This window comes from Triticum urartu, chromosome 7, assembly GCF_003073215.2.
Source record: "Triticum urartu cultivar G1812 chromosome 7, Tu2.1, whole genome shotgun sequence".
NCBI classification, from domain to species: domain Eukaryota; kingdom Viridiplantae; phylum Streptophyta; class Magnoliopsida; order Poales; family Poaceae; genus Triticum; species Triticum urartu.
The window spans coordinates 113,831,452-113,903,540 of NC_053028.1; the positions used below are offsets into that span (position 1 = coordinate 113,831,452).

Here is a 72,089-nt window from a genome sequence, read left to right on the forward strand (position 1 = left end):
GTCGCGCTGGTGACGATGGTGATCATAACGGTACTTTGGAGATGGAGATCACAAGTACAAGATGATGATGGCCATATCATATCACTTATATTGATTGCATGTGATGTTTATCTTTTATGCATCTTATCTTGCTTTGATTGACGGTAGCATTATAAGATGATCCCTCACTAAATTATCAAAGTATAAGTGTTCTCCCTGAGTATGCACCGTTGCGAAAGTTCTTCGTGCTGAGACACCACGTGATGATCGGGTGTGATAGGCTCTACGTTCAAATACAACGGGTGCAAAACAGTTGCACACGCAGAATACTCAGGTTAAACTTGACGAGCCTAGCATATAAAAGATATGGCCTCGAAACACGGAGACCGAAAGGTCGAGCGTGAATCATATAGTAGATATGATCAACATAGTGATGTTCACCATTGATACTACTCCATCTCACGTGATGATCGGACATGGTTTAGTTGATTTGGATCACGTGATCACTTAGAGGATTAGTGGGATATCTTTCTAAGTGGGAGTTCTTAAGTAATATGATTAAATGAACTTAAATTTATCATGAACTTAGTACCTGATAGTATCTTGCTTGTTTATGTTTGATTGTAGATAGATGGCCCGTGCTGTTGTTGCGTTGAATTTTAATGCGTTCCTTGAGAAAGCAAAGTTGAAAGATGATGGTAGCAATTACACGGACTTGGTCCCTAACTTGAGGATTATCCTCATTGCTGCACAGAAGAATTACATCCTGGAAGCACCGCTAAGTGCCAAGCCTGCTGCAGGAGCAACACCAGATGTTATGAACGTCTGGCAGAGCAAAGCTGATGACTACTCGATAGTTCAGTGTGCCATGATTTATGGCTTAGAACCGGGTCTTCAACGACCTTTTGAAAGTCATGGAGTATATGAGATGTTTCAGGAGTTGAAGTTAATATTTCAAGCAAATGTCCGGATTGAGAGATATGAAGTCTCCAATAAGTTCTATAGCTGCAAGATGGAGGAGAATAGTTCTGTCAGTGAACATATACTCAAAATGTATGGGTATCATAATCACTTGACTCAACTGAGAGTTAATCTTCCTGTTGATAGTGTCATTGACAGAGTTCTTCAATCACTGCCACCAAGCTACAAAAGATTCGTGATGAACTATAATATGCAAGGGATGTATAAGACTATTCCCGAGCTCTTCGAGATGCTAAAAGCCGCGGAGGTAGAAATCAAGAAGGAGCATCAAGTGTTGATGGTCAATAAGACCACCAGTTTCAAGAAAAAGGGCAAAGGGAAGAAGAAGGAGAACTTCAAGAAGAACAGCCAACAAGTTGCTGCTCAGGAGAAGAAACCCAAGTCTGGACCTAAGCCTGAGACTGAACTGAGTGCTTCTACTGCAAGCAGACTGGACACTGGGAGCGGAACTGCCCCAAGTATTTGGCGGATAAGAAGGATGGCAAGGTGAACAAAGGTATATGTGATATACATGTTATTGATGTGTACCTTACTAGATGCTCGCAGTAGCACCTGTATTTGATACTGGTTCTGTTGCTAATATTTGCAACTCGATACAGGGACTACGGATTAAGCGAACACTGGCGAAGGACGAGGTGACGATGCGCGTGGGAAATGGTTCCAAAGTTGATGTGATCGCGTCGGCACGCTACCTCTACATCTACCTTCGAGATTAGTATTAGACCTAAATAATTGTTATTTGGTGCCAGCGTTGAGCATGAACATTATATCTGGATCTTGTTTGATGCGAGATGGTTATTCATTTAAATTTGAGAATAATGGTTGTTCTATTTATATGAGTAATATCTTTATGGTCATGCACCCTTAAGAGTGGTCTATTTTTGAATCTCGAATAGTAGTGATACACATATTCATTTCATAATGTTGAAACCAAAAGATGCAGAGTTGATAATGATAGTGAAATTTATTTATGGCACTGCCGTTTAGGTCATATCGGTGTAAAGCGCATGAAGAAACTCCATACTGATGGACTTTTGGAACCACTTGATTATGGATCACTTGGTACTTGCGAACCGTGCCTCATGGGCAAGATGACTAAAACACCGTTCTCCGGTACTATGGAGAGAGCAATAGATTTGTTGGAAATCATACATACAGATGTATGTGGTCCAATGAATGTGTCGGCTCGTGGCGGATATCATTATTTTCTCACCTTCACAGATGATTTAAGCAGATATGGGTATATCTACATAACGAAGCATAAGTCTGAAACATTTGAAAAGTTCAAAGAATTTCAGAGTGAAGTTGAAAATCATCATAACAAGAAAATAAAGTTTCTACGATCTGATCGTGGAGGAGAATATTTGAGTTACGAGTTTGGTCTACATTTGAAACAAAGAGGAATAGTTTCGCAACTCATGCCACCCGAAACACCACAGCGTAATGGTGTGTTCGAACGTCGTAATCGTACTTTACTAGATATGGTGTGATCTATGATGTCTCTTATAGATTTACCGCTATCATTTTGGGGTTATGCTTTAGAGACGGCCGCATTCACGTTAAATAGGGCACCATCAAAATCCGTTGAGACGACGCCTTATGAACTGTGGTTTGGCAAGAAACCAAAGTTGTCGTTTCTGAAAGTTTGGGGCTGCGATGCTTATGTGAAAAAGCTTCAACCTGATAAGCTCGAACCCAAATCGGAGAAATGTGTCTTCATAGGATACCCAAAGGAGACTGTTGGGTACACCTTCTAACACAGATCCGAAGGCAAGACTTTTGTTGCTAAATTCGGAGTTTTTCTAAAGGAGTTTCTCTCGAATGAAGTGAGTGGGAGGAAAGTAGAACTAGATGAGGTAACTTTACCTGCTCCCTTATTGGAAAGTAGTACATCACAGAAACCGGTTTCTGTGACACCTATACCAATTAGTGAGGAAGCTAATGATAATGATCATGAAACTTCAGATCAAGTTACTACCGAACCTCGTAGATCAACCAGAGTAAGATCCGCACCAGAGTGGTACGGTAATCCTGTTCTGGAAGTCATGCTACTAGATCATGATGAACCTACGAACTATGAAGAAGCTATGGTGAGCCCAGATTCCGCAAAATAGCTAGAAGCCATGAAATCTGAGATGGGATCCATGTATGAGAACAAAGTGTGGACTTTGGTTGACTTGCCCGTTGATCGGCAAGCAATTGAGAATAAAAAGATCTTCAAGAAGAAGACTGACGCTGACGGTAATGTTACTGTCTACAAAGCTCGACTTGTTGCGAAAGGTTTTCAACAAGTTCAAGGGATTGACTACGATGAGACCTTCTCACCCGTAGCGATGCTTAAGTCTGTCCGAATCATGTTAGCGATTGCCGCATTTTATGATTATGAAATTTGGCAGATGGATGTCAAAACTGCATTCCTGAATGGATTTCTGGAAGAAGAGTTGTATATGATGCAACCAGAAGGTTTTGTCGATCCAAAGGGAGCTAACAAAGTGTGCAAGCTCCAGCGATCCATTTATGGACTGGTGCAAGCCTCTCGGAGTTGGAATAAACGCTCTGATATTGTGATCAAAGCATTTGGTTTTGTACAGACTTTTGGAGAAGTCTGTATTTACAAGAAAGTGAGTGGGAGCTCTGTAGCATTTCTGATATTATATGTGGATGACATATTATTGATTGGAAATGATATAGAATTTTTGGATAGCATAAAGGGATACTTGAATAAGAGTTTTTCAATGAAAGACCTCGGTGAAGCTGCTTACATATTGGGCATTAAGATCTATAGAGATAGATCAAGATGCTTAATTGGACTTTCACAAAGCACATACCTTGAATTTTTTTTGAAGAAGTTCAAAATGGATCAAGCAATGAAAGGGTTCTTGCCTGTGTTACAAGGTGTGAAGTTGAGTAAGACTCAATGTCCGACCACCGCAGAAGATAGAGAGAAAATGAAAGATGTTCCCTATGCTTCAGCCATAGGCTCTATCATGTATGCAATGGTGTGTACCAAACCTGATGTGTGCCTTGCTATAAGTCTAGCAGGGAGGTACCAAAGTAATCCAGGAGTGGATCACTGGAAAGGGGTCAAGAACTGAAGTACCTGAAAAGGACTAAGGATATGTTTCTCGTATATGGAGGTGACAAAGAGCTCATCGTAAAAGGTTACGTTGATGCAAGATTTGACACTAATCCGGACGATTCTAAATCGCAAACTGGATACGTGTTTACATTGAACGGTGGAGCTGTCAGTTGGTGCAGTTCTAAACAAAGCGTCGTGGCGGGATCTACATGTAAAGCGGAGTACATAGCTGCTTCGGAAGCAGCAAATGAAGGAGTTCATATCCGATCTAGGTGTCATACCTAGTGCATCGGGTCCAATGAAAATCTTTTGTGACAATACTGGTGCAATTGCCTTGGCAAAGGAATCCAGATTTCACAAGAGAACCAAGCACATCAAGAGACGCTTCAATTCCATTCGGGATTTAGTCCAAGTGGGAGACATAGAAATTTGCAAGATACATACGGATCTGAACGTTGCAGACCCGCTGACTAAGCCTCTTCCACGAGCAAAACATGATCAGCACCAAGGCTCCATGGGTGTTAAATCATTACTATGTAATCTAGATTATTGACTCTAGTGCAAGTGGGAGACTGAAGGAAATATGCCCTAGAGGCAATAATAAAAGTTATTATTTATTTCCTAATATCATGATAAATGTTTATTATTCATGCTAGAATTGTATTAACCGGAAAAATAATACATGTGTGAATACATAGACAAACAGAGTGTCACTAGTATGCCTCTACTTGACTAGCTCGTTGATCAAAGATGGTTATGTTTCCTAGCCATAGACATGAGTTGTCATTTGATTAACGGGATCACATCATTAGGAGAATGATGTGATTGACTTGACCCATTCCGTTAGCTTAGCACTTGATCGTTTAGTTTGTTGCTATTGCTTTCTTCATAACTTATACATGTTCCTATGACTATGAGATTATGCAACTCTCGTTTACCGGAGGAACACCTTGTGTGCTACCAAACGTCACGACGTAACTGGGTGATTATAAAGGTGCTCTACAGGTGTCTCCAAAGGTACTTGTTGGGTTGGCGTATTTCGAGATTAGGATTTGTCACTCCGATTGTCGGAGAGGTATCTCTGGGCCCTCTCGGTAATACACATCACTCAAGCCTTGCAAGCATTGCAACTAATAAGTTAGTTGCGGGATGATGTATTACGGAACGAGTAAAGAGACTTGCCGGTAACGAGATTGAACTAGGTATTGATATACCGACGATCGAATCTCGGGCAAGTAACATACCGATGACAAAGGGAACAACGTATGTTGTTATGCGGTCTGATCGATAAAGATCTTCATAGAATATGTAGGAGCCAATATGAGCATCCAGGTTCCGCTATTGGTTATTGACCGGAGACGTGTCTCGGTCATGTCTACATAGTTCTCGAACCCGTAGGGTCCGCACGCTTAAAGTTCGATGACGATCGTAATTAGGGTTTTTGTGTTTTGATGTACCGAAGGTTGTTCGGAGTCCCGGATGTGATCATGGACATGAAGAGGAGTCTCGAAATGGTCAAGACATAAAGATTAACATATTGGAAGCCTATATTTGGATATCGGAAACGTTCCGGGTGAAATCGGGATTTTACCGGAGTACCGGGGGTTACCGGAACACCCCCCCCCCCCCGGGGGGGGGGGGTTAATGGGCCTACATGGGCCCTAAGGGAGAAGAGGAGGGCCGGCCAGGGCAGGCCGCGCGCCCCCTCCCCCCTAGTCCGAATAGGACAAGGAAGGGGGGCGGCGCCCCCCTTTCCTCTTTCCCCCTTCCCCTTTCCTTCTCCAACAAGGCAAGAAGGGGGAGTCCTACTCTCGGTGGGAGTAGGACTCCTCCAGGCGCACCCGTAGGGCCGGCCGCACCTCCCCCTCTCCCTCCTTTATATACGGGGGCAAGGGGGCACCCCATGACACAGAAGTTGATCTTCGTGATCGTTCCTTAGCCGTGTGCGGTGCCCCCTTCCACCATATTCCACCTCGGTCATATCGTAGCGGTGCTTAGTCGAAGCCCTGCGTCAGTAGAACATCATCACCGTCATCACTCCGTCGTGTTGACGAAACTCTCCCTCAACACTCTGCTGGATCGGAGCTCGAGGGACGTCACCGAGTTGAACATGTGCAGAACTCGGAGGTGACGTACGTTCGGTACTTGGATCGGTCGGATCGGAAAGACGTGCGACTACTTCCTCTACGTTGTGTCAACGCTTCCGTTGCCAGTCTACGAGGGTACGTAGACAACACTCTCCCCTCTCGTTGCTATGCATCACCATGATCTTGCGTGTGCGTAGGAAATTTTTTGAAATTACTACGTTCCCCAACAGAACATGCCCTCATCTACTCCGAAAGGAGACCACCATGATCAAACCCTCCTTCTTCAATTCCGAAGGGGGCCCCTGCCCCTCGCCCTGGATCGAAGGGCGCCAGACCGTCGCAAATTGAAGCAGCTCACCTTAGAGCAAAGAACGGTAGAGATGCTGTGGCACCTTGGGAGATACTCAGCATGACCAACCCACTGTGCAAGATCACCAGGAGAAGAACCTCACCACAGCTCAATAGTCCATACACGAAGAAATGGAGCTGTTTAAGGACGAGGGCACCAAAGGAACAAACGCAGAGTTGATAAACAACTGGAGCATACGCGAGATTAGAGCTCAACAAATTATAATCCATGTCCGAGGCGCCCATGCCGTGCAGCTGTACATAGGGAAGAGGAATCCTATCCCCTCCCCCAACCATGGCAACCCACAAGTGAACACGGACAGCCACAGGGAGCTAATCTTGCGAATCCCAGCGAAATCGGCAACTGCGATGTCGCTGCGCGCCGGAGAACCGCATCCAAGTGCCAACGCACACCCCCAACTCGCCCAAGACGACACCTTCAGGAAGTTGACGACGCAAGCCGCGCCGCTGTCGCCCAGACCAGAGCTGGCTGAGGTTTTCACCCGGGTATGAGAGGGGGGAGATGGGAACGAACCTCGACGGCGCCTCCGAGAAGGGGAACGGCGCTAGCAGGCGTTGCCACCGTCGTGGCCGAAGCCACCGGCAAAGATTTCTCCCGATCCGAGCACGCAAACTCCGGCATCCCCACTTTCAACGGATCCGACCACCGGCGGCCTCCACGACCCAGATCCAGAGGGGAAAATGCATAGGAAGGGGGAGGAAGAAACCTCCAGATATGACACGGAGCCAGGGGCACCAGGCCACCCGCCGTGACCCTCGCCCCGCGCCTCCACCACTCGCCGCCCGCGCGACCAAGGGGAGAGGAGGAGCACTAGCGAACGCTGCTCGCCGCAGAGACAGCGCCGCCGCACCTTCCGAGGCCGCCGCCTCGGCTACGAGAGCCCTCCGCGCGGAGACGGAGCAGCACGGCCTCGCCGCCACCTTCCTTGGACGCCGCGTGGACTATGCCGACAACCCCTCTGGCGGCGGCGAGGAGGGAAAGGGGAGGGGAAGGAGGCTTGGCGGCTAGGGTTTCATCGCCGCCCGCGTCGCCCTAAACGGAGCGAAGCGGGGGCCTTTAGATGAGCGGTCCGGTACACGGTTTATAAAAGCGGTCAAGAATAAAGGAAAAGCGTAAGGCCCTGTTGAATAATGCAATGAAGATCTTGGGTGTGTACGTGGCTTGATGTACAAGCCCGGGGTAATCCTCCTTTATAAAAAAAGTGATACTCATTTTGCCGAAAAGTTCATGGGAGGTACTTGTAAAAAACAACCACGGTGAACACGCAATTGCAAGCGGCCATCTAATTACTCAAACCAAAGGTATGCGATTGTTACTCAAAATTATGTGTTGTTAGAAAAGCATGTGAAATGGAAGATATTCATCTCCTTAAATAAGGATGGTGTAAAATTTGTTGCTTCAGTCCTTGCACTACCGTAAATGGCATTGAAGTTTTGCTTTATAAGGAGGGGAGGAGCCCTTCTTCATAGAAAGCTGAGTGTAGTCGGATTTTAAGAAACACTAGGGCGACAAACATCAAAAGATGCTTTCTTTGCTAGGGATGGAATAACTTAGTACTGACGATGGCCAAGTCAGCTCGAAATCTGTTTAGTAATGTATGCCAAACATGATAGCCATTGTCCAGTGGTGGGCACTGAAGATGCGAGGATTGGGAGGGATTAGAAAATGTACTCCCTCTGTTCACTTATATAAGACGTTTTAGTAAATTCAGATAGTGTACTAAACAGTTTAAACTCAGCTGTCTGAAACGCCTTATAAAAACGAACGGTGGGAGTAGTAATGCTAAAATGTTCCGATGAACTATTGCCTACTGCAGCATTGTTACCCACTACTAGCAATGTGACAGCAGCCTACAAGATGGAATCACTGGCGCTGGAAGCAGGATGGTAATTTGGGGCCTGCTTGGATCACACCCGCCGCTGGACGCAGGATTACATACTACTAGTACTGTACCGTATTGCGCTTGTGAGCTGCGGACGCGAAGCCACCTCTGCTGCAGGTACAAATACTGTATGCATGGTAACATGGTTATGTGATCAATGTTTTACAAAGACTTTGCATTTTGGTCAATGTCAGATAGCAAGAACTCAAAGCAAGCTTCACGGAGAGTGGGAGGGATTTATATAGCACACAAGTTCCAACGGTAATGGTGTAGTGCAATTCTTGGCCGGCGGAAAATCGCCCTCTCGCATCTGGCGCCTCCGGGTCCCCTCCCATCTGCTACCGGGCATGCCATGTCTTCCGTCTTCATTGTCGTGAGCTTGACTACCCGGATGATCAGGGGTGGCCTGATCGATAAGAGGACGAGGTGGAGCTGACAACAACCTTCTAGGAATATTTTTTATGTCCGTTTTATGTAGAGTCATAGGTGCCTTTTTTTCGAAGAGGACGATGACCCTCGGTCTCTGCATCTGGGAGATGCATATGGCCATTTTATTGATTATTCTTAAGAACCTTACAAAGTATAACAACAATATGTCTAAATCCGTCATCTTAGCAGCATCTGTCACTACTCCTATCCAAATTATGAAGGGGTGCAAGCTGGGTTACATACCTATATCTCTCAACTATGCGTAACATCTAAAGTCGGAGGCCCCGACCAAGCCATCTGCCGGGTCCGGGGCTCAAACCAGTCTGACGTACTCACATGTGTCGTCGCCGCCATCTTCCACTAATCTATCTTCAAAGCAGATAGGGAATGGCGCCGTGAGCGCCGCCGCCACCCAACAGTGTTAGGGCTTTCGCCCAGGAAACCTAGGGGAAGGTGAAGTGAGGAGATTAGTCCATACCGACGCCTCCAAGGAGGGAAACAGCGCCCTGAGGCGTCGTCGTTGGCGCAGCCGATCATGGCCGACCAGGGATTTCGCCTGAACTATATCTCCGCCACCAACAGCACCTCCTGTATAGAAGCGGCGCCCAAGAGGAAGTGCGGCCCGACCAGGCTGGCCCGCACGCCGAACAGGGGAGGAAGGGACGCGCCAGATCGTGCACACCGACCACCGCATAAGCCGGTGCCGGCGCCAACGACCACCGGATCCGGCCGCCCGCGCGGCCGGGACACCGGATCCGCCACCCGCACGGCTGTTAGCCGGCCGTGCCTTGCCAATGGAGCCGCCGCTCTAGATCCGGGGTTCCCCACACATGAGCAGGGCAACCGAGGCCCCGCCGCCACCATCCTTGGCGCCCCGGGCTAGCCCGACAGCTGCCTTAGGCGGCGGCGAGGGAGGGAGGAGGAGGGGCGGCTAGGGTTGGGAGGAGGAGGCGGCCCTGAGGAGGGGGAGGGTGGAGGTGGAGGCGCCTGTTTTAGGCTGCTTTACTCGATGTGAACAATAAAATGGTTTTTTGTAATCACATTATGAAATTGGAAGGAGAAAACTGACCCATGGACCTCGTTTAACTATACTTGTTTGTTTATTTAGACAAGGTTGTTTGATCTAATTATAAAAAACGACCAAGTTAAACATGCAAATGCAAGGGGCCATCTAATTGCTCAGACAAAAGTTGTGCAATTATTACTGAAAAATATGTGTTGTTGGAAAAGTCGGTGACATGGAAGATATCCATCTCCTTAAATAAGGATGGTGTGAAATTTGTTGCTTCAGTCTTCACACTGTCTTAGACTATCCACAATGGAGAGTAACATACACTATTAACATACACATATTCCTAGACTATGTTATTACCTTCACGCTAGTTATAGTGAGAGTAACTTAGCTAATAACAGAACACATCTCAAGACAAGTTTGTTTATGTGGCACCTAGTTAATGAGTAGAGAGGTGTTTGGAGTAACATATTGTGTTACCATCACACAACGCTTCCCATGAAATGTTGAGTCTATAAGCTAATAAATGCAACCATATATGATACTACTTCTATGACACTTAGCACTATGAAGGTAGTAACATAGACTAGTGTCATATGCATGACACTAGTCTAAGTTACTCCCCACTATGACCAACCTCATAGAGGGTAGTAACATAAGTGTAGTGTCATGCAAATGTTCATTTATTAGGTTATAGACTCATATTGCATTGGGACATGTAATGTTGCAGTAACTAGCTAAGTTACTGTAACTACCTCTCTTCTCATTAACTCATTGCCACATAAGCAAATTTGCCGAGTTGGACTTGATTCTACTGTTCAAGTTACTCCCACTGTGGCTAGTCTTAAATGGCATTGAACGTACGCTTTACTATAAGATTACCCACAGTGGAAGTAACATAGATAATAATATCACACATATCTAGATAAAATAAATGATGTGGCAAGCAATAAATGAAGAAAGAGAGAAAAAGTGATAACATAGCTAGTTAATAGTAGTATGAGTAACATCACACATATCAAGACAAGATGTGTCTATAGCCTAATAAATGAAATATTGCATGTTAGCACACATATATTACTCCCCATTATAGAGGTATTAACATAGACTAGTAACATCACTTGTAGAAAAGGGGGCAAAGGTCCAGGCCGGGTCAGCCCATTAGTCCCGGTTCAGTCCAGAACCGGGACCAATGAGGGCATTGGACCCGGTTCACGATCCCAGGGGGCCGGCCGGGCGACGTGGGCCATTGGTCCCGGTTTGTCTGGACCTTTTGGTCCCGGTTGGTGGGACGAACCAAGACCAATGGGCCTCGCTCCTGGCCCACCACCATTGGTCCCGGTTGGTGGCTTGAATTGGGCCAAAGGCTCCCCTTTAGTCCCGGTTCATGCCACCAACCAGGACCAATGAGGTGCCTATATATACCCCCTCGCGTAAGAGCAGAGCACACTGCTCTGTTTTTTCTGGCCGAGGGGGAGAGGGCTTGGTGGTGCTCTAGCTCACCTCCTATGCACACAAGGTGTTCGATGGAATGCCCGAGCCACACTACTTAAGGTTTCTCCTCTCCAAGCTCGACCTCCAAGCTCCATTTTTCACAATATTTGTCTAGGTTTAGCGGTCCGTCACGCCTCATCCCCGTCTTCACCGCCGTCGATCACCCGCGCCGAGCTCATCGCCGGCACCACCGTGGTGAGCCTCTTATTCTTATCTTCTTTCTGAAAGGAAAAAATATTCTTACTTGTATGTTTACATAGATACTTGTATTATTTTCTTACTTTTATTATTTCATATTATATAGTGCGATGGTTTTGGTATCCGCCCCCGTCGGCCCTCGTCCTGTCTATGATTCGGATGTGGTATATATATTATCTTTATAAATATTGGTTCATTTATTGTTTATGAAAATTATGCCGACCAACGTGACATAGATTTTATTTATCTAGGATGTATGTGAACCAGAAATTCCAACTGACACTATTGTCGAGAGGTTAAATTTAGTTGAAGAAGAAAACAATTTCTTGAAGGAAAAAATAAAAAAATTGAAGAGGAGAAGATGATATTGGAGTTGCATGTTGTGGATGTCGTCGATGATCACAAGATCAAGATGGATGCAATGCGCTTGAAGATGAGAAAGATTAGAAAATATGCCATTCATACCGAGCCTTGGTATCATTATGTCGTTGGATCAATTGTTACCTTGGTTGCAATTATGATCGCATTTGTTTTCGCATTGAAATGTTTTACATAGTTTCAATGTATGGTTTAATTAATTAGATGCTCTGGAGAGCTATATGTTGTTAGATGAGAACTATGCATGTACTTTGGTTTTAATGTGATGATGAACTTCTATTAATTTGGACACTTAATTATATATAATGCACGCAGATGAACCGGCAATGGATGTACGGTGACAGACACACCTCCGAGTACATTAAGGGCGTGCATGAGTTTCTCGATGCGGCTAAGGCAAACAAGCAGAATGGTTTTATGTGTTGTCCATGCACTGAATGTGGGAATACAATGTCTTACTCTAACCGGAAAATCCTTCACTCCCACCTGCTTTACAAGGGTTTCATGCCACACTATAAAGTTTGGATGAGGCACGGAGAAATAGGGGTTATGATGGAAGACGGCGAAGAATAAGAGTACGATGACAACTATGTGCCCCTCAATACGGTGATGCTACAACCGGGGGAGCTGGTAAAGATCAAGAGGAACCAGACGATGTGCCCAATGATGCTGCAACGGGTGAAGCTGCTGAAGATCAAGAGGAACCAAACGATGTGCCCGATGATGATGATCTCTGTTGGGTCATTGTCGATGCAAGGACGCAATGCGGAAGTCAAAAGGAGAAGCTGAAGTTCGATCGCATGTTAGAGGATCACAAAAAAGGGTTGTACCCCATTTGCGAAGATGGCAACACAAAACTCGGTATCGTACTGGAATTACTATAGTGGAAGGTAGAGAATGCTGTGCCTGACAAAGGATTTGAGAAGCTACTGAAAATATTAAAGAAGAAGCTTCCAAAGGATAACGAATTGCCTGACAGTACATACGCAGCAAAGAAGGTCGTATGCCCTCTAGGATTGGAGGTGGAGAAGATACATGCATGCCCTAATGACTGCATCCTCTACCGCGGTGCATACAAGGATCTGAACGCATGCCCGGTATGCGGTGCATTACGGTATAAGATCAGACGAGATGACCCTGGTGATGTTGATGGCGAGCCCCCCAGGAAGAGGGTTCCTGCGAAGGTGATGTGGTATGCTCCTATAATACCATGGTTGAAACGTCTGTTCAGAAACGGAGAACGTGCCAAGTTGATGCGATGGCACAGTGAGGACCGTAAGAAAGACGCGAAGTTGAGAGAACCCGCTGACGGGTCACAGTGGAGAAAAATCGAGAGAAAGTACTAGGATGAGTTTTCAAAGGACCCAAGGAACGTATGGTTTGCTTTAAGCGCGGATGGCATTAATCCTTTCGGGGAGCAGAGCAGCAATCACAGCACCTGGCCCGTGACTGTACGTATGTATAACCTTCCTCCTTGGATGTGCATGAAGCGGAAGTTCATTATGATGCCAGTTCTTATCCAAGGCCCTAAGCAACCCGGCAACGACATTGATGTGTACCTAAGGCCATTAGTTGAAGAACTTTTACAGCTATGGAATGGAAACGGTGTACGTACGTGGGATGAGCACAGATAGAAGGAATTTAACCTAAAGGCCTTGTTGTTCGTGACCATCAACGATTGGCCCGCTCTCAGTAACCTTTCAGGATAGACAAACAAAGGATACCACGCATGCACGCACTGTTTAGATGAAACTGAAAGTATATACCTGGAAAAATGTAGGGAGAATGTGTACCTGGGCCATCGTTGATTTCTTCCGACCAACCACCAATGTCGAAAGAAAGGCAAGCATTTTAAAGGCGAGGCAGATCACCAGAAGAAGCCTGCCATGCGTACCGGTGATCACGTACTTGCTATGGTCAATGATTTACACGTAATCTTTGGAAAGGGTCCCGGCGCACTAGCTGTTCCGAATGATGCTGAGGGACACGCACCCATGTGGAAAAACAAATCTATATTTTGGGACCTACCCTACTGGAAAGACCTAGAGGTCCGCTCTTCAATCGACGTGATGCATGTGACGAAGAACCTTTGCGTGAACCTGCTAGGATTCTTGGGCGTGTATGGAAAGACAAAAGATACACGTGAGGCACGGGAGGACCTGCAACATTTGCATGAAAAAGACGGCATGCCTCCGAAGCAGTATGAAGGTCCTGCCAGCTACGCTCTTACGAAAGAAGAGAAAGAAATCCTTTTGAATGCCTGCTCAGTATGAAGGTCCAGACTGGCTTCTCGTCGAATATAAAGGGAATAATAAATATGCCAGAGAAAAAGTTTCAGAACCTAAAGTCTCATGACTGCCACGTGATTATGACGCAACTGCTTCCGGTTGCATTGAGGGGGCTTCTGCCGGAAAATGTCCGATTAGCCATTGTGAAGCTATGTGCATTCCTCAATGCAATCTCTCAGAAGGTGATCGATCCAGAAATCGTACCAAGGCTAAGGAGTGATGTGGCGCAATGTCTTGTCAGTTTCGAGCTGGTGTTCCCACCATCCTTCTTCAATATCATGACGCACATCCTAGTTCATCTAGTCGACGAGATTGTCATTCTGGGGCCCGTATTTCTACACAATATGTTCCCCTTTGAGAGGTTCATGGGAGTCCTAAAGAAATATGTCCGTAACCACGCTAGGCCAGAAGGAAGCATCTCCATGGGCCATCAAACAGAGGATGTCATCGGGTTTTGTGTTGACTTCATTCCTGGCCTTAAGAAGATAGGTCTCCCTAAATTGCGGTATGAGGGGAGACTGACTGGAAAAGGCACTCTTGGAAGTGACTCAATAATATGCGGGGACGGATATTCTTGGTCTCAAGCACACTACACAGTTCTACAAAACTCTACCTTGGTGACCTCGTATGTCGATGAACACAAGAACAGTCTGCGCTCCAAACACCCGGAGTAGTGCGACGACTGGATTATATGTGAACACATCAGGACTTTCAGCAGTTGGTTGGAAGCACGTCTCAGAGGTGACAACATTGTTTTTGATGAGTTGTACTTGTTGTCCAGGGGACCATCTTTGACTATATTGATTTACAAAGGATACGAGATAAATGGGAATACATTTTACACGATTGACCAAGATCAAAAGAGCACCAACCAAAACAGCGGTGTCCGCTTTGATGCAACAACCGAGAGGGGAAAGGACACATATTGTGGTTACATAGTAGACATATGGGAACTTGACTACGGACATGATTTTAAGGTCCCTTTGTTTAAGTGCAAATGAGTCAATCTGTCAGGAGGCGGGGTACAGGTAGACCCACAGTACGGAATGACAACAGTGGATCTGAAAAATCTTGGGTACACTGACGAACCGTTCGTGCTAGCCAATGATGTGGCACAGGTTATCTATGTGAAGGACATGTCTACCAAACCGAGAAAAAGAAAAGATAAGGAAGCGAATACATCATACGATGAGCCAAAGCGCCACATAGTTCTTTCAGGAAAAAGGGACATCCTGGGAGTGGACGGCAAGACAGACATGTCTGAAGATTATGAAAAGTTTCACGAAATTCCTCCTTTCAATGTCAAGGCTGACCCAAGCATCCTGATAAACGATGAAGATTATCCATGGTTACGGCGTAATAAGCAAATGACACAAGCGAAGAAAAAGTGAAGACTTTCTCCCGCAACTATTATGATGATACCATGCCAATTTTGTAATAGACGAGTATGATACCATTGTCCATTTTGTACATGCACATGCTATGCCAACTTTTTCAGAGTTCATTTGAAAACTATGAATTTAGGTCGAATTTTCTCTATATGTGCATCTATGTTCATTTTTTTAGTAAAGTTAATCACAAACTTATGATTCACACAAATTTCAAAGAATTCAATTTTTACTATTCAAATTTGAAAACTAATGGCACTAACAAAAAGTTTATAATTTTTCTAAAACTAATGGCACTAATAGAAAGTTTATAATTTTGCTGACCTAAAAGAAAAAAGAATTAAAAAAATAAAGCAAAAAACAAAAGAAAATAAATAATACAGAAAACAAAACAAAAAAACTAGAAAAAAATAGCAATAATAATTATTTTGTTCTAAGTAGAAACAAAATAAAATAAATAAAGAAACAAAGAAAACAAAAAAAGTGTTTTCAAATTTGAAAACTAATGGCACTAACAGAAATTTTATAATTTTTCTAAAACTAAAGCAAAAAAGAATTAAAATATAAAGCAAAAAACAAAAGAAAATAAATAATGCAGAAAACAAAACCAAAAAAACTGGAAAAAAATAGGGCTCGCCCCTGGCCCATGACCATTAGTCCCAATTTGTGCCACAAACCGGGACTAAAGGGTTGGTCCTCGTTGCGCTCAGAGTTTAGTCCCACCTCGCCAACCGAAGGGCGCTCACAACGGTTTATAAGCCCGTCCCTCTCTGCCTTGTTGAGCTCCTCTCAAAGTGAAAATAGATGCCCTTATACAGGGAATTTGACCTAAATTCATAATGAATTTCTCTAAAATTCATAGAAATTGATTATGAATTTAGGTCGAATTTTCTCTATAGGTGCATCTATGTTCATTTTTTAGTAAAGTTAATCAAAAACTTGTGATTCACACAAATTTCAAAGAATTCAAATTTTAACTATTCAAATTTGAAAACTAATGGCACTAACAGAAAGTTTATAATTTTTCTAAAACTAATGGCACTAACAGAAAGTTTATAATTTTGCTGACCTAAAAGCAAAAAAGAATTAAAAATAAAGCAAAATACAAAAGAAAATAAATAATGCAGAAAACAAAACAAAAAACTGGAAAAAAAGAAAAAATAGCAACAATAAGTATTTAAAACAAAAGAAAATAAATAATGCAGAAAACAAAACAAAAAAACTGAAAAAAAATAGCAACAATAAGTATTTTGTTGTAAGTAGAAACAAAATAAAATAAATAAAGCAACAAAGAAAAAAAAAACTTCCACCTATTCGGCCACCACGGCGTGAATACGACTAGAAACCCAACCTGGGCCAGGATTCAGGCCCGCAGAAGGCCCAACAGGCCCACAAGCAGAGAGGTGTCAGATTAGGCCCATAGGCCTGCAGTTCAGAGGAGTTCGAGAGGGAAGAGGCAGCGGAGCTTATAAACAGGTGTTGGCCGCTCTCAACTAGCGAGGTGGGACTAAACTCTAACCGGGCAGCGAAGGCCGTTGGTCCCGGATGGTGGACGAACCGGGACAAAGGGGTGCATTGGTCCCGGTTCGTGGGACCAACCGGGACCAATGCCCCCCTTTAGTCCGGTTGGTGCCATCAACCGGGACCAAAGACCGCCGCTTCCTGCCCTTTGGGCTTCTGAAAAGAGGCCTTTGGTCCGGGTTGGTGGCACCAACCGGGACTAAAGGGGGCATTGGTCCCGGTTTGTGCCACGAACCGGGACCAATGCTCCGTCTATGTGTACAACACTTGTGAAAATTTTTGTTCAGTTCTTCGATCCCGCCCCGACGACGCCGCCGGGCTGCCCCTCTGCGCCTCGCCGTCGCCTCGTCGCCCCTGCCTCCGACGCTGTCCCGCGCCGCCAGACGTCGTCGCCACCCCGCGCCGCCCCGACGCCGTCGCCGCCCCGCGTCACGCCCCGACGCCGTCGCTGCCCCGCCTCTGCCTCGCCGTCGCCTCTGCCTCGCCGCGCCCCAGCTGCCCCATGCCGCCGTCGCCTCTACCTCGCTTTGGTCAGGGCCGGCACCGCCCGCCTCCTCCCCCTGTTTTTTTTGCAAATATATATATGTTTTTTCCTGATTATATTTATATGTATGAGTATATGTATGTGTGTATATCTGTTTATATGTCCTTTTTTTAGATTTTTTGTTTTTTGCATTTTTATAAAAATGTATATATGTAATATGTATGTATATATGTTCTCTGTGTATATATATATGTTAATGTATATATGCAAAAGATAGATTTTTAGAAAAAATAGTATTTTTTCTGTTCATAGATTTTTTTGGTGATATTAATTATTGTAAATATGCAAATGTTTGTATATTCATATGAACAATGAATTAGGCAAAACCTTTACTTTTTTCTAAAATTTCTATTTGAACATTATTTTAAAAAAACAAGCAATACTACTTCATGTATTTTTAAGAAGAAAGAAGAAGAAAAAGAATGAGAGGAAAAAGGAAATAAGAAGAGGAAGAAAGGAGAAGAAGAGGGGAGAGGAAGACGAGGAGAAATAAATAAGAAGAAGAAAAAAGAAGAAAAAGAAGAGGAGAAGAAGAAAGGAATAGAGGAGAAGAAGAGAAAATAGAATACCTTTCTTCTTCTCCTCTTTTTTTTCTTATTTTTTTTCTTCGATCTTCTCCTCTAGCTATTCCTTTCTTCTTCTCTTCTTTTTATTTCTTCTTTGTTTTCTTATATTTTATCGGGTCTGCCGTCGTCGATATATACCCCTCCCGATAACTTCAACATGTGTGGGGGGGATTGATATACCTCCTCCCCGATAATATTATTTTCCCATGTACGTACGTATCGATATAAACTCCCGATAACTTCAACACGTGGGGGGGGGTCGATATAGCCCCTCCCGATAACTTCAACACGTGTGGGGGGGGGTCGATATACACCCCCTCCCGATAACTTCAACACGTGGGGGGGTCGATATATCCCCTCCCCGGTAATATTATTTTCCCATGTACGTATGTCGTCGTTGTCGATATACCCCAAACCCTTGAAGCGTTGTCAAGGCCACCCCAAACCCTAGAGAAGCAGCGTCGAGACCACTAATTAATATTAGTTCTACGTTTGCCACTAATATATCCATCTGTCATGTTTGAACATAGATTCGAATAGCCCGCGAAATAGCCGCAATAGCTGCACTATAGCTGCCCGGGAGCCTCGCCGCTAAGCTATGGCTGTTGCCGTGAAAACCTCAACATATCCCTCTAAATGGCAGAAAAATCAGCAAAAACCTCTAGAAATCATCTCTCCTACCAGAAATTTTTCTGCTATTTGCCGCTATTGCCCGCTATGGCGGCCGCTATAGCTGCTGGGAAGGCCGCCGCGAAATCATTTCTCCCATGATTTTAATCTATGTGTTTGAATAATAATTGCCATGTTGTAAATATTTGTAGAAACTATGGACACCGCCCGAGACGAAGTACAAGAAGAGTTGTTGGGGGACATAATCGCACGAGGAAGTGATGTCGTCTGCTTGTTGTTTCTCAACGACACCGATGGTCTGGAAGCAGCTGGCTATGATTATGATGGCTCTGGTGACCCAATGCCGGTGCAAGAAGGAGACCGTGAGGACGGCTCCGATGACCCAATGCCGGTGCAAGAAGGAGACCGAGATGACGGCTCCGGTGACCGAACCGAGTCCGGCCAGGTATATATTAGTTAAGCCTGTGCTGACTAGCTAATTGATGCATTCATTGTTTTGGTATGTACACATATTAATTAAGTCTTTGTTCTTTTTTCTGGCCCTCCGGATCGAGCACAACTTCGGTAAAGAGACGAGGCCCGAAGAAAAAGTTGAGCTCGGATGAAAGGTTTGAGATCATAGCAATCATGCCCGACGGCCAACCGATTAAACCCATCCGGATAAAGAACGCATTTGTTGCTCAGTGCGGGGTTCTGGTTAGGGACAAGATCCCGATCAACATCCATCAATGGTTAAAGCCGGCTGCAGAAGACCCTGAGGTGTCTTATGTCAATGATATGCAGAAAAATGATCTTTGGACTGAGATGATCCGGAGAAGCCAGTTAAAGAGCAATTAATCAAGTCTTTTGCTCTTAAGAGGATGGCAGACCTATTCAGGAGGTGGAAGAAAGAGTTGAATAAGTTTGTCGATAAAAAAGACACCAGAATTCAAGGGCAGATATGAGAAGATCAGAGATCACTAACCCGCATTTGTGGCCCACAAGACATCAGAAAAGAGTAAGAAGATGTCAGCGACAAACAAGCAAAATGTTGTGAAGAAGAAGCATCACCATCGCACGGGGTCAGGTGGCTACCTCGTAGCCTGGCCTAAATGGGCCAAGGCTGAGAATAATCTGGTTGATAAAGGGATCGAACCAGAGACAATTAACTGGCTAGACCATTGCCGGACTTGGTTCTTCGAGGCTGGCGCAAACTTGGACCCTGTATTAGGGAAGTGCATTTGGACGGACGAGCAAATGGAAATACCAGTCAAGAGGCTTAAGCACCATATCGAAGCAGCGCAGCAAGGGATGTTCGTTCCAGACAGAGAGAAGGACGAGCTCACAATGGCCCTCGGGAATCCTGAGCACCCTGGACGGACACGAGGTACGCCAGGCTCCATTCCATGGAAGGATGGGTTTCCGGACGCAGGCAGTTACAAATGCCACGAGAGGAGGAAGAAAGTGGAGCAGACCCAACTGCAGGCGCTGCACGCTAGGGTACAAGCAAGAGAGGAACGAGAAGCAAATCGCAGCAAATGAACTGCCGAATCTTCCCCCGAAGCTACCCCGCCATCTCAGCGGAGAAGCAGCGTGGCTTCCATTGAGCTGCTTCAGCCGGAGCATGTCTTGACGGCTCCTGCCAGCTATCCCGTGGATGCTATCACGGAGTCTCAAAATTGCCACCTTATGACGCAATGGATTAATATGAAGGTCAAGGCGGCTGTTGGCTCTGTTTTTCCTACTGAACCCGGCGCAACTTTTCACTGTCGGCCGATTCCAGAAGGATATGCTAGGGTGATGGTGGATGAAATAACGGAGGGATTTGAGGACCTCCAGCTTGACCACCCTACCGGTGAAGGGGAGACTCGGCTGGGTTCTGCTCTGAAGACTCCATGCCTATGGCGGAAGGAGCTCATCAACCTTCCGAACTGGACGCCTCCGCCTCCTCCTCCTCCTCCATCGAGTCAGGGCACTCCGCCTCCTCCACCGCCTCCTCCTCCGACGAGTGATGATCAGGGCACTCGGCCGGCTCCTTCTCCGGCGCGTGGCGGCACTCCGCCTCCTTCTCCGCCTGCGCCGGCGCGCCCGAGCAGCCAGCCTCCTCCTTCTCTGCCTCATCAGCAAGGGCGGAAGAGACCCGCCGTCGCGCCGGCTGCTCCGGCGCGTCGTAGTCCTTCTCCTCCGCCTCGTAAGCAAGTAAAGAAGACAGCCGCTCCGTCTGCTCTGCCAGCGTCTAGCAGTAAAGCCAGAGGCGGGAGGACATACAGATTCGGTCCTTCTCTGAAGACTCCAGAGAAGTTACCATACGAGAGGACCCTGTAGGAGAATGCCGAGATCGCGCGAGAAGAAGTGAGGAACTTCTTTGAAGGAGTGAAAGCAAAGAAACATCCACCTCCAGAGGAGAAGGTAGATTCGGTGAAAGCGAAGCGCACTCTGGCTGCCCTGACGAAACCACCCAAGTCTCCGCCGAAAGGCAACTATGAGCGCATTATTGGAAAGGCATTTGCTGAAGCGGAGCGGTCGGGAAGTACTGTCAGTGATCAAAGGATGAAAGATCGACGAGCTTGGAAACAAATTGCCCAGCTCGGCGAACAAGCGAAGCAATCGTGCCCCCCGCTCAAGGTGCCTAGCGACAACGTCGCTAATGATCCGAGGATGGTGCCTGGTTATAGCAATCTTGGAGATTACCTGCCCGACGATGTACATTATGATTTCTTGGAGGTGCAGATACAAAGATACGAGTACAGGAAGCCTCTCGTCAAAGATGAAAGATCTCTATCAACGATGATGCGAAAATTGCATGATTGGTACTTGAAAATTTGCAGAGAGTCTGGGGGGAGGAATACTTTGTATGTGAGAGTTAAAAAGGAGCATGACCTCGTTGGAATTGAACTGTTGCCTGTTCCTTTTGAGGAGTTCTTTCAGTTTTTCAATCAATTAGCCCTCGATAAAGTAACAGTCACCTGCTACTGTCTGTAAGTAGTACTACTTCTATCATTAAGTCTCTCTATATAGCTCAGCTCTTTCATTGCATGTATTTATAATTAGCCTCACTATATTATGCAGATTGAAGATCGTCGAATTGAAGAAAAGACAAATCGGTGATATTGGGTTCATAGATGCAACTGAGGTTAAATTTCATGCTGCAGATACCGAGGCCAACTTGCTACGATCGTTGGTAATAAATGAAAACAAAGATATAATACTCTTTCCTTACAACTTCAAGTGAGTGTTACTGGCTTGTGCATATTCGGTTTCCCTTATATATTAGTCAAGGTTATAGTAATGTAATTGATGAGTTATGCATGCGTGCGCAGGTTCCACTATATTCTCCTAGAGATTAAGTTTGAGCAGGGAATAGTAACTGTCTTGGACTCTAAACGAAAAGATCCCCAGGAGTATGCAGACATGACTCAAATGCTCGAGAAGTAAGTTAAATCGATCATTATCCACCATATCAGCAACTTTGTTCAATTCTAATATCAAGTAATTGTTTTCTTTGTCTGGCAGGGTTTGAAGAAAATTCACCAAAAAAGCTCCAGGACTGCCGAAGAAGCTGGAATTTAGACACCCGAAAGTAAGTACTATAGTAGCATGTTACACGCATCTCCTAGTGATTCAAGCGCTAGTTTCATCAATACCATTTGGCATTCTTGCTTATCAGTTTGATTAACCTCTATTTCTTGTAAAGTGGTTGTGGCAGGAACAAGGGAATGGTTTCTGTGGATACTACGTTTGCGAGTCCATCCGCCACACGACCTGTGAGCGGGGCTACTCTGACGAACAATATGAAGTGCGTAAATAACAATATTCATAATTTTATTTTATTACCATCATTTGTGTTGAGTTTCATTCATTCATATATATATATATATATGTATTGACCCCCTTCTTCAAATTAGATGTTTCGGAGGCGGGATGGACTCCTAGCAGCAGCTCACATGCGAGCAATTCAAGAGGAATTGGCGGCATTCTTTCTTGACCACGTGATCGCTGAAGACGAAGAATACTATGTGGACCATGCGTCCGTATGTTAGCAGATTATATTTGTAAGAGATAATTATTGTGTATATGTAGCCGGTAGTGTCGGATAGATATACGAGAACTTGTTGGTCGACCAATCTCTCGAAGAAGGAGAGGTGGTCGATATCACTTCTCTCTGTATGCATATATGTTCATGACGATCTTCTGTTTCCTTCGTTTGCTTACTAGCTAGCTAGTGTGTCTAGTCATCTCTATACGTATGTATAGTACGTAGCGTCGACCAAGCACGGACATAAGAGATGACACTTCTCTCTATTAATTATAGCTAGCTAACACAATATATGAAACACCTAAATTAATCCCCAAACCCCCCAACCCCCCCCCCCTTAAAAAAAACAAAAACCCCAGCCATAGAAATACTGACGCGTGGATGCCTATTGGTCCCGGTTGGTGCCACCAACCGGGACCAAAGGCCCATCTGTCCCGGTTCTGGACAGAACTGGGATTAAAGGGACAGGGCATTAGTAACGACCCTTTAGTCCCGGTTCAGGAACCGGGACAAAAGGCCCTTACGAACCGGGACAATAGGCCCGTTTTCTACTAGTGCATGTTTATGTTACTAGTCTATGTTACTATCCATCGTGGCTAGTCTAAGAGGCGAGGAGCCCTTCTTGACAAAAAGCTGAGTGTGGTCCGATTTTGAGAGACACCAGACCAGAGCAACAAACATGAAGAGATGCTTTCTTTGCTAGGGATGAAATAACTTAGTACTCTCGATGCCCAAGTCAGCTTGAAATCTGTTTAGTAATGCATGCCAAACATGATAGCCATTATACAGTGGTGCGCACTGAAGATGCGAGGATTGGGAGGTATTAGAAAATGTAGTAACGCTGAGATGGTTGGCGGGATAGTTGATCAAATTTTGTTGATTAGGTCCCATGAGCTATTGCCTACTACAGCCTTTCATCCACTATTAGCAATGTAACCTGCAAGATGGAGGGCTACAGCCAGTGGCGCTGCTGGCAGCAGTATCGTCACTTGGGGACTGCTTGGATCGCACCCGACAACTACCCTACCAAAATCTTAGCAGTGACTGTGGACATCGGCGAGCGTTTGGATGGCTGACAAAGTTCCAGTTTACTATGGTCAATTTTTTTTTCAGTTTACTTGAACTTTTTGTTCAGCTGTCCAATTTGCTCGCCAAAATTCAAATGAGCCCACAGCAGCCAAATCTTTCTTCTAATAATTGCCGCGCCTGTGATCTGGCAGGACGGACTGCGTGTCATCCGCCCCTCAGCTGGCTGGACCGACTGGGTGTCATCCAAATAGGGCCTTGGTATATATAGACTAGGTGTTGTGGCACGCCCGTCGCGCGCCTCTTGAGGAGGAGCTGGGTGTCGCCCGGTTGTACTCGCCCCTTGGACAATCCTTTTTAATCTAATTAGCATTTGCGATGATATCTTCATTGAACAAACTAAGCAGCAGGAAAAGAAATATACACTGTACAGTGGACATGAAACATCTGACTAATAACAGTGCTCTTAACATAAGTAGTAGGTCTTGAAAAGCATGATATAAGATCGCACAAAAGAGGACCATAGGTCATGACAGGATATAGCACAATTAGGAGTATTAGTAGTGCATTATATTAGATTATATTGACACAGGGGCTGCAGCGTCTTCGATTGTGCATCTAGAGGCGGTGCACGGTGAGAACCACGCGACGCTTTGAAGTAATCCTGAAACGAAATGCACAGATGTCTCCTTCACGAATGTTGGCGCGGCGACGAAACTCAGACCAATTGGTGATTATAGTGGCCCTCTTGTCAGTTGCTACCATGATGCGACACTTGGCGAGCAGATGGCCATCTGCAAGTCTGACCATGAGTGTATCATTGTTTGGATCAATGAAGTCGAGCAGGTTCTCTTCAGTATAGTTAACCTGAAAATACTGGTAAAAGAAAGCAGGTTATTTACATGGATAGAAATTGTTGTGTGATACGGAAGATAATTTTGAATGCTCAAGTAAAAAGAGCAAAGAGAAGTGAATATTTCTGCTGTCCAATTGATGATTCGAGTATGTACAGCCTAGTGTGTGAACAGATAACAAACGAGTGAAAAAATGGTAAGCTAGAAAAGATAATCTAGGAATTTTAAAAGTAGCAGGAGAAAAATAAGAACAGAGTAGGTGTTGATGTATGTGCTATACAGTGAGAAAGGGAATATAATTGTTATTTGTATGTTGAGTAAAGTGGTGAGTGTTAAGTGGTATGAACAGAGTAGGATTATTTTTTGAGCTGTTTTACGGTGATTGGGTTAGTACTCGGAGTACTTAGCAGTACTTACATGTCTGATCACGTCTAATTTTTATTAGCCGTCAGATCCTGCGGGGAATTTTAATTGATTAAATTTAATATGTTAATTGCGATAAGGGCATAATGGTCCAGGGGGAAATATCTTTTCTTAAACCAATCACCTGAGGACCAGATCCATGTCTACTTGATCCAGTTCAGAATCCTCCTCCGATCTATTCGTCGCCGCTCGCCGCTCCTGACCTTCTCCGTCCTCGACCTGCCCGGTGAGAGGAATAAATTCATCGTCCTCGTCCTCCACCCAACCAACCACAGCCCCCCACGCCGTCACCGAAGAAGAAGAAGGCCGGATCTGCGCCGGCTGAATCGGCGGCGACCGCGGCGGGCGATCCCATCTCTTCGCGCGTACCATCCTTAAGGTATGAATTCGGCTTGGCGTTCTGCTCGTTCTCTTGGCCGTTGCGCCCCTCCACCGTGCATGCAGTACAACCAAAACCCCACAAGATCCGGGTACGGACTAGAACAACGAATGGAAAGCTTCATCGTGGCATAGTTTCTCTTGAGCTAATCGCATCATGTTTGTTTAAGTAAGATGTTGACGTTTGAGATGAGATATACTAAAGGAAGATGAGATACTGGTTCCATAGTTCACTTAATTTAGTTTATTAAAGTCATCATCACTTTAGGTTTGCATAGCGCATGAAATATAGTTTAAAGGAAGATGAGATACTACTTGTTGGACGTTGATGATTGGTTTCCCTCACATGTCAAACCAGCAAAGTCTTTTCCATGCACTTGTCTTTGCCTATGAGCTATTTTACACCTGCAACATTGATAAACAGAAAGATGTTGATGATTGGTTTCCCTCACATGTCATATGCAGGAAGACATGGCGTATGCAAGTGATGAGAGTATGTTCGAGTATGTAAATGTTGTCAGCAAGATGTTTGATAGTGAGGCTGAAGGCTATGAATTCTACAACAAATATGCTCTTGAAAAAGGTTTTAGTGTGAGGAAAAGCTACGTTGAGTGGGATGGATCCAACAAATACATAATTTTAAGGAAAATTGTGTGTAGTCGTCAAGGGTTTCGCGAAGATAAGCACATGAAAAGAAAGATGGAAGATAGAAAAAGGAGGCCACGAAGTTTAACTCGTGTCGGGTGTAATGTTAAATTGGTCATTACGAGACAGGAGGAAACCGGTCGGTGGTTTGTCAAGGATTTCATCGATGAGCACAGCCATCCTCTAGCCCCACGGGATCTTTCTTGTCTGCTGCGTTCGCACAGACGAATTAGCGATGAGCAGAAAGCGGACATTGCGGACATGGAAAAATGTGGGATCCGCAAATACCGTATTATGGATATTTTGTGCTTTCAATACGGTGGATTTGATAAGGTTGGATGCATAAAGAGGGACATTTGTAATTTCTGCCATGCTAATAAGCAGGAGACAATCAGTGCCGGTGATGCTAAAACGGTGATCATGCACATGATGGCGAGGCGAGAGCGAGATGTGGATTTTTTCTTCAAGTACTTGGTAGACGAGCATGGCCATCTGAAGGGACTGTTCTGGGCTGATAGTCAATCGCGACTTGACTACGAGGCTTTTGGAGACGTCATTGTTTTCGATAGCACATACAGAACCAACAAATACAATCTGCCATTCGTGCCTTTTGTCGGGTTGAATCACCACCGCAGCACTGTTATATTTGGTTGTGGTATAATTTCTCATGAAACAAGCCAGGCATACGAGTGGATGTTGCGGACCTTTTCTGATTGCATGGCACAGAAGCATCCGATATCTGTGATCACAGATGGGGACCTTGCAATGCAGAGAGCAATAAGGGTGGTCTGGCCAGACTCAAACCATAGACTATGTATATGGCACATTCAGCAGAACATTGTACGCCATCTGCATGATGACGACGTAAAGGAGGAATTTAGATCTTTCATTTATGATACTTCTTCCATTGAAGAGCATGAGATAAAATGGATACAATTCTTACAACGGAATAAAGTAACCAGTGAGGAGTCTTGGCTGCATCAGATGTATCAGATGAGAAAGTTGTGGTGTGCTCCATATCTTGAGGGGCGTTGTTTCCTAGGATTGAGCAGCAATCAGAGGAGTGAGAGCTTGAACTCTGTGCTACATACGCATCTTGAGGGTAAGATGTCGTTGTTTGAAATGCTAGAGCACTATGAGCGTTGCCTTGCGTCGCGACGGATTAACGAAGCTCTCCATGACGTCGAAGCCTTGCAGTCCGTTCCATTTACAGAGGAAAATGCTTCGCCGCTTGAGAAACACGCCGCAACAGTTTTCACACCTAGTGTCTTTAAGATGGTCTTATGGAGCATAGATGCTGTCAGCAAATGTCAGATTAGAGAGATACTAGATGAATCAGAAGATTCCACTTATGTTGTGTCCAAGCAGGAAAGAATGGATAAAAAGTTTGGAGTGCGCATTGAAGAGCAAGGAGGTCTTTTGCACAGGGTGAGTTGTTCTTGCCGTAAGCTGGAATGCGCAGGCACACCATATTCCCACATTTTTTACATATTGGGGATTTTAAAACAAACAATTCTGCCCAGTTGTTGCGTTCCCACTAGGTGGACTATGAATGCAAAATGTGCATACGCACCTACCAGAAAAAACCATATGTATGACTATTCGGTAAGCCTGCAGAGGTACCGCGAGTTGCGGAATTTTAGTCACGCCGCAAGTTTTCAGGCATGCCACTCTGATGAGGACTATCACCGTCTAAAGATGCTTTTGCAAGCACAACATCATGGCAAGCAATCAAGTTTTGAACAAGCTGACAGCAAGGAGTCAACTAATGCTCAGCATAACAGCATTAGGTTTGGCCCGTTGATGCCGCACTCGCAGAAAGTTGATAAGGTTCGGGATCCTGTGCATGTGCCAGGACGAGGTGCACCGAAGAAAAGGCGGCAGTCAAAGACAAAGAAGTCAAGATCACAGAATATCTGTGGCTATTGCAAGAAATCAGGTCACAATCGACATAAATGCGCTAAATTGCTAGAGGTACGAAATATGTTCATATTTTTTTGCATGTGTTTTACTCATAATTGATGTCCATGTGATTTATTGTATTCTTCTGTGTAGGATCTCGAGGCTGAACTGTGATATCTACATACAGCATGAATCGACGATGAGCCAGAGAAAGTCGTGTGCCATTCAGCTTTGTGTGACATGGTCTTTACATTCTATTTCATCATGGCAGTAATTTAGTGAAGTGCGGTTGTACTGCCATGTTACTGTATTAGTTCGACATCTTTCGTTTCCATTTTCTGTGTGTATCATTTAATGTCCAACTTTAAGAATGATGATGTATTTCGACAAATTGGGCACTATGATTCTTCACCCTTACTATGGTTGTCATGCATATTCATAATCATCATGCATATTCTTCATTTACAGAGCAATAATGACTGACGTATTTTTTAAATAAGCGGGGCCCACTGGGGTGTGCTTGGAAATCTTTGAAAAACCTCCATGCACGTTCATCTTCGCTGCATGCAAATCGGGCGGCAGCCGCTGTGCCAGTAGCTGTCAAGGCCTTGATGAATCACTATTCACATGCAGGTCCCCGACTCTTTCATGCAGGTCCCTGACTCTTGCATGCAGGTCCCCTTGAGGCATAGACCGATATTTTCAGCAGTCAGTCTAGAGGGCATTATAAATTCCAAAAAATACAAAAACTTGGAAACCTAGTTTTTTTGTGGTAGAGATCATGTGTGCCAAAACTGAGGTGATTTGGAGGTGCTCGAAAAAATGCCCGCATTCCCGGAGGGACCATTTGGTCTAACTTAAGCCAGTTTTTGAAAAAACGTGAATTTTTCCACCACCTCCAAATCATCCAAATTTTCTTGTACATGGTCACCCACATGTGCAAAACATGTGTATGCAAGAAAATTTTGAAAAAAAATATTTTACAATGCCCCCTTGAGGCATAGACCAATGTTTTCAGCAGTCAGTCTAGAGGGCATTATAAATTCAAAAAAATTCAAAAAAAATACAAAAACTTGGAAACCTAGTTTTGTTTGTGGAAGAGATCATGTGTGCCAAAACTGAGGTGATTTGGAGGTGGTCGAAAAAATGCCCGCATTCCCGGAGGGACCATTTGGTCTAACTTAAGCGAGTTTTTGAAAAAACGTGAATTTTTCCACCACCTCCAAATCATCCAAATTTTCTTGTACATGGTCACCCACATGTGCAAAACATGTGTATGCAAGAAAATTTTGAAAAAAATTATTTTACAATGCCCCCTTGAGGCATAGACCGATGTTTTCAGCAGTCAGTCTAGAGGGCATTATAAATTCAAAAAAATACAAAAACTTGGAAACCTAGTTTTGTTTGTGGAAGAGATAATGTGTGCCAAAACTGAGGTGATTTGGAGGTGGTCGAAAAAATGCACATTTATGATATTTTCACAAGTTACAAAATATATTATTGGACAGAATATAGACAGCACCACACAGCAACAGCACATTCATCCAATACAATAGAAGATAGCTCTCCGAATACAATTCATCATATTAGTCTCCGAATTCAAAAGACCGAACAAAGATAGAACATTACAAGTCTCGAGACCGCGAGTAGCGAGTTTGTCTTCACATTACAAGTCGATATCGATCATCTAAACTACCATCACATAGAAGAGAGTCGCGGTCATCACGATGAGCATCATCGCGATGAAACTGGTCTTCATCCGGTTCCTCCAACGCTCCCTCCTCTCTCCCGCTAGATAGCGGGCGTATCTAGATTCCGCCTCCGCCCTAGTGGTGTACCCTTTGTAACTGTTACCACTGAAACGGTGAACCTGTCTCCGACACTCCTCCCAATCGTCGTAGACTCCGGGAACCTTACCCTTGTACACGACATACGACGGCATCTCTATGCACAAGCCAAACAACATACAATACATAAGCAATAAATAAGTATGCAACAAAAGGATCGGAAGAGAAAAGTAAGACATTAATAGCACAATTCATGGTCCTAGTAATAAATAGCATCGATTACATCTAAGTTGCACGACTGTCCAAACCAAAGAGACATACAATTCATTAAAGTTTAATTACAACATGAGCCAATCAATGTTTCAGAACTACACATAGCATCACTACTTTCGACTCGACTCATGGGACCGGAGCGTGGATGAAGCCGTCGTCTGTCCTGATTGTCATGAAATCGCGGGCGTTGTCAGCCTGCATTTGTAGCGTTGTGTCTATCTCACTGCACAGAACACAGAATGTTAGAAGAAATAAAGAACGATCGATGGATGCATTTTTTGCTGTTTTGGCTGATGTTGTTTTGGTGCTGTTTTCGTGCCATTTAGGATGGCTGCAGTGACTTTTTGGTGCCATTTTTGATCTCTCAATATGGTTGCAGTGAGAGCAAAATATGGTTGTTATTTTTTTTGTTTTGTTTCAGAAACAGGACAAACCAAAGGGCCCACGTCTCCCCTCCAGATTTTTTGAGGGCCAAAGGGAAGGACGTTTGAGTTTTCGAGGCAACTCCCCACGTCTCCCCTCCACTGGCAACTCCCCACGACTCCCCTCCACTGGAAACTCCCCACGACGCAGGGAACTCCCCTCCTATTCCATTGCCGCTCAATCTGCCTCCCTCTGCCTCCCTCTGCCTCCCTCCTCATTCCATTGCAGCTCCATCTTCCTCCCTCTGCCTCCACCATCAAGCAACTCCCCTCTGCCTCCACCATCACTGGCCAGGAGGGCAATGGCGGAGGAATCGTGGAGCAACTCCCCTCCGTCTGCCAAGAGAATGGCGGAGGCATCGTGGAGCAACTCCCCTCCGTGTGCCAAGCATCACCAAGGTGAGGCGTCTGGCAAGGAGCCGCTGGTGGTCGACGACGACGTTCCGGTCCCCGGGCAGAAGCAGGACTACACCGTGCCGCACATGGTTGATATCCACCTAAAGAAGGAGAAGTTGGATGTCGTATGCACCAGCAATCCAGACGAAGCCGACAAGAGGATCCGCGAGATCAGGAGGAGGCTCGGCGACATGCTTTCTCGGTTGATCGGCATTGATGTCGAGTATACGAGGGAAGATGAACCTTCGCAAAAGGTTGCAGTTCTACAGTTATGCGTGGAGGATCTCGTCCTGGTATACCACATCACCGCGGCAACCAAATGGTAAAAACATCCAGTTCTGAAGTTTTTGAAGTTCTGACGTTTCTGTCTAATTAGTAGTTTCTGAAGTTTCTGAAGTAGACGCAATAGTTCTGTAGTTCTGAAGTAGATGCAATACTAGTTCTGAAGTTCTGAAGTTTCTGTCTAATTAGTAGTTTCTGTAGTTTCTGAAGTTTCTGAAGTAGATGCAATAATTCTGAAGTTCTGAAGTAGATGCAATACTAGTTCTGAAGATCTGAAGTTTCTGTCTAATTAGTAGTTTCTGAAGTTTCTCAAGTAGATGCAATAGTTCTGAAGTTTCTGAAGTTTCTCAAGTAGATGCAATAGTTCTGAAGTTCTGAAGTAGATGCAATACTAGTTCTGAAGTTCTGGAGTAGATGCAATACTAGTTCTGAATTTTATGTCTAATTAGTAGTTTCTGAAGTTTTTGAAGTAGATGAATTTGATGCACCAGATTAATTTGATGCAGGCCCAAGGAACTCCGCCTGCTCCTGCAGGAGAAGAAGCTGTACACCTTTGTTGGCTTCTCCATTGGAGGTGACAAGGAGAAGCTGAAATTGTCTGGTTTGGAGATCAACCCCGACAAGTACGTCGACATGCAGCGCAAATGGAGAGTTCCAAACAATGGAAAGAAGTGGCAGGCTTTGGCTGAGTTTGCAGCCAGCCTCATCCACCCATCGTACAAGGAAATGAAGCAGAAGATCAACAAGGAATTGGACCACAAACTATGGGGGGACAGCCCACTGCCAAACAACCTCATCGAGTACGCAGCGAAAGATGCGTACGTCACCTACGAGGCATGGAAGAAAATCGAAATCGTTAAAGAAGGTTTGGAGTGCTGGCAAGAGGCGGAGGATCATTGGGATGACCCCTACTACTGGGGATATTGAGTTGTTTGTGGTATTATGTGTCTCAGTTTGCAGTTATGTGGTTGAACAAGTTTGCTTTTGTAATGCTGAACAAGTTAGCTTTTGTTATGTTGAACAAGTTTGCTTTTGTAATGATGAACAAGTTTGCTTTTGTTATGTAGTTATGTGATTGTTATGATGCTGGTGCAGAACACTTATGGTTGTGATGTGATGCAAAATCCTTCAACTTTTGGTGATCATTTAGTTCAAGTTTTGGTCAGATCATACAGAATGTTGTCTAGAAGTTTTTGTGATCATTTAGTAGTTTTTGTATACAGAAGCCTTTCACTATAACTGGAAAAGTTGAAGTTCTCAGCATGAAGAATCACACAACACAGCACCTACATTATGATGATACACTATCAACTGCAGACCTGAATGCATCCAATTCGGCCTTTCCCAAGCAGTGATGGTAACTGAAAGTATAACAACTAAAAACGCAGCTCTACTGTATGTGTCCAATAGTGTCATCATAACAGAACTTTGAAAAGTCCTATATTATACAGTAGCAAGCATCACAAGTTTCAGATGGTTTTCTAGCAAGTATTTTCTAGAAAAGTGGATTGGTGGCACAAAATTGCTACACTCAGTCGATCTACCTAGCATTATCAGCATGGATACCATTGAGACGTGAACAGAAACTGGGGTACCTGCACTGTCCTGTGGTGGTTGAGGAGATGGATCCGGCCGATCCCGTTCGGGGGGCGCGGGGGCGGCGGGGGTGGAGTCGCCGACGGCGTGCAGGGGCGGCGGATAGAGGGGGATGAGTGGGGGATCTGGCGATGGAGGGAGGGAGGCCACAGTGCGAGGGGAATAGGTGGAGTGGGGGGAGGGTTCTAATGGCCTACTTCGGATGGGCCTAATTCGGATGGGCCTAATTCGGAAGGGCCGTCTCGTTGTCTGAGCCTGAGGCATGCATGCATGGGAATGGTGGCGACGTGGGTTTGCATGCGCGGGTGGCGGACGTGAACTTTATCTATCCGAAATATGTTATGATTTCTACCCGAAAACAAGCTCGCGTGCGACGCTCTCCCGTGCGACGCACGCCTCTCGCGTGATACGCGATTCCGATGCGACTGTGTGCCAAGTTTTATAGATGGAAACTTCTTTAGACACAATGCCATCTCAAAAACAACTCAGAAACAACTGTATGATTGATCATAAAACACATGCATTGTTGTTCAAAGAACTGTCTCATGAATAAATTGTACCATAATTGCGAACATAGTGCGAAACAGAAAACAAAATTTTTGTTTGCAACTAAATAATCCTGGTTTGAAGCTTAAACTGGTTGAAAAACAATTGAGCCTACTCCATATTGTCTTCTGCACTGCCAAAATCCAGTGACCTCTTGCGTTGCGTCGTTGGAGATTGCATCGGGCTTGGCGACGACCCATGTGCTTCAATCTTTTTCTCTTTAACATCAATGTAACCATACAACTTAAGTTGTTCTTGGTCTTTCTCTGCCAACTCTCTAGCAAGACCCTCCATTTCTTGGATTCTCACTTCCTGTAGAAAACCATAGGAATTGTATTAGGAAGAACTCAAAAAAGGACGTAGCCATAAACTAGATGCATGTAACATGTAAAATTTGAACCTCGGAATCAATGTCATCCTCGGGAAAACAACCCATAGTTCTATTGTACACAATGTACAGGTGACATGTCTTGCTGCCATTCAGATCAGAAAGCATTTTGTGTACATCATCTGGTCCTGCAATCAAGAACATTCCTTCTGGCAGCTTCCACGCAGACCCGGGTAAGAAGTAGTACAGTTCTGCTCCCAGTTTGCAACCAAAAGTATCTCTCATTTCACTCATAATGAGATCGTAGGTCACTTTGGCGGGTTCAAAAATTCTGACTTCTGTCGGGTGTTCATCAAAGTATCCTCTCGGGACATGTGACATCTCATCATCCCTACTAACAAAAAATTCCATGACCAGCACCTAGTATCTCACATCAGAGTTAATACATTCAATGAGTAAAGGGGTAAACATAATTTTTTATGTGCATAGCAACATTGCGGCGTTGTTACCTGCTTTTGTGTAATGTATCCTTCATGTGGAGTGACTGGGGATTGTGCCATCTCAAACCTTCTCACCTTATTATGTGAAATGTATCCTTCATGTGGTGTGACTGGGGACTCTGCCATCACAGGTTTCTTATCCTGCGTATGAAACGTCGATAGTGGGTTTACACACAAGTTTTGAAAGGTCATACCATATCTTGGGTATGCATCGTTGCGAGGTACTTACAAGGGGAGAATTGACGATATGTTGTTGGGGTGGACTGATGTGGCATTGAACGGGTGACTCTATCGCAATGTCTCGAGTGAATGGCGACTGTGCCGTCTCATGATGCTTAGCCTACATACAATCGCCGACATAAGGTTGCCACAAATTGAAGATGTTTGTATCATAGAATACGTAGGTCCTTAATATATAGAATCGGTGCGAGATACTTACAGGGGGAGAATAATTGAAGACATGTTGTCGGGGTGGCCGTGAGATCGCACGGTCTTCTAACATATGTCCTTCCAAGCGGACCTTCTCCAGCATGGCCTTATAATCCATGTCCGACCGCTCCTGTAGCAGCTTACTGTCCATATCTGCACGTGCCTGCAACACATAGGCATCCATCCTGACTCGCTCTGTCTGTATAATACTGTCCACAAGCTTCCGGTCCTTCTGCAACGTTTGATGCATTTCCTTGTAGCCTAAGACAAACTTTTTTTCCATGTACTCACAGTCCCTCTTATACTTTTCTTCAATCTCAAGACGCATCTTCGCCATCTTACGGGAAAACTCCTCAAGCTCCTCCTTTATCATCCTGTCCACGTATGAACGTTCTTTTTTCAGTTTCTTATCTACCTCAGCGCGATCCTTTTGCACCTTCAAGTCGATCTCCCGACGCGCTTCATACAAAGACTTGTCGTACTCCGCACGGTTGTTATGCGCCTCTGAGACCATGGTCCCTACAGCAACACATATACCCATAGTATGAAAACTGTACCCACACCCTCATCCAACTAATTCGAAACAATACGACCGTGGAAAAATATTCATAATCAGTTCGTACGATCAACTAGTACAAACTATCAATTAAAAAGCTCTTGCATGACATCCTGTACTCGAATCACACCAGAACTACTCAACTATGGCAAAAGCTGGATTTTCTAATCTCTTCGGAAATTACTTGTTGGTCGAATCAATGGAAAAAATAATCACCACTGCAATCGAAGATGAGAGAAGCCGTGGAAGAGACCTTTTTAATCCGGCGTCGGCGTGGTCGCTTGAGAAGCGATGGCGCGATCCCGGCGATGGCTATGTGAGGAGAAACAAGGTAGATGGGGGTGGTTAGGATAGGGTAGATATGCGGTAGAATGGGAAGGTATATATCCGTGATTGTAGGGTTAATTAGTTATTTTGAAGTAATGGTCTTCGATGCAAGTTTTTTTTTAACGAGCGCGATCTTTTCGGGGCTTCGAAAACATGTGCACTGACCGTGGGTCGAACCACATATCACACAAGCCCGAGCCATCGCCGTGCCCGTGCCAACCCGCCGCCCACCATTCTAACTTATTGTTCTCTAAAAAAGGAATAGCAATAAATTCAGTCCAAGAATTTCCAGATATAATTGTCAACCCATTTTCGTTCGTAATTATGAGATATGTTTGGCGCAATTAGTGGCTAACTGGGTTCTTTTTTTTTTGAGGAATAGTGGCAACTTGGTTTGATACATGCCAAACGTTACGTTCAGATTAGTTGCATTATTTCATTCATTTTTTACCAAAAAAATCTATACAAAGTGTTAATTGGACAATGTGAACAATGTGGCACGAAGGTTGTTGGCCCAGCCAGTGGATGGAACGGATGGTACATGTACACGCAAGTACGATCTCTGACACGGGCATTTCGGGTCCCTGTACATGTACATGTAAACCAACCCAACATTGATCCGGTTCAGTGGATGCATGCATGCTCTATGTGGCACGAAGTATGTCGGCCGAGCCAGTCGATGGACCAGATCGATGCTACAGGAGGGACTCCATTGTAGACCAACGCTCCACCAATGTCCGGTGTGTGTGCTACGTCCACCGTAAGACAAACATAGTTCCGTCAAACCTAAAACTCTTAAACCCTAAACCCTGATAACCCTACCCCCCCCACTAAACCGTAAAAACATTCAAATTTTTGCCCCACATGGAAACCATTATGCATGCATTCTCTATGGGGTCATGGGATGCCATGAAAAAAGTTTGGGATTATACATGCAAGTACGATCTCTGACACGCGCATTTCCGGCCTAGCATGTCAACACCCCAAAAGCACTAGCTGCTTTCCTCACCTGTATGAAACCAACCCAACATTGATCTGGTCCAGTGGATGGATGCATGCTCTATGTGGCACGAAGTTTGTCGGCCGAGCCATTCAACGGATCGGATCGATGCTACCAGAGGGAATCCATTGTAGACCAACGCTCCACCAATGTCCGGTGTGTGTGCTACGTCCACCGTAAGACAAACATAGTTCCGTCAACCCTAAAACCCTTAAACCCTAAACCCTGATAACCCTAAACCCCCCCCCCACTAAACCGTAAAAACATTCAAAATTTTGCCCAACATGGAACCATTATGCATTCATTCTCTATGTGGTCATGGGATGCCATTAAGAAAGTTTGGGATCATTAGTACATATACATGCAAGTACGTTCTCTGACATGCGCATTTCTGGGCTTGCATGTAAACACTCAACCCTAAACCCTGATAACCCTAACCCCTGATAACCCTAAACCCCTAAACCCCTAAACCCTAATAACCCTAAACCCCATAAACCCCACACCGAGTTCACAAGATTTTCTTATTTCTTTATATCATTTATCCAAATCTCACATAACTCACGCGGCCCACCCCTCCCTAAATCCCGCGATTACAGCTCCGCATTCTAACCACCCGGGCCATCCGCACCTCCCACGACTGCTGCAAGATCAGATCGGAGACGCCGGTCGCCCACGGAATACAGGAGTCGGCGGCCACCACTCGCCGCCCACCGCCAACGTGATCTGAGGGCTCGGACGTCAGTGTTCTTCTCGCCGCCTCCTCCTCGCGTGAACGTGCCGTTTTTCCTTTGTGCTGTCGACCGCGCTATACCGGCACGTATAGTTTCCGACGCACTAACCGCCGCCATCTACTCGGTGGCACCATCTCCGAGATAAGGTATTAGCTGATCGTAACTCTTTATAATCGTTGTCCGCCCATGCTTTAGTTGTTGAACCCTCAAAGGTTTTGCACCCAAATAGGTTCTGTGCTTAAACCCATAAGTGGATCATATGTTAAATGACCCAGTTAATTTTGTTAAAATTAATTCTCTGCTAATTTTGTTATACATTTTCCAATTTTGTTCAGATTAATTGAGCCTGATTTTATCATTGCGTACGAGGCAGCAATGTCAGTTTCAGATACGAACCTTAATAATGGAGAAAAGCCCATCTTCGAAATTACCAATGCGGTAAGTAATTTACTGTTTGTGTACAATCGTTTCGTACACATAATTCATGTGTACTCAGTAATATTTAATGGCATGTAAGAGGAACTCGCCGAAAAGCATGGTCATATGAAGTTAGTATGCTCACAGACAAGGTTCGGAAAAACCATGAAACTGCTGTCACAAGACCACAAAAAGTACATCATATCAGAAACCAGTCTTGGCGATCTAACCCAGATGCATGAAGTGACTCTACGGCGCATAATGTTGGTTAGACTAGCCAAGAGCATAGATATGGACACGCAATCCATTACCATCGGTAAAACGCCAATTCCTATAACAAAAGAGGACGTGCAAGGTATATTTGGCATTCCGATAGAAGGGGAGGATATAGAGCCACATCTGGAAATGCAAACCGACACAGAATTGTTTACCGCCTATGCAAACAATGGGCAAATTTTGATTTCTGACCTTGAAACGGCGATCCGAGCTTCCAAAGCCCCAGACAGCGATTTCCTGAGGCGGTTCATTCTGTACGCAATTGGTACTGTTCTAGCACCAACAGCACAACATTATGTGGACTCGAAATTTCTCAACCTCGTTACAGATCTTGAAAACCTTCGGAAATTTAACTGGGGATGTTTCACACTTAATCACTTCTTCAAGTCTGTTCACAAGTTTAGAAATCGAGATCACGTAAATCTACAAGGAAATCTAATTCTGCTCCAGGTTAGTGATAGATAACTACTTAATGTCCTTTTAATTATTGTTTTGTTGCATATCTGTACGTATGGTGATGAACTAATTTATTGTGTAGTATTGGTACTGGGAGCACGTGCGTAGTGGCCGATTAATGTATGCTTCTAGACCCCCTCCATTGATCGCACGATGGGACGAAATGATGGCTACTTTAAGAAGCGATGCTTACGAGAAAGGAGGTCTTCATAACGGGCTGGTACCTATCTACAATTGAACTTTCTATATCCGATTTTTTATTTGGTACTAATGGTTCATTATATTTTAAAAAAAATAGGCTGTCATGGAAATTTGTGCTCCTCAACGACCGTCCGAGAATTCTATAATTTTCCAAGAAAAAAAGATGAACATGTGCATCAACATGATTCGTATCGAGCACCATCACAAGGACAGCAATTTAGTAGCCAGCAAGTATGTACTCCAAAGACTATTTGTTTTTGCAATATCACAAATAGGTGTCATGGAACCTCATTCATTTAGCTATTGTTACCAACGGGGTTTTATTTTGTTTACACAGATTGAAATGGTAGTTGAAGTCATGAATGCACGCATTGCTGATCATGAAAAGAAGGTATGCAGGAAGTTAATGGAAATTGAGCACAGATTTGATGTCAAATACCAGACTCTAGGTGAAGACTTGATCGACATGAAGACTAAAACTGGCACTAATCCTAGGTTGTCGAAGGCCGAGGACGAAATTAAAGACTTAAGGAGGGAACTCCATGTATGTCATACTGTGCATTTTGTATTTTTTATGAATATGTTCCTTCATGTTCATTATTGTTTGCATTGTTACAGGACTTAAAAATGAATTTACAAGGAACCGACAATCAGTGTCACAGAAAGGAGGCGTTCAGGTGATCAAAATTGGCCCAACACGTTAATATCTAAAAGTAACAAACTAATGATGAACTACCTTTGTTCATTGTAGGATCAAGTCAATGTGTGCAATTCATCCCTGACAGGAACTCCTAGGGCTAGCCAATTCATGACAGGGACTTCGAGTACACCAAGTGCAAGACATGTGACGAAAAACAATGAGGAACCACAATTAACTCCGATGAAGCCTGTCTTTGGTAATGATTACAAGTTCACGGATGAGGACATAGAGACAGCCGTTTACATCCGCGAAACATAGACCCTGTTGAAATAGCTAGAATCAGAGACATTTCCCTCACAGCAGAAAATCTGAAGCGAAATTTGGACGAGAAATACATTTATGGTGATGTAAGCCCATTATACTCTATTCTACATCATTACTGCAACAACTGTCTTATTATTGTATGATTGAAAATTTGGCAGGTTATTATGGCATATGCTCTCATTAGCCAAATTGAGAATGATACTACCTCAATCATATCCCCTCAAGAAACCGAAAAGCTGTTACAAATGAAGGGGGTGGTTCCTGTTGGACGTGCAGCCTCATGGTTAGCTCGTGTAGCAGGAAAATTTGTAGGGCGCCGAAAGGTACACGTTTTCCACACTTTCATAGTTTACGTACACACTGTACACGACAAATTTCGGTTCTCAACCCAACCCAAATTTTACTGCAGGTGCATGTCCCACTCAATGTACACCAAAACCATTGGATGCTAATGATATTTAATTTTGACAAAAAAGAAATTCAGACTCTGAACTCCATGAATTATCATTGCGACAAGACCAAGGAAGATTCTCTTGTAAGTGTTCTCTTGCTGCCTCTTTTGATCCGCATGGAACATGAGCTCCCAAAGTACCGTAACACTATGTATAACTCGCCGTACCCTAGGTGGACTCGATTCAGTTCTGCATTGACAAAGCTGTCAAGAAAGGGTTGATATCACCAGCTAATAACATCAATTTTGCCAAATGGACCAAAAAACGCTATGAGAACATACCACAACAGACCGATGGGTACTCATGGCCTCATAAATTATTATTTGCGTACACGAATAAGATTACTGATCTTTAACTAAACATCACAGGACTTCCTGTGCGGTTTGGACACTGCAGTACATGTTGTCATGGAACGGGGATGAAATGACCGATATTTTGAACCAGGTAATTGAATGCCTAATTTAAATTTGTACTTTATTTAGCTTGAAAGCTATGCTGACGTCAGTGTCGGTTATCCAATATAGGCAAGGATAGATATTTTCAGGTGGAAAATATGTACAGCCTTACTGCATTCAAATTATATCAGCAAAAACAAAGAGTCTTAAAGAACTGAAACTTAAATTTGACAGCAAGACCATAGCCAACCAAGTGTCTTCGTTACCATCACGGTCACGCAGAGAGCATAAACCAGCACCAGCTTTATTGAGCCCACTCAAACACAAATAGGTAGCATCAATTGATCATCAATTCATACATGCTCATGCTCATGCTCTACTTCTAGCATCATTTGATACACGTTTTGTTCTTATCAGAAAGTGGAAATAGGTACTTTTGGCAATCATGAGCATCCTCTACTTATTGCAATATCTAATGCATTGATACATTCTCATGCTCATGCTCTACTTTTAGCATCATTTGATACACGTTTAGTTCTTATCAGAAAGTGGAAATAGGTACTTTTGGTAATCATGAACATCCTCTACTTATTGCAATATCTAATGCATCATCAGTACAAAGCTTGATTTGGCAATAGGTGGAATCGGCAATCATTTGCATGCTTTAATTTTGTCAAAAACTAATGCATAGTTCAGTTGTAATTGCTCATAGAATGGCATGAACATGCTGAGTTATACACTAAACATAGTCATGCCAAGCTATAACTACCATAGTCATATTATGAGAGTTCCTAGCATGCATCACCGTACGGCAGAATAACACAGCAACCATAACATAGACCACCGTACGATACTTGAGTTGCTAAGGCCTTGTACAATGCAAGGTGCTTAGGGGAGTTGCTTATAGAAATAAACCAGGCTTTTCTTAAGCACATGTGCTTATTTGTACAGGATAGACGCATAACTAGGCGTCTCTCCTGTAGAAATAGGCACTAGTGCTTCAGAAATACCCTATTTATTTTTCTAAGCACCACCCTAAGCATCTACCATTGTACAAGGCTTAAACATGCATCACCAAAATAGTATTAACAACTAGGAACACTAAACCAGAGTAGCAGCAAACTCTTAACATAAACGGCAGATCAACCACCGCTCAACATAGGTTCAGACACACCATAGGACATCAGTTTTAGACTCCAACAACAAACAAACATACATAACATAACAGGACACGGCGGTCCTGGGCCAGCAGCAGCACTGTAGCAGCACATCACTTCTCTCCCTTCTTCAATGCATGTTGTAGGGCTCATTGACTTTGACAATCTCAAGGAAGCGTGCGTAGGCAGCATGTTTAGCCAGAGTACTGGATTTATGCTTCTTACCATGTCCATTGCCAGTGCTGAAGGCATGCTGGATCATGCCATCTATGTCGCCACTGATCACCTTGCAACAGAAAGGGCACCCAATCTTGCCAAAGAAACGGTACTTGATCTTCCCAGCAATCAGATGCCTCAGGGTGTACCGGCTCTTGCTGTTCCTGCTGTCCATGCTGTAGTCCACGTCGTCGTCATCCTCCTATGAATTAGTGAATTAGTACACATAGAAGAACTCAGCTAATCTATTATGGTACATTGACTTTAATTACAATGTTTTGAAAGTACACATGTGTAACATGGCAACTATCTATTTGCTAGAAACAAGGCGTATGTGCACATACATAATTGAGCCAAAGAAACTGACATGCATAAATATGGACAGTGAAATAGTTGCATTTATAGATTAGTGCACAAGTAGTACATAATTAACACATGAAAGACTTCATGAAGTGGCTTGGTTTAATGATATTTGATACTTGTTACAGGTGTAATTCTTATTGGAATCAGAAAAATGGCTTCATTATACTCCTCCGTGTTTCACACAAGGGGGGTTTGTTTTATCTACTGGAATGAAGAAACCATTATTCTTTCTGACAGCGGCAATACTGCTTCTCCAACATTGTTAGACCCTGATAAGTTTCAGAAGGAAATTGGTAAAGGAGCTATGGGGTGTCTCACTGCTCATATTGATGAGAGATGTGGCTGTGATCATCTAGATAACATTCTGCGGTAAATTGGCTAGATGAAATGTTTTGATTTTTTGGTATCTAGTGGATATGTACTGTCAGCCCATAATTATTAAGGGAGCGATCACTTCCTTTGCAAAATGGAAAGCTGTATAGAATTTGCAAATGGATCATCTATGAACATGTGTGCAAACTAATCATATATGAACATGTGTGGAAATTAATTCATCTACATAAACTAAAATGAATCAGGAACTGCAGCATTTTGTCACTGTCCTTGGGAAGCCAATGGAGAATCCTGCCATATATCCATTGTTTAACCCACTTTTTCATTAATGTATCCCTGCCATGAACATTTTCTTGTATTTGAGTTCATTACCCCACTTCTTTCATTAATGTATCTCTTGTGAAACTTATGCTCATCTAGTTAACAAGACAAACCCCAATGCCATGAAAAAAAACCAGAGTATCTGCTGGAATCAGAATGTGAATCAGATTTAAAAATCCACATCCAACATGAAGATCTATGCTAGATCCCTACAATCCTACATACGTAGAACTACACGCCCAAGTGAAATTGATGCTCATCTAGTTTACAAGAAAAACCCCAATGTCATGAAAAAAAACAGAGCAAAAAACAGAGTACTACCTCAGATAGCTCGTCGATGGCATCCTCGTCGAAGTCGCTGCCCTTCCTGCTATCTAGGTCGAACTCCTTTATGGCATTCTCCTCCATGAGCTCTTCGATTTCGTCATGCACCTTGCGCTTACGCCTTCTCATCTCCTCCTCCCCCAGATCTTCCCCGACCTTGTGCTCGCCGACGGGTGCCTCGACGGCTGCGATGGCAGTGGGAGCAGGCACAATGGTCGCTGCACCGCCAGCTTCCGCCGCTACGGCGGACTCAGCCGCTGCGCCCACGGCTACAGCCACGGCCGCAGACTGCTGTGCTCCGATGGTTTCCTCCGGCTCGTCCGCCGCATCTTCACGCCCGCGCTTCATCGTCGGTCGAAGACAGGAGGAGGGAGGCGTAGGAAGGGAGGAGGGAGGCGTAGGAAGGGAGGAGGGTGGTGAGGAAGGAGGAGAGGGTGGTGAGGTGTTGACGAAGGAAGAGAGGGTGGGGAGAGGACGAGGGTTTCTACCCGATTTGGGGAAGAAATGCACTGCTCCTGCCTCTTGGAGTTACCGAGAAGCCGCGGGTGCCGATTTGACTTGACACACTCACCCGGCCGTCCCCATTCCACGTGGGGACGTGGCGGTCGTGCACGCGGTCCTGCACCTCCTACGGTTTGCCATCAATTGCTATCGGTCTCACAAGTGGGTCCCCTTGTCATCCACACAACCGAGCCACCACATGTACCGCATTTTTCTTTCTCCCCGTCTCGACCACTCCACATCTTTCTTTCTCCCCTTCTCGACCAGCACCGCCACCTTCGCCGCCATCTCTCGACGACCCCTCTCTTCGCTGCCGGTGCGCGGCCGCCGCCAACTCTGGCAAGTACGTGAGATCTCCCCTCTTCTTCCCTTCCCCAACCGCGTCTCCCTACGGAGGCGGATTTGAGCCGATTGGTTTGGACTGAAACTTAGTTTTTGGATTGGATCTTGATTTGGTTTCTATGGTTTGAGACCAAATCAATCAATTAGTTTGAGCCACCACTACCACCTACTACTGCTTCAAATCCAAGAGCCGTTGTTGCTGGCCGGAGCTCGTCGCCTCTCTCGAGCTTTGACGCCATGTCTGATCTAGATTCATGACGTGCCCTCGCGTATGGCTTTGTCCACGGTTTGAACCTTTGGATTCAATCCAAAAGTTGAAAACGGTTTGGACTGGGTTGGATGACGAGCATGTATAGTTCGGTTTGGTCTAGATTCTAAATGAAAATATCTGGATTGGTTTGGTTTTGATGTGTGTTGTGGATTGGACTGGTTTTAGTTTGGATGCCGAACTATTCCTAGGTTTAGATGAGACGGGCATTGCCATTGTCATTGGCATTGCGTTATTACGTAGATGACAGAAAATAGATTGATTGGCCATTGCTAGTATAGGTTATCACTATGATTTATTATATGTATGATCTTTGTATTGTACTATGTACAATTCAACTTAGAGTTCAACACGTTCTGTGTAGAATGGAGGAAGCACAATGTGGACGCTGCAACTCACGGTGCCGGACCAGCCTTTCTACTGCCACGCTGTTCGGCATCTACTTCCAGCCTTCTTTTGTTTTTGCAGCGGTAAAAATTTATATGAACCTTCTGACAGTACATTCTTTTTGTTTTCTTGCTATTTCCACTAATGTATTGTGTCTGTTATTTGATTTTATCTTACATAGATCGTACCATGCAATGTGAGATTGGCATTCAATGAGCTCGTCGCAGACACCGTGACCTTCGATGCTCTTGGGGGCCCATACACTATGCAGGTCGAGAAGGGGCAAAAGATAACCCAGATAGGAGGAGATGATTGGGATTGTTTCATCGCCCGCATGCGTCTTAGTGGGGGTGAATTGATCAGCTTCTCCTTTAGAAAAGATAGGCCCAGGATTTCTGTTATCTATCTAAATTTGATTCCGGATAGTGAGGATGAAGTTCATGAGGAGGAAGATGGTGCTGATTCAGATGATGACGATTCTGATGATGATGAGAACCCACTTGTTGAATACCTGTATGCCCAAGGACTCAGACTGGGCGACGAGGAAATCGGCAACCTCTGGGACATGCTTCCGCTACGTGAAGACTACCTAGGGAAGCCATTCGTGACCCGCCTCACAAGACGAATGTTAAACGGCATATCATGGTATGTTACTTAGTGTGGTAATTACATGATATACATGCTTAGTTAGTGTAGTAGTTCATATGACATGCATGTTGTAGTACTGTGATGAGAGGCCTAGTTTAGAATTCATTTAGTGAAGAATTTTATGACATGCATGTAGTGTAGTAATATGCGATGATATGCTTAGTGTATGCAGTAATCTAATGATATGCCTAATTACTGTAGTAATTTGATGCTTGGCGTATAGTGTACTGATGTGATGATATATATGCTCAGTGTTGAATCCAATGATATATGTGTCTTGAAGTGTATGCTTTGTTGATAATTGCACGTGACATGATCATATATCATGTCAACTGTTTTGCTATTTCCACTAATGTATATGATCATGTCAACTGTTTTTAGAAATTACCTAAGAGGTTACTTGATAGCTGTGGCATCGACCCGGACGAAGAAGGCATGGCTGCTGGACTACGCCTTACCAGAACGGGCTCCATCACCAGCTGTGCCTATGCAGTGGACACGGACGGTCGCACTGTCTTGAGCAGGGCAGGGTGGAAGAAATTCCTTCGTGCCAAGAATCTTCGTGTAGGACGGGCCATCCTACTCACTGTTGCGAACACCCGTCGCCATGACTTGAGGATGATGATCACCATCCACCTCATTTAGAACTGCGGTGGGCCATGTATCAATCTGAAATGAACTTGTTATGTTAGCTCTTGTTTGCGAGTACTTGTCGTGTATTACCGTACCTATATCTACTCATATCTAGGTACTATTGCTTGTGATGGATTGCAACTATTATTAACTGGTACCTAATGCTCTACTAGCTATGATTATTCCACTGTGTGATGTTTTATAGGCTGTAGTGTAACATGGTAACTGTTATATATGGTAGAGGCTTGTCTCTAAGACCTTGTACAATGCAAGGTGCTTAGGGATGTGCTTCCACTGTGTGATGTTTTGTACGTGCCAGGTTGTAGTATGAAATGCTAACTGTTCTATATGGTACTGGCTGGTCTCTAATTGGACCGACATGTTGAACTAGTATCAATGGTAGAGGCGTTTCGTTATGCGCCACATCCAATAGTTCACATAATTAATTATCCAAAGATTAAGGTATGAAACCCTTGGTCATACATAGCAACATTTCGTTCCTAAAAATTAAGGTACTTCCACATTCAAACTAACTAATACTACAAATTCGAAGGAAATACTTAATACATTAACAGCACATAGGGAAGTAGCCCTGGTCCAATGGCTTGAGACATGACGAACAAAAACTGAAAGAAGAAGGATCAGCCAGTAGCAGCACCATCAGCCTCCCAGCCTCACAACTTCAGCCAGCCTGGTGAACTCCAGGTTTTTTCCTGCAAAACACACATGTGATGTTGGAGGCAAGAAAATAAACATGCCAGGGGTCTTGTCATGGCATCTAATCGCACGGAATGCTAGTACAAATGATGGAGAACAAAACATCCAACATGAGCAAATTCATAGGAGTTCTAGATCCATGGATACCATCAAGAAAAAATTCTCAGTTTTAATTCAGACACAAGACTAGGTGAAAACATGCATATTTCATATCAGCAACATTGATATTGCATCTTTGCAAGCTTGGGTGAGTGACTTGTCTTGTGTTTCATGGCATGACAATAATTTTAACAATAAATAGACATGAAATTGACCCAAACTCATGTACAAAGTTAGGCCATATGTTGCATGGATTAATTCACACATAAATGACAAAATGCCAACTTTGTATAGAATTTGCAGTGCTGAAATATTTCAGTGTGTACCGGTGTGTACTGAAACTGCAGTAGTGAAATAATTCAGTGTGCATCGGTGTGTACTGAAATTGTAGTAACAAAATATTCCAGTGCCTACCGGTGTGTACTGAAATATTTCAGTGTCTACCACTACAACATTACAAATTTTGCCTAGGGCAGTACCAAAATATTTCAATGCCTACCGGTGTGTACCGAAATATTTCAGTGTCCACCACTACAACATTACAAATTTTGCCTAGGGCAGTTCCAAAATATTTCAGTGCCTACCGGTGTGTACCGAAATATTTGAGTGTCTACTAGAACATTACTAATTTTTCCTAGGGTTCATATGACGCCTAGGGTTCACATACATCATAATCCATCCTCCAAATCCATGTACTCAAATGTTCATGCAATTCATTGAGATTAAAATGCCATCTAGCATTCCCTCTCTGAGCTATTATGATCAGTATCACCACGATGTAAGCACGAGCAGTAGAAAGATGAGGAGTGGGGAAGCTTACTCTAAACATAGCTACCGCCGCCGTTCAGACGAGGAGAGCGGCGAGGGAAGCGTGGAGAACGGCGGGGAAGCGAGGTCGCGACCATTGTCCTCCTCATCTTGCGCTTCGAAGTCTCCGGTGACTCGGTTGGAGGCTGCACAATCTGCAACGGCACCTCGTGCACGGTGGGTTCCTGATCCAGTGGATGCTCTACCCTGGATCTGAACGCCCACCACCTCTGCCTGGTCCACTCGCTGGACGAATTGGCCTACTCCATCGCCCAGAGGAGGATCTCGATCTTCTGAATCGGTTGCGCGGGCTGGGGGAAAAGCTTTGCCCTCTCCTTCTTCGTCAAATTCTTGAGAGTGGCCATTGCCGTCCAGCTCATCTGCCTTGTGTTGTCAAACCAAGAACGGATCTCCCTCAACCTGGCCAACTTGACCTGGTCGCCGCCGGCGATCTGCACGAAGTCGGTGTTCTCGCCGCCGGCCATCAGCTCGATCTGCCGTGGAAGAGGGGGGGTGGGGGGGTTGCCTGAGTGGAGCGAAGTTGCAGCGGCAAGAAGGAGGAGATGACTGCGGTGGACATGGAGGAGAGGGAGGAGATGGCCGCCGATGAGTAATTGTGGAATGTGTAGCACCATGGCGGCGATTATTCATTCGACGAGAGGGGCGGCGCGTGCAAATTTTCCTAGGACTAAACTCCCCCTAGATTAAAACGCGTCCCCACCTTGTCACGAGTATCGGCCCCACTCGTTTTAGTACTTTCGCGTACTTTCATCGGAGTACTACCCAGTACTTCGTATTTGTCTGCCGTTAGATCGACATCAACGAACGGTTCTAAAAAAGCCCAACCACTCTAAAACTTGTATTATTTTTTATCTTAAGGATGGATAGAACAATAGTATAAATAGGAAAATCTGTATGCAAGTTCCGTTTATATTAGCACAAACTTATAGCTGTTAAGGTAACTAAAATGCATAACAAAAGGGCATTGTATATTCTGTAAAATGGCTGGTGAAGCACATGAAAAGAGTGGAGCAGTAAAGGAACATGAAGAAGTAAAAGTAAATGTGCTTGTAAGTAAATGGTCGACTACAGAGTAATATTGTAAATGTGAGTTGAATGAATCTCAGTGAGTATAAGAAAGTATGAAAGTGGGAAAGAATGGCGATGAAAGAAAATTGGGCTTACAGAAGGCAATTTTGTCATTTTCATATACAGTGTGCGCATGCCATTAAAGCATTAGTAGTGGTGTTGACAAGATAAATTTAAACTCGTTTAGAAGTGGGAGTTGTACAGTATGGAGATACAATTTGCTGTATTATGACGTTAGTAAACATTGAATAGGACGTGCATTTGAGCATATCATGCGCTGGCCTGGTTTGGCAAACGTCTTGTTGATTGTGCACACATGGTAGTTGATGTCCGGCTTTTTGTGCCGAAACATAGCAAAGAGAGTGTCTACTTGGTGCTCATAGAGCTTCACCTCATTGCCCCGGTAACAGTTGTCGTCAAGCTTACCAACGTGCTAGACACCGCCAGGTGTTCCTGGATTCAGTTAGAAATGGGTGGAAAGCAAGTTAAGTATTGGTTGCAACAGCTGTAAATGTGAGAGTTTGTTTTGGAAAAGGAAATTTTAGTTATATAAGATAGCAGGCTGGGTGTTAGGAGCTGTTTGGAGCGAAGCCAAAGCAGCTATACAAAGAGGATGGGGCGGCAAAATTTTGGCAAACAAAACAGTTGAGGTGCAGATTGGTTGTGTGGTAATATAGGGAGGCACACAACAACTATATATATATATATATATATATATATATATATATATATATATATATATATGCTATGGAATGGCATGGCCTCACTCTTTCTTTTTTCACAGGAAGAGGAGAAAAAAGCTGCCAATTGAGAAGCATAATAATACATATGAACACCAAGGAAAGCATGAACAGAAGAAGAAGAAAAACACAAATGCAGTCTGATTGTTCCTATCATTATCATATATAATATAAATCCTCCTTATGAGCTCAACTCTAGGAAGGATTACAGCCTTGACCTTGAGGCTAGCATCGGTCAATCGGTTACCCAAACTCTAAGAACAAAAGTCTTAATCTTTATATAATATCCCATGACAATGTTATATTCATGAAGAAGAGTGGCTTTCAGGGTACATATTATTATCAAATTACTTGCTCTTTATCATTTTTGCGATGCCAAGAATCCACTACTAGGGAAAACCTTATACACAGAATCTTATGAGTAGCGCGGGACAAAAATAAGCGCTACTACTACTTACGACTAGCGTGTGGCAAAGAAACATGCTGCAGCTAAGTTTGTAGCAGTAGCGCGTCTTAGCGAAGAAGCGCTACAACTACAATTCCCCTACTGTTCTCGCCAGGCTACCAATAGTAGTAGCGAGCTTAAGCAAAGCGCGCTGCTGCTAAGATTGTTGTAGCAGCGTGTTTTACGCAGAAGGCGCTACTGCTAATGAAAGGAAAATAAATGAAAAACATATAGAAAAGTAAATGAAAATAAAAGAAATAGAAAAAGGGAAAGGAAAAAATGAAAATGTGAAGGAAAACAAATGAAAGGGAAAGAAAGGCATAGCAGTAGCGTGCTTTCTGGATAGGCGCTATAGCTAACTTAGCAGTAGCACGTTTTTCCAGCCATCGCTATAGCTAATGTAGCAATAGCGCTTTTTCTGGACCACGCTACTGCTATTTTTGACTTAACCGCGCGGTTCTTCTTCCCCACGGCCACTTCCCCCAAATCCAACTCCTCTGCTGTCACCGCCGTCGTCGCCCTGCATTGTCGTCGGCCACCACGCGCTCTCCCGTCACCCTTCGCACGCCCTCGACGCCTCCCCTGACCCTGGCCTCGCCGCTGCCCTACATCGCCGCCCTCCGTCGTGCGCCCGACCCCGACCCCGACCCCGACCTCGACGCCGCCTGCCCCTCCCTCGGCCGCTCCCTAACTCTGCCGGCGCCCGAGGTGAGCACGTCTACACCTGCTCCTCCTCCTCCCCTACCTATGCCTAGCTAGGGTTCCTAGGGTTCATCAAATTTTATAGTGCATCAAATTAGTGAGGGTTCATCAAATTAGATGCTAATTAGGGTAGTAGTTGTAGATGCTTAATTGTAAACTAGATGTTAATTAGGGCAGTAGTTGTAGATACTTAATTAGTTTTTAGAACAAATTCCTAGGGTTCATCAATGGGTGCTTAAGTAGTTGTAGATGCTTAAGCACCTAGGTAGGGTTCATCTAATTAGTTAGTACTTGTAGATGCTTAAGAACTAGGGCAGTAGGGTTTAACTAGATGTTAATTAGGGCAGTAGTGTTTAGTTTAGAGAGAAAAAATCAATATAGTTTTTTTTTACTGTTTTTAGTAAGTGTTTAAAATAATTAGTAAGTAAATTAATAAACTAGTTGAACTAGTTTAGTTTTAGTAAGAACTAGTTGAATTAATAGAACTAATGTATTTTTAGTAAGAAAATTAATATAACTAGTTGAACTAGTTTATTTTTAGTTTATTTCTATTTATAGTAAGTTTATATTTAGTAAGAACTATTTGAATTAATAGAACTAGTTGAACATGACACATTTGTTGTTATTTGTTTGGTTTAAGCAATTATTCCCACATCGATGTCGTTCGCTATGGTTTTATTTATAGGGTTTTTGTTTTTGCAGAAATCAAGGAGCCCTTCCATCATCCACGCCGTCGTCCCCGTCACCGACCCCCTCCGACCTCGAGGTGAGATCAGCGAAATCTCCATGTCAATATGAGTCATATAAGATATGATGTAGATAAAAACATGTATATCTTGTGTTTCTCAAATAGGATATGTGGTTGCTCAAGTGGCCGGTCATGGTCAGGTTACACCTCCGAGTTGCCTATGTGTTGCCGGAGTGTTGATTAATTTCCGTTCCGGCAAATTTCAGGCGCTCGATATGTCCTATTTTAGCAAAAGGTCATGCCGGAATTTTTCGTGAATTTTGGCATGACTTGTGCTAGAATATGTAGGAAATATCGAGTGGCCTGGATTTTCTAGAAAAATAATTAAACGAAATTTCAGGTTGACATTAAGTCTGCCGAGGCTCCATCACCGAAGGTCGAGAAATCAGTGAGAGAGTGTATCCACAATATATGAGAGAGGACGAAGAATCCCGACTGTTGTCGTGGGGGTCGTATCTCCTTCTTTTCCTTGTGCTAGATCTTTGTTATGCACTAGGGAAAGAAGGAGTAACGACTATCACCGACGGTCGCAAATGTAAGAGAGGAATCAGTGAGGGAGAGTCTCCACCATATAGACTCGGCAGACCGATAGTCAACCCGTGATGAATAATAATGATCTAATTTAATTTTTATAGTACATATATTTAATTTTACAAGTTTAATATTTGAATTATGAACATAGAAATTTCGTACTCGGACGACGAAAGTCTCTCGGAGGAGTGCTCCTGGTGCCACGACGACCGGGGTTCCTGCGACATGCCTCACCTGGACAAAGATCGGTGCTTCAGCATTAAGCTCGAGGAGGCCTTCAATTGTGATACGGTAAGCTACGACGCAAAGTGTTTTTCTCGTAATTAAGCTCGACTTCTACTACTTCAACGTGTAATTTTCGTCTTTTACAATTCGACTAGCTTATCCCATGCCATGCAAGACGCTATGTCTTGGAGAGGATGGGTTTTGAAGATCATGAGAGGAATGAAACAAAGAAAATTAACCTAAGGACCCATCATGGTATGGATTTTGAGGTAAATCTATACAATTTAGAGAGTGCATCCCATTTTGGTTGCCCGGGTTGGGAAGCACTTTGCAAGATGTATGATTTTCAAGAGGGTATGTTTGTCACCATGGATCTTGGTGATCCTGACATTGATCAAGACAATTTGGACATTTGGGTCCTTGTTGATATGCTTTCAATTCTACCGCTATGTGAGTTTCTCAAACATAGTTATTAACTAATTTATATTGTTCATTTCATAATAGTTGACAGATTATTTCCATTGACAGCTTATTTTAATTGTTCAAACAAAATCATCTGGTCGCATTTTGTACTGATCTTGAGAATTACAATATCTATAATAAAACTCCTCCACATTATGGTCAATACGTGCCACTAGTGCACGTGTTGAATTACGTAACATCCATGAAGATGCCATGGTAAGATTTTTTACTATTACGACATCCGTGCATCTTTTGCATAAATTCTTTTAAAACTTAACTACATTGCTAACTACGAAGTTATTACTATGTTTTTCAACAGAAAATCCCGGATGATTGCGTGCCTCATCGGATGTATCAGAAAGGTCGCCTTAATGTTTTCAACATACAGCCAGGTCGTCCTACGAATCTCACCTGTCCATATCGGTTTTCTAAAAGAGATGGAGACATGAAAATCACAGAATGGAAAAATGTATGGACAGTCATAAGGAGCTACTTGGAAGCAACATTGTGTGAAAGGCAAAAATTGGAGACAGGATAATCTCCATTCTCCATAATGGAGAGTCAGTGGCTATCTTGTTTTATGCTATTTTACCTAAGAGAATATAGTAGGTCCTAAGAGAATGAAGTAGGTCCGATGAGGTACAATATTTATTATGTGGTACAATGTGTTAGAGTTGATGATGAGGAGTAGTTGTGATTATGACTAATGACCAACTTGCTATGTGATGTCTCATTGATGAAAACGATGATCATGAGCAGGTGTTATCTGACAATGATGTATTATGATGATAAGTTGTTAATGATATGATGATGATGATGATGATATTTATTATATCATTGGGTGAAAGACTTGTATAAAGGTGTATGAATAAAACATGAAATAAAATACGAAATAATCGTAGTAGCGCGTGCAGGGAGAAGCGCTACTAGTAATTACCAGTAGCGCTGTTTGAAGAAAACGCTACTACTAAGTCGATATAGCAGTAGCATGGGTTAACCCACGCTACTGCTAACCTTTAGCTATAGCACCGTACCAGTAGCGCTCTATCCCGCGCTACTGATAGGCCTAAAACCCACACTGCTGCTAGGCTTTTCCCTTGTAGTGATCATGAAGAAGAGTGATGCCAATTATATGCACAGGTAAGTATGTACGTGATCAACCGGGAAGGCACGCAATACTCTATGTAAGGCAAAATGGATAGAGCAGAGTACAATCAGGAAGGCAAAATAGAAAAGAGATAGTAAAATAGATTAATATATAATGGATGTATTGATGACAAAGATATTCATGTATCTGATACAGTAAGCGAAACTGAATCTTAATGTGCATTTAGCACATTCGAAACACCAATCGATTCATGATCTGTTGCAGCACTTCTAAAATGGGCAACTTATTTGTTGTTTCTTTGCAGATCATTGTATTTTAAATGGCACAAACATGCTCAGTTCTTGTTTGAAAGTGCACACCACAGTAGATCACCCTATATGCAAGTCAGTCTATGCAATTTCCAAGTACACCTAAAATCTTCTATTTATACATTCACATCATAATAGAGTGTCCACAAAACCAACCAACAATGCTATGCTAATTTTTAATCATGTAGGAAGGTCCTACAAGCTTCAGCGCTGGTTAGGAGGAAACCACACAAGTTTGAAAAAAAACTATATAACAATCTTAATTTCTCTATGATTTTGGCTATTCTAAATTATACTAATAAAATATCTTGCGAAACTGACCACCCAGGTCAGTGTGTGCAATTCTAAGTACACCTAAATTATGCCCAATAGGCAAACATAGTCAGGTAACCTTAAATTTACATTTCACTCAACAGAACACCATGTTTGTAATGGGCAATAGTTCTCACTTTCTCTAAGGCAGCTCAGGCAACACCAGTCTATACACATGTTGATTATGTAAAAAATTCAGAATGCAATCCCATAAAGACGAGCTTACTGTCAAAAATTCAGAATGCATGACCATATTGTCAAAAAATTCAAAAATCAAGACACCTTTATGTGGGCAGACATATACCAATCTTGCTCAAAATCTCTAAGAGGAAAAATAAGAACCATCCGAACCATCTTGCTTGGAACATTATACAAGAAAATCTATAGTACACTGGTATTTATTGTTTCTCTGTAGATAGCTGAATTTTAAACGTCAGCAACAAGTTCAGTTAAGTTCATTTCCTATTAAAGCGTACAGCACAGCTCATGCTCATGAAATCCCCTGTAGTGCTCCCTGTGAGTGTTACAATTGTGTGCTTGCCTTTTTCATATACAACTGCATGTTTGGTACTCTAAATCCTGGAAGAAATGCAAACTGCAGTTTAGCCGCACCGTGGCTTATAACTTGGATAGAGTTTTAGTAAAGAAAAAACTTGGATACATTTTCATGGATATTTTCAAGGGAGATTCAGACTACGTAGCATGCATCATCAGTGCCCTCTACCATGTGAGAAAAGAAAAGAATGATCATGATATGAACCACCTGGAGCGGAGCATGAAGGTATAGTGAAAAGGAGGAAGTGGACCTGATTCCATACCTTGTATACCATGCGGTCGATGACGAATAAGGCGTACAAGGGAACCGCATGGGAAGGACGAACGCGGCATCCGGGCCGCGGAGCGCCATCCCCACATCGACAACACCACCACCAGCACCGCACGGCGACGCCCCACCGATTTTCCAGACCACATCCGGTCGCCGCGCCGCCAGATCGCGCCCCGCCGCCGTCCGCGACTCAGCCTCGGCACATAACATTCTCTCTCAGAATCTCTAGGAACAAAAAGAATAACGAACTGAACAATCTCCCTTGAAATCTCATACAAGAAAAGTTACAGTAAACTGGTATTTGCTGTTTCTTTGCACATAACTGAATTTTAAACGGCACAAACAAGTCCACTTAGGTTGATCTTGTTTTAAAGCGTATAACACAGCAGAATTGATCTCAAATTTATGTTTGTACACATAACAATTCTCATCAGAATCTCTAAGAAGAAGAAGGATGAACTTGCTTCAAATCTCATACAACAAAAAGCACAATAAACTGAAGCGGCAAGGAAAAGCGCTGAAAATCGAACCTGAAGAGAAAGATGATCCTTTGAGCAGATGAAACAGCAAGGCAAATCTGAGGACGAACTGATTAGTGCTATTTCTGAAATAAGAAAAACAATTTTAACGTCTCACAGTGAGGGGACATAAGATCAAACAGTTCATGAGTGTGAATGGAGTAACACAGGCACGAACCAAAAATCGACACAGAAACATCCATGGATACGCATCAGTAGAACACAAAGCATACCTAGGTGATGGTGACAGGCGCAGAATTCATTGACGAACAAGATCAGAGATCGATGAAGGACTACAACGCTCACACTCAACCAACAACCACCTGCAAGGACAGAACATCCACGACCACTAAGCACAGCAGCAATAGATCCGAAAAAGAGAAGAGGGAATTTCTTAGTTCAACACCCTCCTCCTAGATACATACACCATATGACCACCATGGTCTCTAGTGAAGCCAAATCTGCATGTAATATGTGCAAAATAATTTGAACAATGTGTACACAAACATTGTATTATTCTTTGTTCCTTTTAACATAACGGATCAAAGTGGTTTGTGGGCCACAAACAATGAATTATTTGTTTCAAAGGGATTCCACATAATTTTGGGAGGATTTAAATCCTTAGAAACTTTTCATATTGGGTCGTTTTGATTGCAGGATTGAAATATTTAGGAGTTTAATTACCTAAGGGTTTCTTTGCACTAGATTCTCGAGAATATGTTTTGGTCCACCCAAATTTCTAGGTCAAGTGCTTTAGTACTCTTGAGGCGTGTCAAACACTCTTTCTTGCTAATCCTATAGGATTGTGGAGCATATGACATTCAAATCAAATGTTTTTCTATTCTCGCATCTATGAAATCCCACAATCAAAGAGGTATTGAAATCATGAGGTCCCTTCTCCGTAGAAATAAAACGAGGCCTTCAACTAATGCCATTATAAATCTTTAGCATGGGCGAAAAGGCCCCTGGGAAGAGGACAAAGCAAATCCCATCGGCTCTTAGAAGCAGTAAACAATAGATCCATGGCACACACGCATTCATGACTCAAGAAACACAGGAAAGATCCCACATTGAAAAGAAGCAACAGTCACGCATTTCATCGAGCTGTTTACAAGTAGGGGAACGGACAGAACCTCACCTCGGAAAGAAGGAAGAAACAGCCGCACGGACGCACGACAAAGCAGCCGCAGGCACCCTACAGACGAAAGGAAAGCGCAAGGAAGAAAAATGAACAGCTGAGTGGAGAGCGGAAGCAACGCAACAGCAGCAGCGAGAGGAGCCATGATCCCTCAAAAAAAGCGAGAGGAGCCATGAGGAAGTACAGCGGCGACGCGGCAAGCAGGCAACAGGCAAGGCGATGGTGATGAAGAGCAACGGGGAGCGGCGATGGCAAGTACGGAACGGAGACAGAAGCAGGGCAGCGGCGAGGCGGAACGAGGAACAGAGGACGAGAGGCGGCGGCTGGAGCGAGGCGGAAGGACAAACAGAGGACAAAAGCGACAGCTGTATATAGAAGGAGCGGATAGCACGCAAGGGAGCGATCGTTACGTGGGCTGCGTCCACCACACCACAGGGACGTATCAGAATTTATCTTACTCGAACGACCAGTGCGCCGAGCGCATGTACAGCAAGCCGAACCGTTCTCCAACGCATCCAAACACCGGTGGCTCGATCCAAATGCAAACGAGGCAGACAAGCAGACAAACCACACCCAAACAATCTCCGCACGAGACACAGAGAAGCCGGGACCACCCAGGTGGGGTCCAAACACCAGCCACACGGTCAGGCAGGCGGGTGAGAGAAGGTTGTGATCGAAAAAAGCCACCCAAACTGACATCGCTCGGCACGAGGTACAGCCCACCTGCGCCTCCACGCACTCAACTCGGGTGCGCACAACGCCTCCTACGCTCCATGCGCACAACCAACCACTGCCATCCACTTGGTGATGCAGTACAACAAGAACGAACGCGATTGGCCAGCCGCATATCTCTTGTGATTGGAGCATCACATCAGGGAACGGAGCCGATTGGACAGCGGCATATCTCTCTGCCAACGTGGACGCCGCGAGCAGGCGCACATTGCACGACTCTTATTGGGTTTAATTGGGCAAGATCTGAGAGTCGTGGTCTTCGGAAAGTGGATGTCCACAAACTTAAAAGCCACCATTAATCGCAGCCCACAACTATTATTTTTCAACTTTTTGTGTACACCGGCGTTTAATAGTGATAACTAAAGATTTTTATTATGAAATAATAATTTAAGGTGAAATGTTCTCTTTCTATGACTCATTTCTTGCATCCATTCGGCAACATTATGAAAATTTTATATCTCCCTTCCTACTTGTGGTACGATATATGTATACAGTGTTTTTCTCCTGAATCCACGCAGCCGCTGTTCCATTGGCAGTCGATGGCGACAACATCGACAACTAGTGCAGCGGAGCATGAAGAGGCGCCTTCAGAGGGTGAAGTGTTAGCTGCGTTATGATTTGTCTACCATAGTTTTCATTTGTCCGTCTGTCATGGGGTTTGTAATTGATGTCTCAACACATGTGTGATGTCTTGAGCAGTGCTTACTAGTTCCTGCCAGCCACATTTACTGCCTCGAATAAACACATGCTCATGGTGTTCAGCGTTCACCTTTCAGACTTCACTTCACTCACTCATGAATGCGTGTGTGCCATGGATCTATTGTTTGCTGACTTCACTCACTCGTCCATACTACACTTCTCATTGAAACTATGAAATATGATCTTGAGCAGGGAGAGAAAGAAAAAGTAAGTACACCTTCCCAACAAGTCTTGATGAGATCTAATCCTGAATGTAAGGAGACAGTGAAATCCTATTCTGATGTGGTTAAATCCTCTTCACATGTTGTGGAGGTGGTGGGGCAACATGACTCAGCACTGAACGTTACCGGTGAATACAGGGTGAAGTCCCCTGAGGTGAATGTTGAGGTGATCCCCCCCCCCCCTTAGTCACTGGGGAGAATTTGCACTTCAGTTTGAGGAATGTGTAGAGTAAACTGGAGCGAGTGGAGGACAAGGCTACGGCTGCGGCAAAAAAGAGGAACATGGAAGGTAATACTTTGAAACCTAATTCCTTTGTTGCCTTGTCAGATCCTGTTCTCATTCTTAGAGCTGTTAAGATGGTTGTTGATATCCCAGACTCTGACTTTGCTAGTATAGATATTTTAAGAGAACTGGAAAGAGCTAGAAATAGAGATTTCTTAGATGACAAGGAAGATAATAAGAGTAACAATAATAATATTCTGTTATTGACTAATGGAAAAGGAGATCAGACCACCTTGGACATGAGATGGAGTGAGGAAAATGAGGTGGATGAGGAACCTTTTACTATAGTTCGGTCTAGAAAGAAAAAGGAAAGAAAGATTAATATTGTCATATCTAGACCAGTAACTAGGAGTCAAAAAGAAAAGAAAGATCCTGAGAACAATGGTAGCCCTACCTTGCCTCCTGGTAGGAATGCCAAACGGGGGGAAAAACCTAATGTTGTTAAATGAATGGTATCTTTTCGAATTGTAGGGGAGCAGGTAAAAGAGGAATGAGTACCTGTTTCTCTGACATGATTAAAGATCATTCCCTAGATTTCCTTTGCCTTCAAGAGACAATGAAAAAAATTCCTCCAAAAAGTCTTAGAAAAATAGATCCTGCGGATAGATTTGATTGGAATTGGATTCCATCAATTGGCAAGGCAGGGGGTATCCTTTGTGGTATTAAGAGAGAGTCCTGGTAGGTTTTGTTTGCAAGCCAACCTATATGATATTAACCTCAAGATTGTCTGGACTCTCATTACAATTTATGGAGCCAGCTCACGATGATAGTAAAGATGATTTCCTTGTGGAATTAGCCTCGATATGTGCTCACATGCAAGTCCCATATATAGTGGGTGGTGATTTTAATATCCTTAGAGAGAATTGTGACAAAAACAAAACCATGAACCGATCCCCTTATATGGATAAGTTCAATTCCATCATAGGTTCGCTAAACCTTCGGGAGATTTACAAGGGAGGGGGCAAGTATACATGGTCTAATAATCAAAAACACCCTACCCTGGAGAAACTTGATAGAATTTTGATGAGTTTGATTGGGAGGACTTGTTTCCCTTGGTCACCATTCGTAAATTGGTTAGGGATGTTTCCGAACACAACCCACTTCTGTTGTCCTCGGGAGCGAATAAAAAAATACGTCACACCAACATGAGTTCAGATTTGAACTTAGTTGGCTGCGAGACGATAACTTCTACCCCACTGCCAAGAGGATCTTGGATCAACCAGTCCGAGCTGATGATCCTATTGATATTCTTAATATCAAAATGAAACGGATCAAAAAGTACTTTAAAGGGTGGGGTTTGAATGTCTTTGGCCATGCTAAAAAAAGAAAGAAAGAAATCAAATTGGAGTTGGAAGAAATTGAACGAAAAGAAGAGGAAGGACCTCTCGACCCTAATATGTATGAGAGAAAAACATCCTTACAAATAGAGCTCAATGAGATCCTATTTAATGAAGAGTTGTATTGGCTACAACAATCGAATGAGCGATGGATTTTAAAAGGTGATTTTAATACAGCCTTTTATCATAGAGTGGCGAATGGCAAAAAGAGGAAGAATACGATTCAGTCCCTCACGGATGGGGACGTTGTAATTGAGGGGACCACCACCCTTTTAGTTCTTGCCACAGCCTACTATAAGGATCTGTTTGGCCCTGCTAGAGGAAACCTCTTTCACTTATCTCCTAATATGTGGGCTGAGAATGAAAAGCTAACTGAGGACGATAATTGAGGGAGTCCTGGATTAGGGGGTCTCTGGACAGCCGGACTATGTCCTTTGGCCGGATTGTTGGACTATGAAGATACAAGATTGAAGACTTCGTCTCGTGTCCGGATGGGACTCTACTTGGCGTGGAAGGCAAGCTAGGCAATACGGATATGTATATCTCCTCCTTTGTAACCGACCTTGTGTAACCCTAGCCCCCTCTGGTGTCTATATAAACCGGAAGGTTTAGTCCGTAGGACAATATACAATCAGACCATAGGCTAGCTTCTAGGGTTTATCCCCTTCGATCTCGTGGTAGATCTACTCTTGTAATACTCATATCATCAAGAATAAATCAAGCAGGACGTAGGGTTTTACCTCCATCAAGAGGGCCCAAACCTGGGTAAAACATCGTGTCCCCTGCCTCCTGTTACCATCCGCCTTAGACGCACAGTTCGGGACCCCCTACCCGAGATCCGTCGGTTTTGACACCGACATTGGTGCTTTCATTGAGAGTTCCTCTGTGTTGTCGCCATTAGGCTTGATGGATCCTTCAATCAACGATAGCGATGCAGGCCAGGGTGAGACTTTTCTCCCCGGACGGATCTTTGTATTCGGCGATTTCGCACTGCGGGCCAATTCGCTTGGCCATCTGGAGCAGATCGAAAGTTACGCCCCTGGCCACCAGGTCAGGTTTGGAAGCTTAAACTACACGACCGATATCCGCGGAGACTTGATCTTCGACGGATCCGAGCTCCTGCCTTGTGCGCCACACGGCCACGATGAGTTCGATTTAGCTCTACCATCGGACAGTGTTCAGAAGATCGCACTGGCAACCGCTCCGACCCTCAATTCGGAACCAGTCGCGCCATCCATGAACGGGTGGATAGACCCCGCCACGGAAGCCGTATCCTCAGCGGCGATCGAGCCGAATATTGGCCTTACCTTTCACGAGAGCCGTGTTGCCAAACTGCCGGATCCTTCTACGACCACGGACTCCGAACCGCCTGCGCCCGTGCCTATCGAATCCGGCTGGGGGCCGATCATGAAGTTTACCTCCGCCGATATTTTTCAGCACTCGCCCTTTGGCAACACACTGAACTCATTAAGGTCTCTCTACTTATCAGGAGAGTCCTGGCCGAACCACGTCCGGCGGGATTGGGATGCCGCTGACGAAGAAATTCGCCGCCCACCCACCACCCACTTAGTAGCCACTGTCGATGACTTAACCGACATGCTCGACTTCGACTCCGAATACATCGACGGTATGGACGACGATGCGGGAGGCGAAGAGGAACCACTGCCCACAGGGCACTGGACAGCCACCTCATCATATGACATATACATGGTGGACACACCCAAAGAAGGCAATGGCGACGGGACAGCGGAGGATGACCCCTCCAAGAAGCAACCCAAGCGCCGGCATCAGCGGCGCCACTCTAAGTCCTGCCAAGGCAAAAGCGGTGATACCGGCACCGGAGATAATAGCACTCCGGACAGTGCCGAAGACAACAACAATCCCCTCCAGCAAGATTTAGAGCATGAGGATGGAGAAGCCAGCCCTCCTGAGAGAGCGGCAGATGGAGAGGCGGAGGATGATAATTACATGCCTCCCTCCGAAGACGAGGCGAGCCTCGACGATGACGAATTCGTCGTGCCAGAGGATCCCGTCGAACAAGAGCGCTTCAAGTGCCGGCTTATAGCCACGGCAAATAGCCTTAAGAAAAAGCAGCAGCAGCTTCAAGCTGACCAAGATTTGCTAGCTGACAGATGGACTGAAGTCCTGGCGGCCGAGGAATATAAACTCGAACGCCCCTCCAAGAGTTACCCAAAGTGCAGGTTGCTACCCCGACTGGAGGAGGAAGCACCGAAACCTACATCCCCGGCGTATGACGCGGCTGACCGGCCACCTCGTGACCGCGACAGAGAGGCATTCCAGCCAAAAGCTTAGCCCGCACCCCGACACCATTCAAATAAAAAGGCATGGGGAAATACGCCAGACCTGTGAGACGTATTGGAGGACAAAGCAAAACATGCAAGATCGATCTACGGATCACGAGGGCGCGCCACTATGCGAGACGATAATCGTGACGCCGGATACAGTAAAAGTAAGTCCGGCCAGGCCGAACACAGCGGGCAAGACTCATTTGAGCTGTGTCGCGATATAGCCCAGTACAGAGGCGCCGCACACCCCTTATGCTTCACAGACGAAGTAATAGATCATCAATTCCTAGAGGGTTTCAAACCCGTAAATATAGAATCATACGACGGCACAACAGATCCTGCGGTATGAATCGAGGATTTCCTCCTGCACATCCATATGGCCCGCCGTGATGACCTACACGCCATCAAATACCTCCCACTCAAACTCAAAGGACCAGCTCGACATTAGCTCAACAGCTTGCCAGCAGAGTCCATTGGCTGTTGGGAAGATCTGGAAGCCGCATTCCTCGACAACTTTCAGGGCACTTATGTGCAACCACCAGATGCCGATGACTTGAGCCACATAATTCAGCAGCCAGAGAAATCGGCCAGGCAATTCTGGACACGGTTCCTAACAAAGAAAAATCAAATCGTCGACTGTCCGGATGCAGAGGCCCTAGCAGCTTTTAAGCACAACATCCGCGACGAATGGCTCGCCCGGCACCTTGGCCAGAAAAAGCCGAAATCTATGGCAGCCCTCACGACACTCATGACCCGGTTTTGTGCGGGAGAGGACAGCTGGTTGGCTCGCAGCAATAACATATCAAAGAACCATGGTACTTCGGATACCAAGGACGGCAATGGCAGGTCACGTCGCAACCAACATAAGCACCGCATTAACAGCGACAATACCGAGGATACGTGTGACGGCCGGATAATTAAGCTACAGTAATCCCCTGCTAATGATGGCACGTCACCTCGGTTGCTGTTGCTAATCGCGCATTAGTTCAAAACAATTAAAATTCTAATTTGAATTATTGGCAAACAACAAAAGTTTTCAAACAATAAAACTAATATGTTCACACTATTCTATAAATTCCCCTAATCATTGCCATGATGGTACCAACTTCATTTGACTCACAGATAAATACCTAGGAAATTAATAAGTGGTCCAACAGCAAATAAATTATCCATTTCAAAATAAATGAATGTTTATGTATTTACAAACCACTTGAAATCGTGTGTGCTAGCTCAAAACATTGCCTATTATTTATGTGACAATTTTTGTGTTCAACAAAACTTATTTGGATTAAATTAAAATAGAAAACGGTGGAGAAAATACAAAACAGAAAATTAGAAGAAGGAATAGGGGCTAAGAGCACACTGTACACTACAGACCCAGTGCTATAGTGCACGGCCCAGCCCACCACAGGCCTTTCCACTTTCTACTGTACAAAGGAGAAGGCAGAGGCCATGGCGTGGCGCCATCCCACGGCGCCACGGCCGGATGACCGACACATGCTCCTCTCGAGTGCCCTAGAGAGGATAAGGAGGACACCCACGACCCCCTGCCAAACCCTAGCCACTTCCCCTCTTCTACATCGTCCCCCACGCTCGATCCCGATCTCGACCGTCTGCATCCATGGCCGCGCCGCGTCGATCCGGCAGCCACCGGCCTCCCCTCGTCGCGCGAAGATGACTGGGAGCTCCGTCGTGGTCGGCTTCATCACCACGCCGAAGGGTTCGAGCTAGGATGGCCCGTAGCCTCGACATCGTCCTCATCTTCGCCCATGATCGCCGCATCGCGCCATCGTTTGCCACCCCAACGGACCACCCCGGCTTCCTTGACCATGTCCACGAGCCTCCCCGTGAGCTTCTCTGTCGATTCTCCTACTTTTCCCCCTCGATCTGTGCCCCTACGTGTCAAACACCGCCATGGCCGGAGCTCCGCTTCCGCGTACGCGTACGTGCTATTCTTGGCTGTTGCTCCCTGCTCCTGTAGCCTGCTGCTCCATGCGTTGTTGTGCTGCTGCTGTTGCGCTACACTGCCGCTGCTGCCGCCGCTTGCCTGGCACCCTACTACGCGTGTGCCGGCCGCAGCCTCGCCACGCCCGCCTGCGCCGCTGCCCGTCGCCTCCCTGAACCCCGGCCGCTCGAGCTACTGGCGTAGCCGCTGTGTGCTTGTGCGTGTATGCACAGCCACCATGAGGTCGGCTGGGTTCTGTCCACTAAGGCCGGCCCCGTTCTAATTTTGCTAGTAGTAATTAGGTTTGTTAGGTGTTAATTAGCCTAATGGCCCAATGACAGTGGGCCCCCATCTAAATAACATTTTAATTTAACTACAGTCGATGACATGTGGGATCCACAACACTGTTCACGTTTGACTCCAGTCAACACTTTGACTATTGACTGCTGGGTCAGCGCTCCCAGGTGTCCCATTGTCAGCCTTTCAGCCTATGTGGCTGGGTACAATAGTGGGTACACAAAGAAAAATCCCCTTTTTATTTTGAATTAATAATAAATTCAAAATATTCTTTTAAACTTTGTAAATTCATATAAAATAATCCGTAGCTCGGATGAAAAAACTTTGTACATGAAAGTTGCTCAGAACGACGAGACGAATCCGGATACGCAGCCCGTTCGTCCGCTACACATCCCTAGCATAGCAAACACGCAACTTTCCCCCTCCGATTCATCTATCCGAAAATGCAAAACACCGGGGATATTTTCCCAGATGTTTCCCCCTTTCGCCGGTACCACCTACTACCGCGTTAGGGCACACCTAGCACCGCGTATTGCCATGTTACGCTTTGTGATGCTTGATTACTCTGTTATTTATTGTGTCCCCCTCCGTTACTTCTTTCCGGTAGACCCCGAGACTGCCGACGACCCCCAGTTCCACTACGGAGTTGATGACCCCTCCTTGCCAGAGCAACCAGGCAAGCCCCCCCATGATCACCAGATATCGCCTATTCTTCTCTACTGCTTGCATTAGAGTAGTGTAGCATGTTACTGTTTTCGGTTAATCCTATTCTAATGCATAGCATGTCATTGTTGCTACAGTTGTTACCCTTACCTGCTATCATACTGCTTAGTATAGGATGCTAGTTTTCCATCAGTGGCCATACATTCTTGTCCGTCTGCCATGCTATACTACTGGGCCGTGATCACTTCGGGAGGTGATCACGGGCATATACTATATACTTTACACCGTTACATTACCGTGATACTGTTTGGAGATGGGGGCTGAAGGGGCAGGTGGCTCCATCCAGGTAGTGGTGGGCCTGAGTTCCCGACGGCCCCCGACTGTTACTTTGAGGCGGAGCGACAGGGCAGGTTGAGACCACCTAGGAGAGAGGTGGGCCTGGCCCTGGTCGGCGTTCGCGATACTTAACACGCTTAACCGAGATCTTGGTATTTGATCTGAGTCTGGCTACTGGCCTATACGCACTAACCATCTACGCGGGGACAGTTATGGGCACTCGACGTCGTGGTATCAGCCGAAAGCCTTCGTGACGTTCAGCGACTGAGGCGCGCGCCGGGTTGGACCGCGTAACGCAACTTCCTTTGTAATGGAGGTTGCTAGTTCTGCTCACCGGCCGCGTACGCAACGTGCAGGTGTGCAATGGGCGATGGGCCCAAACCCCTGCGCCATAGGATTTAGACCGGCGTGCTGACCTCTTTATTGTGCCTAGGTAGGGCTGCGACGTGTTGAACTTCCAAGGCCGGGCATGACCCAGGAAAGTGTGTCCGGCCAAATGGGATCGAGCGTGTTGGGTTATGTGGTGCACCCCTGCAGGGAAGTTAATCTATTTGAATAGCCGTGATCTTCAGTAACAGGACGACTTGGAGTTGTACCTTGACCTTATGACAACTAGAACCCGATACTAAATAAACACACCCTTCCAAGTGCCAGATACAACCCGGTGATCGCTCTCTTACAGGGCATCGAGGAGGGGATCGCCGGGTAGGATTATGCTATGCGATGCTACTTGGAGGACTTCAGTCTACTCTCTTCTACATGCTGCAAGACGGAGGCTGCCAGAAGCGTAGTCTTCGACAGGATTAGCTATCCCCCTCTTATTCTCGCATTCTGCAGTTCAGTCCACCAATATGGCCCTTTACACATATACCCATGCATATGTAGTGTAGATCCTTGCTTGCGAGTACTTTGGATGAGTACTCACGGTTGTTTTCTCTCCCCTTTTCCCCCTTTTCTTCCTTTCTGGTTTCTCGCAACCAGATGCTGGAGCCCAGGATCCAGACGCCACCGTTGACGACGACTCCTACTACACCGGAGGTGCCTACTACTACGTGCAGCCCGCTGACGACGACCAGGAGTAGTTAGGTGGATCCCAGGCAGGAGGCCTGCGCCTCTTTCGATCTGTATCCCAGTTTGTGCTAGCCTTCTTAAGGCAAACTTGTTTAACTTATGTCTGTACTCAGATATTGTTGCTTCCGCTGACTTGTCTATGATCGAGCACTTGTATTCGAGCCCTCGAGGCCCCTGGCTTGTATTATGATGCTGGTATGACTTATTTATGTTTTAGAGTTGTGTTGTGATATCTTCCTGTGAGTCCCTGATCTTAATCGTACACATTTGCATGCATGATTAGTGTACAATTGAATCGGGGGCGTCACAATCGGCAGTCAATGCCGGATTCAAAGGCTCTAAACCCGGTCAGCGGAAAAAGCCATTCAAAAGAAGCACTCCGGGCCTGTCCAGTCTGGACCGTATACTCGATCACTCGTGTCAAATACACGGCACCCCCGACAAGCCAGCCAACCACACCAACAGGGATTGTTGGGTGTTCAAGCAGGCTGGCAAGTTAAATGTCGAAAACAAAGATAAGGGGTCACATAGCGATGACGAGGAGGAGCCCCGATAGCCGAACACCGGAGGACAGAAGAGGTTCCTCCCACAAGTGCGGACGGTGAACATGATATACGCAACCCACATCCCCAAGAGGGAGCAGAAGCGTGCGCTCAGGGACGTATATGCGTTGGAGCCAGTCGCCCCGAAGTTCCACCCATGGTCTTCCTGTCCGATCACCTTCGATCGCAGGGACCACCCCACTAGTATCCGTCATGGCAGATTCGCCGCACTGGTCCTAGACCCAATCATTGACGGATTTCACCTCACTCGAGTCCTTATGGATGGTGGCAGCAGTCTGAACCTGCTTTATCAGGACACAGTGCGCAAAATGGGTATAGACCCCTCAAGGATCAAACCCACAAAAACGACCTTTAAAGGCGTCATACCAGGTGTAGAGGCCCATTGCACAGGCTCAGTCACACTGGAAGTGGTCTTCGGATCCCCGGATAACTTCCGAAGTGAAGATTTAATCTTTGACATAGTCCCGTTCCACAGTGGCTACCATGCACTGCTCGGGCGAACCGCATTTGGGAGATTCAATGCGGTACCGCATTATGCATATCTCAAGTTCAAGATGTCAGGACCTCGGGGGGTCATCACAGTCAATGGAAACACAGAGCGCTCTCTCCGCATGGAGGAGCACACTGCGGCCCTCATAGCAGAAGCGCAAAGCAGCCTCTTAAGGCAATCCACTAGTTCGGCAATTAAGGACCTGGACACCTTCAAGCGCGCCCGGAGTAATCGGCAACAGGACCGCCTGGCACGTTCCGAGCTCGCATAGCAATGCGGCCCCCACCCCGGTCCTAGCCAAATGGCGAAATCCGTGCCACGCGTACCTAATTATGCATTAAAAATACTATGGGCACAAGTGGGGAGGGGGGCACGACTACAACACGCTCCAAGACGCGGCTTAAACCGCACTAGGGGCTTCCCACTTTGTTATTTTTCTCTTTCAGGACTTTAATCTCTGGAAACCCTGTCTGGCAGCATGATTGCCGAACACATGATGAAGCAACCAAGGAGGCAGAAAGCTACATCACACCACGGAACTCCCAGGTGGATTACGATAACGAGTGAAATACTTGCTTTAACACTATTCCTCAGCTTTCCCTTGGAAGGGACATGTCAAATAGTCCTATTTTTTGCTTATCGCACTACTTGTATCATTCTGCTTTAACGCACCTTTTTGAATAAACAATGCATAGCATTAAGACTATTATTGCATTCTTCCTTTATATATATATGTGTGTGTTCATTCATGACATCTAGCACCCGTACACTCTGGTATGGCCAATACGCTAGGGGCTTAAGCATACCCCATAATACGGCGTGAGAAGTCCGAACACTTTCGACAGTGTGGCACCCCGAACTTATAGCATTATATGCATCAGCTTCGAATCATGTCTTGGGTCAATAGTTGGGTTTTCCCAGCTCCCATGTTTTGGTACCTTACGTTTCGCTATATCGGCTAAGGTAGCACTGGGAGAACTACTGCGATTGTGCCCCGGTTCTACTGGGCTAAGCACCTCAGTAGAGAAAGCTAAAACTGACTGTCATGATAAGGCAAGAGACTGGTTGTTGTTCGAGAGGTTTCAAGTCCCTAAAGACTTATGCCGCTTAGAGCGAGGAGTCGGCTCCGTCCGGCTTAAGGCGTGTATAGCGCCCCAAATTCGGCCTTCCGAATACTAGGGGCTTCGCCGAAATTTAAAATTATAGAATTCTATGGCTAAGTGAGAGTGATAACGCATTATAGTCCGATTGCCTTGTTCGTTGTGCTGAGCACATCTCTCGAAGGACCCAAAAATGGTAACAAGAGTGCTCAGGTTTATCCCGAACACCCCAGCACTCGTGGCGTGGGGGCAGAAGCCGACGACTTGCCATCTCTCAGACTTGATAAACAGCCGAACAGAAGGTAATATTTTAAATTCAAACAAGCGTTGCATATCGCATATGAACAAGTTTTCATAATACAGGATTACACGAGCAAGTTTATTCAAATATTACATCTTTCGCACACTCGTCCGCTACAAGACGGGAACCCTTCAGGACACCCTCATAGTACATCTCGGGGTGGCGATGCTCCTTGCCCTGCGACAGCCCTTCCTTCACCAGCTTCACGGCGTCCATCTTGGCCCAGTGCACCTTCGCACGGGCGAAAGCCCGGCGTGCACCTTCGATGCAGATGGACCGCTTGATGACTTCCAGCCGTGAGCAGGCATCCACAAGCCGCCTCACCAGGCCGAAGTAGCTGTTGGGAAGGGAGTCGCCAGGCCACATCCAGACTATAAAGCCCTTCATGGCCTGTTCGGCCGCCTTGTGCAGCTCGACCAGTTGCATCAGCTGGTCGCTCAGAGGCATCGGGTGTTCGGTCCCAGTATACTGAGACCGAACAGCTTCTCCGTTGAGCTTTCCTGCTCGGCCTGGTAAAACTGTGCGGCATCCGGCACGCTGCGGGGCATATCTGCGTATGCTCCAGGAGACCTCCGGACTCGAGTAAGTAACAAGTAATTTACTTTCACATGCTTGCTTTGCATATTGAATGCCTTACCCGCCGCATCAATCTCCTGGAGGGCCTTTTGGGCTTCAGCCTTGGCACTCTTTGCATTCTCAAGGGCCGCGGCAAACTCGGACTCTCGTGTCTTCACGTCAAGCTCCAACGCCTCGTGCTTCGTCACGGGAGCGTGGAGCTCTTACTGCACCTCGCCCACCCGTGCCTCTTGTTTTTCCTGCTCGGTGCGCTCTAGGGCCGCTTTGTTTTCGGCCTCGGATAGCGCTTGCTTCAGGGTTGCCACTTCGGTCATGGCCCCTGGCAAATTAAAAATGATCCTCTCATTTTGCAATCGCATCCATTTTGTACATATACATATCTATAGACTAGGTATTACCTATCTTTGTTCTCCTCGAGCTATCTCTTAGCAAGGCCGAACTCTTTCTCGGACCCCTCGAGGTCCTGCTTCAGTGCAGCGACCTCCGCAGTCAGTGCGGCAGAGGTCAGCAGCGAAGCCTGCATACGCATACAGACATACTAGTATTAGACTCCTACAGATATTATTTGATCCTCTATTCGGCTTTTCTTTGTGAACACCAAACAGAGCATCAGGGGCTACTGTCTATGCGGTAATATTTTTCCTATATTTCAAATACTTACCTCAAAGCCTGTTAGAAGGCTGGCACAGGCTTTAGTCAATCCGCTCTTGGCGGACTGAACCTTCTGGATCACCGCACTCATAATAGTGCGGTGCTCTTTGTCGATGGAAGCGCCGTGAAGCGCTCCTAGCAGGTTGTCCGGTGCCTCTGGATGGACAGAGGTCACTGACACAGGCGTCTTGCCCCTTTTCGAAGGAGGCTGCCTGCCTGAGTTCAGAACCACTAAAGATTCCGGCGCGGCGTTCGGCTGAGGGATGAGCTCGGAGCCCTCGGGAGCCTTACTCCCTCTGCTCCCGGAGTCCGGAAGGTCGCTTTGAGGCACCTCCGGGATTGTCTCCCCTCGACCCGGTGCCTCTTGAGACAATACCTTGGCATTGTCCGTAGGGCAAGGGGAGGTGGCAGTCGGAAGTGGATCGCTATCCATATCCGACGAGTCCAAGGAGCCGTCCGACGAAGATACGTCGATATAGGCTTGGGGCGGTCTGCATAATCATATTCGGCGTTAGGAGAAGCAGTGCAACAAAGGTATGCTATGAGTTACTCTGGTATCCGAATACTTACGACTTCGCCAGGGGCTTGGCCCTGAGCAGCCACTCGTCTTCGTCTCTGGCGACGGTGGTGGAGCAGTCCGGAAGGAGAGTCCTTCCCTTCTTGGGCCCCTTCGCCCCCCCGGTTGGGGCGGCCTTCCTTTTGTTGTCTCCCCCAGCTGGAGGGGGAGCATCTTCATCTTCCTCCTCGTCTTCGTGGGAGGAGTGCATCGCAGAGTCATCGGACGATGAGTCCAATACCACTTGGCATCGGGAACTCTTTCGGGTTCCCTTGGCCTTCTTCTTGGTCTTCTCCGGCACCTTGTAAGGATCTGGACAGAGGGGCTGGACAGTTGATCTTCTCCGATGCCCCCACCCAGTCATGTCAAAGGCATGGGAGCTCAGACCCGGCACGTGGTTAAGCTATGGGAAGTAGAAATCCTACCAGATGTACAAAACTTACCGGATTCGCAGGGCGCTTCGCGCTTAGCCCACGGTCCTTGGTGAGAGAGGGAGGGACCTCGGCGCCCTTGAACAACACCCTCCAAACGTCTTTGTGTGTCGTGTCGAAGAGCTCGCTTAGAGTCTGGTGCCGGGCCGGGTCGAACTCCCATAAATTGAAATCCCGTTGTTGGCACGAGAGGATCCGGCGGAAGAGCATGACCTGGACTATGTTGACAAGCTTGAGCTTCTTTCTTGCCATATTCCAAATACATTTCTGGAGTCTATCCAGCATCACCGATGAAGCCCAGGATAGGCCCTTCTCTTTCCAGGAGGTGAGCCGCGTAGGGATTCCGGATCGAAACTCGGAGGCCACCACCCAGTTGGTGTCACACGGCTCGGTGATGTAGAACCACGCCGATTGCCACCCCTTTATGGTCTCCATGAAGGAGCCTTCAAGCCATATAACATTGGGCATCTTGCCCACCATGGCTCCGCCGCATTCCACTTGTTGGCCTCCCACCACCTTCGGCTTGATATTGAAGGTCTTCAGCCACATGCCGAAGTGGGGCCGGATGCGGAGGAAAGACTCACACACGACGATGAATGCCGAAATGTTGAGGATGAAGTTCGGGGCCAGATCATGAAAGTCCAGCCCGTAGTAGAACATAAGACCGCGGACGAATGGATGGAGGGGAAAACCCCAGTCCGCGGAGGAAGTGGTGGAGGAAGACTACCCTCTCGTGAGGTTCCAGGGTAGGGACGATCTGCCCCGCAGCGGGTAGCCAATGCGCGATATTCGCGGCTAAGTATCCGGCTCCGCGCAGCTTTTTGATGTGTCCCTTCATGACGGAGGAAGCCATCCACTCG

General features: G+C 45.2%; 1 protein-coding gene across 9 annotated transcripts; it reads right to left on the reverse strand.

Annotated features, from left to right (window-relative positions):
- Nucleotides 1-24,299: 24,299 nt before the first annotated feature.
- LOC125522682 lies at nt 24,300-57,034 on the reverse strand. Of its 9 annotated transcripts, none has more exons than XR_007289922.1 (7): nt 56,856-57,034; nt 56,672-56,728; nt 55,767-55,856; nt 55,546-55,619; nt 55,008-55,240; nt 47,533-49,061; nt 46,290-46,609 (listed from the first exon to the last, which is right to left on the reverse strand). XR_007289922.1 is itself a non-coding variant. In XM_048687723.1 (4 exons), exons 1-4 carry the CDS (start codon nt 56,814-56,816, stop codon nt 55,206-55,208), a joined length of 342 nt encoding a protein of 113 aa, XP_048543680.1. In that variant the 5' UTR covers nt 56,817-57,032; the 3' UTR covers nt 55,007-55,205. The 9 variants fall into 9 exon arrangements, 1 of the variants encoding a protein (XP_048543680.1); XR_007289925.1 differs by lacking the exons at nt 46,290-46,609; nt 47,533-49,061 and adding exons at nt 54,391-54,768; nt 54,851-54,909 and having other exon boundaries at nt 56,856-57,024; XR_007289923.1 differs by lacking the exons at nt 46,290-46,609; nt 47,533-49,061 and adding exons at nt 54,391-54,768; nt 54,843-54,909 and having other exon boundaries at nt 56,856-57,024.
- Between the last annotated feature and the right edge of the window lie 15,055 nt (nt 57,035-72,089).

Bases quoted from the DNA above. Each gene is read 5' to 3' on its own strand.
- LOC125522682 (XM_048687723.1), bottom strand. From the start codon at position 56,816: ATGGCTCCTCTCGCTGCTGCTGTTGCGTTGCTTCCGCTCTCCACTCAG. The intron at 55,620-55,766 runs GTATGCTTTGTG...TTCTTATTTCAG, and splicing joins CGCCTGTCACCATCACCTAG to AAATAGCACTAATCAGTTCG. The intron at 55,239-55,545 runs GTTCGATTTTCA...TTGTTCCTAGAG, and splicing joins AGGATCATCTTTCTCTTCAG to ATTCTGAGAGAGAATGTTAT.